The sequence below is a fragment of the Ochotona princeps genome, chromosome 2 (assembly GCF_030435755.1).
Source record: "Ochotona princeps isolate mOchPri1 chromosome 2, mOchPri1.hap1, whole genome shotgun sequence".
Lineage (NCBI taxonomy): Eukaryota > Metazoa > Chordata > Mammalia > Lagomorpha > Ochotonidae > Ochotona > Ochotona princeps.
The window spans coordinates 12,256,971-12,325,212 of NC_080833.1; the positions used below are offsets into that span (position 1 = coordinate 12,256,971).

At 50.4% G+C, this 68,242-nt stretch overlaps 4 protein-coding genes across 4 annotated transcripts; all 4 read right to left on the bottom strand.

Moving 5' to 3' along the window:
- Positions 1 to 322: 322 nt before the first annotated feature.
- LOC131477916 (aflatoxin B1 aldehyde reductase member 2-like) lies at positions 323 to 9,752 on the bottom strand. The gene is made up of 7 exons (XM_012929004.2): positions 9,472 to 9,752; positions 7,331 to 7,518; positions 7,051 to 7,155; positions 6,346 to 6,442; positions 6,035 to 6,134; positions 5,462 to 5,591; positions 323 to 522 (listed from the first exon to the last, which is right to left on the bottom strand). Exons 1-7 carry the CDS (start codon positions 9,686 to 9,688, stop codon positions 361 to 363), a joined length of 999 nt encoding a protein of 332 aa, XP_012784458.2. The 5' UTR covers positions 9,689 to 9,752; the 3' UTR covers positions 323 to 360.
- A 3,352-nt stretch (positions 9,753 to 13,104) lies between these two features.
- Positions 13,105 to 18,840, bottom strand: LOC101526830 (aflatoxin B1 aldehyde reductase member 2-like). Its single transcript, XM_004592421.3, has 7 exons — positions 18,510 to 18,840; positions 17,158 to 17,345; positions 16,868 to 16,972; positions 16,180 to 16,276; positions 15,860 to 15,959; positions 15,591 to 15,720; positions 13,105 to 13,322 (listed from the first exon to the last, which is right to left on the bottom strand). Exons 1-7 carry the CDS (start codon positions 18,724 to 18,726, stop codon positions 13,161 to 13,163), a joined length of 999 nt encoding a protein of 332 aa, XP_004592478.2. The 5' UTR covers positions 18,727 to 18,840; the 3' UTR covers positions 13,105 to 13,160.
- Positions 18,841 to 32,609: 13,769 nt separating this feature from the next.
- On the bottom strand, positions 32,610 to 38,148 carry LOC101526591 (aflatoxin B1 aldehyde reductase member 2-like). The gene is made up of 7 exons (XM_004592420.2): positions 37,850 to 38,148; positions 37,183 to 37,370; positions 36,926 to 37,030; positions 36,231 to 36,327; positions 36,003 to 36,102; positions 35,445 to 35,574; positions 32,610 to 33,153 (listed from the first exon to the last, which is right to left on the bottom strand). Exons 1-7 carry the CDS (start codon positions 38,064 to 38,066, stop codon positions 32,992 to 32,994), a joined length of 999 nt encoding a protein of 332 aa, XP_004592477.2. The 5' UTR covers positions 38,067 to 38,148; the 3' UTR covers positions 32,610 to 32,991.
- Positions 38,149 to 53,538: 15,390 nt separating this feature from the next.
- On the bottom strand, positions 53,539 to 59,750 carry LOC131482379 (aflatoxin B1 aldehyde reductase member 4-like). Its single transcript, XM_058676019.1, has 7 exons — positions 59,491 to 59,750; positions 57,552 to 57,739; positions 57,258 to 57,362; positions 56,566 to 56,662; positions 56,245 to 56,344; positions 55,660 to 55,789; positions 53,539 to 53,766 (listed from the first exon to the last, which is right to left on the bottom strand). The coding sequence occupies exons 1-7, from the start codon at positions 59,705 to 59,707 to the stop codon at positions 53,605 to 53,607; spliced, it is 999 nt and encodes a 332-aa protein (XP_058532002.1). The 5' UTR covers positions 59,708 to 59,750; the 3' UTR covers positions 53,539 to 53,604.
- Positions 59,751 to 68,242: the final 8,492 nt, after the last annotated feature.

The following is a 68,242-nucleotide window of genomic DNA, read 5'->3' on the forward strand; positions in this document are numbered from 1 at the left end:
GAGAGAGATTCTGGTGGGACCTTTCCCAAGCTCTGCCCTTGAAGTCCCAGGCTGTGCTCAGCCCCACTCTCAGCAGCCAGGGCAGGCAGGGAACAAGCTGCAAGCAGCACAGCAGACACATTGGTGTATTCACCCGAGCCCAGCTGCAGCCAGGGCAGGGCAGCTTTATTCCACAGGCCCTGCTGTGTGCAGGACTCGGTCTCAGCATCCCACACTGTAAAGACACAAGGCAGGAGTCTAGAGGAGCACGCAGGGACCAGATGTCTTCAGAGATCACACTGGTCAGCGCAAGAGAGAGGAGATTAGGACAGGGCATAAAAGGGTTGACACATAAGCCACTACACATGTGTCACCTGTGGCCTAGCGGTAGTAGTTGGCAGCTTTGGGAACTGCCAGGTTCCAGGCTTGCTCAAAGGCCTCCACGACTTCTGACTTCAGGGGACCCTCCTTCACGGCTGCCAGGTTCGTCTCCAGCTGCTGCAGGCTGGACATGCCCAGGATGACCGCATCCCCATGGGCACCCTGCAGGGAACAGCACATGTCAGCTCACACAGCACAGGGGCTGCAGTCACACTTGTTGTCTGGCCCTGTTGACTACCCAGCCCTGGGTTCCTGGGCCAGAGAGGACCCAAGGGGCCTGGGCAGCTCTGGCTTTGTCACTCCCTGCCTGTGTCTTATCCCTTGAGTCACCTGCTCACCCACACAAACCTTTGTCCAAAGCCTGGCCCTGCCACCCAGCAGCTGAGCAAATGTGGCTTACCCTCTCTGAGCCTGTGTGTCCTCTACTCAGTGTGGTCGAGGGAGTGAGAGATCACACTCAGCCCTCAGTGTGCCCTAGTGAGCCTTGATTACACATGAGGGGAATCAAAGAGGTCATGGACACAGGAAGCAGAAGCTGAGGTTGTTAGGGTCACGAGATTTGGAAATGCTTTCAAGATATTTCACAGTAGAGGTGGAATCCGGCTAGGGACTCAAGCCAAAACCACCCCACACAGCGGTGGCTTAGTCCTTGGTTTTCTCCACGCCCGGGAGCAACGATCCCTCAGGTTAGTAACCATGAGGGCAACTCAGGAGCTGTACTAATCATTTCCGCCCTGCTGCCACAAGATGGCAGCAGGACAAATCAGGGCGGATTCCAATCTTGGGGCTGCGGGCGGTCTGAACCACTCCACAGGGTGGCAGCTGCAGGAAGGCGTCCCTGCTAGGTGGAATTCGGCTAGGGACTCAAGCCAAAACCATCCCGCATGGCGGTGGCAGAGTCCTTGGGTTCGGGCGGCCAGAGAACCAATTGGTGCCAGGCTCTGGGGTTTTTATGATTTGTAATAGCTGCTTAAGGACACTCATGAATTAGACCAGCTTTAGTAAAGGTGAAACATGAATTCCTGGCAATTGCCAGTGATAGGGACTTGTAACTTTAGCACAACAGTGGGACTGAGACCTGAAGGTTTGAAGGGGAATGCCCATAAGAGGAGCAGTGGCACCCGAGAGCACATCCTGAGTGGGGTGTGGGGTGTGGGGCATGGGGTGGACTGGACTGCAACCTTTACCAGCTCTGACAGGGCAATGGGAAGGCCCGACTGTGCCAGGCACTGGCCTAAAGCCTGATGCCATCTAGGAGAACTGGACCTGGGAGGGGATCAGGGGCAGAAACCTGGGAGGTCCCCTGGTGGTTACAGCTCCCACTGGTGAACAGGTGGTCCAGACCTGGGGGTTGGACAGGCTGGGCAAAGTTGCACCAATGGCTCGTCAGTGTATGAAAAGGCGATGGAATGGGTACACCGGGCAGCACTGAGCAAACCCTAGCCCAGAAATAAGATTGGAAACCAGGATGGACCACAGGACAGGCCCAGCTAGGTTTTTGCACCAACTGGTCTGCATGAGCCATGGATGCTGAGGTACAATGTCTAGGACAGGGGTTGCGACAAGTGACGGGTTGTGTCAAGCTGAGTCAGAGCAACCACTGGCATGTGTGTGATCTATGGCTGGGAGCAGGCCCAGTCGGGAGGCTAAAGGGACACCCTGGCTGGGTGGAGGATGCCACCAAAGGGGCACACAAGCTGGAATGGGGCTGTGTTCTGGTCAGGATACAGTTGTAGTCTCGCTTGGCACAAGTGTTGACTGGGATAAGATGCACCAGGCCAGGCCAGACTGCAACACCTTCTAGTGTTCTGGAGGACCAGGGTAGATGTGGGACAGACTAGGCTAGGTCTCAACCCCAACTGAGCCATATATGAACTATATGTGGGTATGGATGCACTGTGGCTGGGCTGAAACATCCAACAGTAAGAGCCAGAATGGGTTGAAGGCCAGTTAGGAGAGGCCACTGTTCCTGCTAGGACAGGAGGTGAGCCGAGTAGTGCTGGCTCATTGACCCACTGGTATGCACGAAATCTGGCACTTGGAGGGGTTCTGATGGAGGAGCCTGGGCAACTCCTCTGGCAGGACACAGACCCTACAGGTAAGCGCAAGAAGCATGGAAGGATACAGCCAAGAGATCATGGAAAGTGTCCCACTGTCATACATTTGGCAAGGGTCGGGGGCAGACCAGGCTGAATCAGTTCACATCACCCACTGGCAAATCTGAACACTAGAACAGAGTGTGAGTGGAGCCAGGTTTGGTCGCAACAAAAGCTGTTCACGGTGCGGAATGCCAAGGTGAGGTTGCCTGTGCCAGACGTGACTGCAACGCCCAACCAGCACATGTGAGAACCAGGAAGGGAGGGGGCTGAACCGGCAGGGGAATAAGGGGTGGTCCCCTTGCTGAACAGCTACTCCCACTGGAGAGCATGAGCAGGGATGGGGGCAGACCAGACCAGGCACAGCTACTGCACCTGTGCGCCTCATGTGGACCGGATCAGGGAAGAACCAGGCTGGGCCGATTGTTCCTACTGGTGCAATCTACAATTAGAGTGGGTGAGGGTTATTGGGGCTTGGCCATAGCATCAGCTGGCAGAAGCTGGCACTGGGGGCTAGTTCTGTCAAGTTAAACCACAGAACCACCTGGAGACTGCATAATCTGGGAGGGGGAGTGGCCTGGGAGGGAAACAGTGAGCTCCTCTTCTTGGGTTACCACCCCCCATGGGAGGGTATGAAAGCTAGGACAGGGGTTGGGGTGGCTAGACAGAGAGCCACCCAACAACATCCGTGAGGGCTGGGTAGTTGAGCTGGTTAGATGGGACATGGTTCTCATGCCCATTGACATGTATGAGAGCAGAAGGGGATGTGGGATAGACTGGACACACATATTGGCAAACCAGGGCTGGGGGCGGGTCTGGTGGGGTTATTGTGGGTCGCTCCAACTGGACGATAGCCCCCATTGGCTTGGGTGAGGGCCGAGTATGTGCTGGGTAGAGCCAGTCTGGACTGCGGATACTCATTGGTTCCAGTGGAAGGCGGGGCTGAAGACAGAACCAGCCCAGCAACTGCAACCGCCAGCTGATCGGGGCAATGGACTGTGACGGGCCCGGTTCTTGTCGGTACATACAGGAGTTTGGTCTGGGAACATCTTGGAGAAAGGCTCTATGGGGATTTCCCCAGTCGAGCTTTCGGACTCAGAACGCTAACCATCAGATGACGGAGGACAGAGCAGGTCAATCAATCACCTCAGCTATGTGTTGGCAATGTAAATGCTGGGCAAATGGAGACTCTATGATGGACTATGTCAATCAGTGGATTCTCCAGAGACCGCATTGTGCTTGGAGTGGTGAGAGTGGCAGCAATTCAGATCCTTCGAAATGTCAAAAACACTCTACCAGCTCTACCTTCAGACCAGAGATGGTCTCCCCAAGGAACTGATGAACTTATCTGGACAATATGATGCTGGACTTCATGCCTGGTAGATGCTTCCAATGAAAGAATCTCAGCTGAATTTGAACTGTGGTAACACAACAGGGTGGAGGAGTCCACCATGGGGCTGGGGGTTTGGGGAGGGGTGGGGGGAATCCCACTGCCTATTAAACTGTGTCACATAATGCAATGTAACCAAAAAAAAAAAAAAGAAATTAAAATTTTATAAGACTGTAATAATAAAATTGGTGGTTACTGAGTTAAAAAAAAAAGATATTTCATAATACACATTGTCCATGAACTGCCTGTGGACTCCTGGTATGTGTGGAACTCAAATCTTTTCTAAAGAATATCTATTCACTCGAAAGTCAGAGTTAGAGGCATAGAGACAGAGGGTTTCCACCTGCTGGTTCAGTACCCCACGGGCAGACACTGACAGGGCTCACCCAGCACAGAGGCAGAGCCTGCCACTGCATCCATGTGGTCTCCATGTGGGTGCATGGGCACATGTACTGGACCACCTTCTGTCCATTTTTCAGGAGCGTCAGCAGGGAGTGTGCTCAGAAGTGGAACAGCCAAGACTCAGACCGCTGATCACGGGGAGGCTCTAATTACAGTCCTTGGCTCAGCCCACTGAGCCCCAGTGATGGCTCCTCAAAATCTGTTTTCATATTTCTATACTATTTTCAATCAACTTGAAAGGCATAGCACCTGAAACTCATTGAGATCTTTTATCCAAAGAAATGTTGAAGATTAAAATAAATGAATTTTAAACTGTTCTTCAAAAGTGTTTCTTTTTTTCCATAAAATGACATATTTATATTTGAAAGGCAGATTTACAAAGAGAGGAGAGACAATGGGATTTTCCATAGCTGGTTCACTTAAATTTGTTACAATGATCAATGCTGATCCAAAGCCAGGAACCTGGAGTCTCTCCCAAGTCTCCTAAGCAGGTGCAAGGGCCCAAGGATTAGGTCCATCATCTCAAGGGTTGTCAGGTTATAAATAGGAGGCTGGTTGAATGTGGAGTAGGCAGAACACAAACCAGTGTCCATATGGGATGCCAATGTTGCAGGCAGTGTCTTAGCCCACTGTATCACCACATCATCAGGACCCCATCATTTTCTTTTATGATTGTGGAGAGACCAGGAGACGGAGAAGGCAAGAGAGAGACTGAGAGAGCTCCCATTTGCTGCTCCACAGCCCAGAGGCCCACAAAAGTCAGACCTGGGCAGGTATGGCACCAGGATGGGGAGCCACATAAAAGACACTCTGATGCGGGTGGCACGGGCCAACTACTTCAACCTTCACCAGCTTCCAGGAAGCTGCAGTTAGGGCTCAGAGCACGGGGGACAAGTGCTCCTTGAGCGGAAGACTGGAGGAGTCTCTCACAGGGCTGACTCAGAGACAGAGACCCAGCTCCCAGGATAGCAGATACTGATACGTTTGCAGTTACCGTGGTGCTAGCATTCCATCCCCCCAATAGCTATGTGCACTTGCCATTCCGCATCAGCATCATGGAACAGCAGGTGCATAAAGCCACACTCACGGCGAACTTTATGTTTGAAAAGAGCCCATCTTCCAGAACGTAGCAAACCATGTGACAAAAGAAGCTTACCCTAAATTTGTCCCCCGAAATTTAAGCAAAAGCCACATGTCAGGACCGCAGGGTTACCTTCAGCTGGGAGTGGTGGTATATCCAGCGGATGGCGGCTGAGGTCAAGGTGGGGGCATTGGAGCCATACGCAGCCTGCAAGGCCTTCTGCACCAGGGCAATGCCCTTGAAGTTTTCCTCCTTCCAGTAACTGTACAGAGAGGAAAAGTGGCACAGGGTCACACCCATGAGATGATACCGGAGATCAAGTCAAACAGCCAGCCAGGTACCTGACCCACTCCACTCCTGTTGCATGGAGGTTCCTCCCCAGGCTGCTGGCTCCCTCCCCAGAGGCCCCAACGACATCTCTGGTCCTGAGAGTCATGCACCTGTCCTCAGGTGACTGAGAGCAGCCAAAGCAGCTGAGACGGGGCAGAGGCCAGGCCTCCTGCACCATGAGTCTCAGTTCTTCCCACCAGGAGGTGACTGCTAAGGGCAGATCTAGGACCTGGAAGACCACACGGAACTGGGATGTCATACTTCACAGGGGCCCCAAGAAGGCAGAAACCCCATGCAGGTGTTGAGTTGGTACAGGCTGGAAGGACTCGCCCTCAGAAAGCAACAGACATGCCCTCTGCAGACAGCAGAACTCACATGTTCTTAAGGAATTCGGCCCATGGACCATTAAAGTAGCGACCCTCAGACTTTTTTTCATCCTTGTCCTCAAACTTGAATTTGCCAGTCAGCAGTCCACCTGCAGGAAGGCCAAACTGACATTTCTGGCCCAGGATCTTCCAAGATGGTGCCAGACCTTTCAAGTGGGGAGACCCCAGGGGGGGTGAGAGGGAGGGAGGAGACCCATCCTTCCCACACCCTGGATGAGCATCCCTCGACAGTAATACAGGCAGAGATGGGACCAGGCCTGCCCTCTCACCCGGGGGACCTGTGCCCAGGGCACCACATACCGGCCAAAGGGCTGTAGGCGTAGAACCTCAAACCAAAGTGCCTGAGACAGGGGAACAGCTCCTTCTCTCCCATCCGGGCTATGGCGCTATACGTGCCCTGTGGGGTGAGATGCCAGCTGCACAGGTATCTGCAAGTACTATTCACTGAGGAATACCCCAACCATTCCAGGGTGATGGGCACCCATGGGCTGGGTATCACACTAAGGTTCCCAGAAGGACGATGAAGCAGAGGGACAAGACCCTCCACTCCAGATGTTTAGAGCAAGGTGCAAGAAACAAGATCATCAAGGCAAGAGGCCATCAAAGTTTCCCAGAGAGCTGTGCCCAGTGCCCAGCACGCAATCCCAGAGGGACACATCCTGGCTCCCTGAAGGGGGAGGAGGTGAAGAAGAGCCTGTGCACTGGGGCTCCTGAGAACCACAGGGAAAGGCTTCCTGGGGAACAGCCACCTGGGGGAGCCCTAAACACTTCTCCCAGGGACTCAGCACTGCCCCAGGCTGACAGGCAAAGCCAGGCAGGAGGGAGGAACCAGTGCACAGCCAGCAATACAAGGGAGGAGCTGCCTGGGTCAGGCTGAGGAGCTGGGATGTCTCCCACACCTCACCCAGTAGTCACTCAGAGGGTCTAAGATGGTGCAGAGAGCTAGGGTTCCTCTGTGGGGATGGGGCCCTAGTTTAAGCAGAGCTGTGGAGCACTGGCCCTCACCTGGTACACAGTGGGCTGGATCCAGCCATTCTTCTTGCACAGGGTGCAGATCTCAGCCACCTCCCAGGCAGCATAGTTGGAAAGGCCCAGCTCCACAAACTTGCCCTGTGGGGAGAGGCTGTGCTCAGCACTAGTGTAGGACAGGAAGCCAGCAGGGGAGCATGGTGGGGGCGGGGCAGTTATATGGTGGGTAGATGTGCACCAAGTCCCACTCAGGGGCCTCCTGATATACTCCCCCACTACTGTCATGATCAGGAAACAGAGTCTGCCCAACTCTCACCTCCTTGTGCAGCTCATTGCAGGCATGCAGCGTCTCTTCTATGGGGGTGTTGCGGTCAGGCATGTGTAGGTAGAAGATGTCCACCCGTGGACACTGCAGCCGCTTCAGTGAAGTCTCCAGTTGATACCGCACACTCTCAGGCTTCAGTGACTGCCCATTATATGGGAGCGCCTTGGTGGCAATTTTCACTAGGAGGAGACATCAGACATAGAGGTCAGAGTAAATTGTCACACACTGCCCGAGGTCCAGTGCAACAGTGAAAAGAAACAGCTGATTGCCCATTCCAGCTCTGCCCTCGCAGCTCTGGGACCTGGAGAAGGTTCCCAGGCCTCTCTGAACCTCAGTCCTCAGTCCTCCCACCTGTACCATGGCTGTCACAAGGTGCTGAGGGATGAGCACCTGCTGAGAGTTTAGGGAGCAGGGCAGGGCATAGTAGACGAAGCCTTACGAGTTCAGGAGCTTCCTTGGAGTTTGACTGCCAGAGTCCATAGGGAAGACAGAGGCTGCTGCCTGGGAAGTGAAGGAAGCTCGCTGCAGAGCCAATGTGCCAAGCAAGGGCCAGGGGCAGGAGCACTGGGCATGGGGACCTTCTGACCTGGGAGAAATGAGGTTTGGTGACACCCACTGGGGACATTTCCATTCCTCCATCCTCCTCCACCCTTTCTGGATCTAACCAAGAGGACTGTGACCCTGTGACCCAGCCTCAATGACGGAGCAGAAGGCTTTCATCAGGACACCAGCAATTTCAGGATCAGGACAATCAGCAGCAACAATAGGGACCTGATGTGAGTTGTCCTGGGAGGTAGCCAGGGTGTGTAGAGGGAGGTTCCCTGAGATGCAGGGGCCTCAGAGCAGTGGGATCAGGGGTGAGACTCCAGCCGGCCATGCCTCCCCAGGGAAGGAGGCTAAGGGGCCAACACACAACACTGACATTGCTGACACTGCTGAGTTCTCACTGCACCTGCCGGGCCGGGCTAAAGCCACTCCCAGGACTTATCATAGCCAAGGGAATTTCCACCCTACCATGTCCTTCTTTTTATTTATTATTTTTTTCCAATATTCACTTGTTAATTTTTATTGGAAAGTCAGATATAGAGAGAGCAGGAGAGACAGAGTGGGAGATCTTCCATCTGATCATTCACTCCCCTAGTGGTTGCCCGGCCGAAGCTGCACTGATCCAAAACCAATCGCCCAGGTGCTCTTCTGGTTCTCCACATGGGTTCAGTGTGCCAAGGCTTTGGGCTATCCTTGACTGCTTTCCGAGGTCATAGCAGGAGCTGAATGGGAAGCATGGCTGCCGGGATTAAGAACCTGCTTACATATGAATCCCTGGTGCATGACAGGTAAGGAATCCAGTCGCTAGGCTACCATGCTGGGACCCTTCTTTGTGCTTTCTACATGACCTGCAGCTGCCCCAGCCATGCCAGTCTCGAGCCGTGGCACACCCCAGTCCTGCCTTCAGCTGCTCTTCCCTGCAGTCCCACGGCCACTTTTTAACCCCTGGGAGGACACTGTTCCCTTCTCTGACCAACCTTCTTCATGCCTCCCTAGGACAGGCTCCCTGCTGGGCATGCTCAGTGCTGAGCTGGAGGAGGAGCTTGCCTCCTGTAACCTCAGACAGATGCTGGCGTGAGAGGCATCACACACTGTACCTCTACCTCCATGCTGTGCAGGGGCCACCATGGCGCCTGGGTGCTCATGGCACTGCCAGCGCAGCAGGGCAACGGGAGCAAAGTCAAGACCAGCAGAGGGGGTGGCCTGGGCAATGGAGCAAGTAGATCTCTACTGTGTTCAAAGTCTGTTAGGAGCTGTGCCAACCCGAGGTAGGTGTGAAGGGCCAAAGGCCTGGTGTTCAAGGCAACCTGTGCTATCTGGAGGAGAGGCAGCCCTGTGCAGGATCCTGCGGGATCAGTACCAGGGCTGGACTAGGGTAGAAGTTTGCATATTAGACCAGTTAAGCGGGCCTGAACAACCTTTCTGGAGAGGAAAAGGGAGAAAAGAGAAGGCACAATCTAGACGCCCAAGGAGATGCTTCCATGTGGCCTCAGGGTTCCTAGAGCTGCAGCTGCCTGGCCGTGTCCCCATGCTACAGATCACCATCAGCAGTGCAATGCGCAAAGGGTATCAGGGAACAGCCATACCTTTGCAGTCACTGCGGCCCAGCCCGAGCCCCAGGCTGCCCAGGATGGTCTCCGACTGGCCATCAGCGTAGTAGAAGGCTGTGTCGATCTCGTTGTAGCCCTGATCCAGGAAGGTGCGCAATGAAGCGGCACTCGCAACTTGGTCCATGCGGCGCCCAAACTCCATGGCACCCAGGATTGTGGTTATGGCCCGGCGCTGTGGCATTGGACAGGACATGGTGGCAGCAGCAACAGAGGACTCGGACAATGAGTGTGTAGATTGGAGCCTTTGCAGGCTGGACCTAAAGTGAGAGCCGTTGTGCTCTTCCTAGAATTTTGCAGGTTGTCCAGCCAACCAGGTAGTAGTATGGGGTGTTACCAGGCAGAGGTGTGGACTTGGGTGGTGTTGGATCATGTGAGCCAAAGGTCACAGAGGTTGGGGCAGGACAGGGAAATAAGGTTAAGGCCAGGGGTGTGGAGCAGTGAGGTTGGGGGACAGAGGCATACAAGAAGCGGGATCAGACTCAGGTGGTGGCTACAGAGACAGGGGAGAAACCACACCTGGACCTGCCACAGGGTCCATCTGTTTCAATTTCTCTCTGCCATGGCTGTGGCTTTGCATTGATGATCCAGGTTCTGGCTAGGGTCCCAAGGCTGAGCTGGGTGTCACGGTCTTATATGAGAGTCAATGTGAAGTCAGACCTCCCTACCCTAGAGCCCCACCTCCCACCACTTCTGCCTGAACTCTCCCAGGTCCTGTTGTCCCCCAGAGCCCATACAGTGTGGCCACAATGCTGTTTGTCCCCAAGTTTCAAACTCCCCAAATTTCAGGGGCTGTGAACCTCCTTCTGGTGCAGGGACAACTTCACCTGCTCCAGGAAAGAAGTACAAGTGCTGTGTTGAACACACAAGGCATAATGCCTTTCTTCTGTTTCTGAACATTCATTCATCTGTTTGTCTGAGTGACAGAGAAATATAGTCACATACACACGGGGGAGAGAGAGAGATTTTCCATGTCCTGGCTCACTCCCCAAATAGCATCAACCAAGGCCAGGAGCCAGGATTCCTTCCAGGGCTCTCACAGGACTGGTGGGGCCCAGGGCCATGATCCTCATCCTTCTTGTGGCTGGAGAGTGTTGTGTTGCACCTGTGTGCTCCACGTGGTTGCACCATTGCTCAGTTGGTTGACACTGGGGGCTGTCCCCACTTTCTCGCTGTCACAAGTGATGCTGCTCTGAAGATCCATGGACAAGCTTTGATGAGGACACAGGGTTCATTTCTCTTGACCACAGTACACACATGCAGTATCCGGCTGGACACATGCTCAGTGTTGGCTCTCCTGGGGGCTGCCAGCCTGCTCTCCATGTGGCTCTTCCAGTTCCCTTTCCTAGCAGCAGCAGGTGAAGGTTACAGTTCTCCAACTCCCATCAACACTTTCCCTCCCCAGCCATTCTAGGAGGTGTGGTTTGATTGAAGCATTCCTGCTGAGTCACTGTGATTGTGCAGTTCCTCTCTGAGCAATGCAATGGAAAGTTTTTCCTGCACTCTTTTCCATTGGTATATTCTTTTTTTTCTTTTCTTTTTTTTAACTTATTGGAAAGGCAATCAACAGAGAGAAGAAGATAAAGAAAATTCTGCTGTTTGCTGGTATCTCACCCGGGTGCAGGGTCCCAATACTTTGGACCGCACCCTACTGCTTTCCCAGAACATAAGCAGACAGCTGGTTGGAAAAGGAACGGCCAGACATGACGTGGCATCCATACAGGATTCCAGCATGTGCAAGACAATTCAGCCACGGGACCAACACACCAGCCCACCAATTGTATATTCTTGGGGACAAGTCTATTCCTGTCTTCTGTCCAGTCCGTGTTCAGTTGTGTCCATGTTTTAGCAAGTGATAGGAGCCCTTGTTATATCCTACACATAGGCTACTTGGCTGATATGTGGTTGGCAATTTTTTTCCCATGGTAACCTGGTTCCTAAATGTGTCAGCCTCTGATTACTTAATCTACAAAACCTAGAAGTGGAAACTACTGATCAAGGGAGAAGGGTCATTTTGTTCATGATTTTGCAGGTAGTTGTTCAAATTCAATAGTCCTGATGCCCTTGTGTCCATGGAGCGTGGGAGGTGGGGGCACTTGCAAGACTGAGGGGCCCTTGGAGACCCAGGAAGCAGAGAGAAGAGCTGGGCTGAACTCTGCATATATGTATGTATGTATGTATATTTATTTCCAAGCCTCATAGAGAACTGCCTTGTGGAGACCTGACCTTGTGAGAGGACACATTCTCACTAGGTCTGCCACTCCAATATCACAATTGAATCAGCCCCCAATTAAAATATAAATATATACATTCATTTTTATTTAAAAGAGCAACAGAAAGAAGAGGCAGAGAAGAGCTCTTTCATCCACTGGTTCACTCTCCAAATGGCCACAATCATCAGAGCTAATCTAACATGATGCCAGGAGCCAAGAGCTTCTTCTGGGTCTCCCATGTGGGTGCAGGATCTCAAGGACTTGCTCCAACCTTTCCTGCTTTCCCAGGCCATAGCAGGGAGCTGAACCAGAAGTGGAGCACCCAGGACACAAACTGGCACCCGTACAGGATGCTGGTCCCACGGTGGAGATCCATCCACTATGCCACAGCGCTAGCTCCAAGCCTCCAATTATCATCCATACATCACTACCTTCAATCCTTTAACTGTTAATATAAAACTGTGAGTTGAACTGTCTGCTTATTGTCCAATTCATTACTTTACTTTCCTTGACATCACGTGACTTACCTAAGAAATCCCTGCCTAGCTCAAAGTTGTGAAGATTTACTCCTATGTTTTCCCCTAAGAGTTTTAGGATGTTAGCCTTGAAACTCGGGGGTTCTTCCATGTGCAGTTGATCTGGGGGGATGGTGTGAGCCAGGTGTGCAAACTCAGACATTTGCCTGAGGACACTGGTCATCCCAGAACCCCAGGCGGAGGACGATTCCCTCCCCTCTTCTCTCAAACCCACTCACAGTGCCCAGGCAGGGGCATTTCAGAACTCACAGCTCTAGTTCTCTGACCCGTGTCTATCCTACAGGCATTCCACACTGTCTCCTGCTGTAGCTCTGTAGTCAGTCTCAAATCAGGAAAGATGAGTCTTGCCACTTGTTTTCTTCAGTGTGATTTTGGCTCTGGGACCCCGTTCTTGCTGTTGACGCTCATGGCAGCACCTGTTGCAAGTGTTGCCTTGCCAAGCCCTGAAGGGGAGTCCTGAGGGAGAGCGTCCTGCAGCAGGGAGCCCCTTTTCTTACTCTGAGGGAGACAGAGATCCCCTTGGCCACCAGAGAGTACTGGCAGGTTCTGGGAACCGCTCTGAAAGACACACTTGCTGGACACTCCCAGACATCTGCCCTTGAAGACCCAACACTCTGCACAGTGCCCCGCTCTCAGCAGCCAGGGCAGGCAGGGAACAAGCTGCAAGCAGCACAGCAGACACATTGGTGTATTCACCCGAGCCCAGCTGCAGCCAGGGCAGGGCAGCTTTATTCCACAGGGTGTGCTGTGTGGGGCTCGGCCTCAGCATCCCACACTGTAAAGGCACAAGGCAGGAGTCTAGAGGAGCAGGCAGGGACCAGATGTCTGCAGACTATACTGGTCAGCAGAAGGCAGAGGGTTTAGGAGAGAGAGCAAACAGGGTGGTACACAGGGCAGGGCAGTCTGAGCCACTCAGGGCCTAGAAGTAGTAGTTGGCAGCTTTGGGAACTGCCAGGTTCCAGGCTTGCTCAAAGGCCTCCACGACTTCTGACTTCAGTGGCCCCTCCTTCACGGCTGCCAGGTTCATCTCCAGCTGCTGCAGGCTGGTCATGCCCAGGATGACCGCGTCCCCATGGGCACCCTGCAGGGAACAGCACATGTCAGCTCACACAGTCACACTCATTTCCCATATCTGTTGCCTGCCCACCCAGCTCTGGTTATCTGAGCCAGAGAGGACCCAAGGGGCCTCGCCAGCTGTGGCTTTGTCACTCCCTGCCTGTGTCTTGTCCCTTGAGTCACCTGCTCACCCACACAAACCTTTGTCCAGAGCCCGGTCGTGCTACCCAGCAGCTGAGCAAATGTGCCTTAGCTAGTTACCCTCTCTGAGCCTGCGTGTCCTCCACTCTCAGTGTGGTCAAGGGAGTGAGAGATCACACTCAGCCCTCAGCGTGCCCTTGTGAGCCTTGATTACACATGAAGGGGAATCACAGAGGTCATGAACACAGGAAGCAGAAGCTGAGGTTGTTAGGGTCACGAGATTCTAAAATGCTTTCAAGATATTTCATAACACACATTGTCCATGAACTGTTTGTGGACTCTTGGCATATGTGGAACTTAGATTTTATCTAAAGATATATTTATTCATTTGAAAGTCAGAGTTAGAGGCATAGAGACAGAGGGTTTCCACCTGCTGGTTCAGTACCCCACGGGCAGACACTGACAGGGCTCACCCAGCACAGAGGCAGAGCCTGCCACTGCATCCATGTGGTCTCCATGTGGGTGCATGAGCACATGTACTTGGGCCATCTTCTGTCCATTTTTCAGGAGTGTCAGCAGGGAGCATGCTCAGAAGTGGAGCAGTCAGTTTGCTTAAGTAAGCCTGCATTGTGGCACATGCTAGGTCCCACTCCCAAGCACAGTTTTTCCATTGGTCTATGTTCAACCAGAGCTTCGGGACTTTTAAACATTACCCAAGCAATTCTGATGTACAATCCTGATTGTGAAAACTGTTGTGCAAAGTGTTCTGCAAATGGAATCCAAAATCCAGCGGCTCAGGCCTGGGACGTGGTGACTGATTAGCCACAGGTAGAGCAGGCTGTGCTTCTGAACTTCAGTGTCTCTTGTGAACTCAACATGGAACAAGCTGTCCTGCATATTTGTGTGAGTTAAATAAATTCACGTCTCTAGGATTAAAAAAAAAGTGGAGCAGCCAAGACTCAAACTGCCAACCATGGTGGAGGCTGCTATTGCAGTCTTGGCTCAGCCCACTGAGTCACATCATGGAGCCTCAAAATCTCATATTTCTTCCGTTACGTTTAGTCAACTGAAAGTCATACCAACATAAACATATTGATTTCTTCCATTCTGAAAGGACTCTTAGGAGTAAAGTAAATGTGTTTTTTAACTGTGTCCTTCATATATGTGTTCCTTTTATTTTAAAACAATGTATTTGAAGGGCAGAATTACAGAGAGAACAGGAGAGACTGAGAGACCTTCCATTCACTGATTCACTTCCAAAGGGTTATAATGGTTATAGCTATTCCAAAGGCAGGAGTTTTAAGTTTCTCATGTATCTCCTACACTGGTACAGGAGCCCAAGGACTAGGCCCATCCTCTCCAATTTTTCCATGTTATAAGAAGAGAGTGGGTTGGAAGTGGAGTGGTCAGAACACAATCCAGGGCCCATATGGATGCCAATGATGCAGGCAGAGTCTTAACTAACTATGCCACCACATCATCAGGACCCCAACATTTGCTTTTGTGATTGTTACTTGAGAGACTGGGAGACAGAGAAGGCAAGAGAGGGACAGAGAGGGCTTGCATTTGCTGTTTCACACTCCATGACAGCCAGAGCTGAGCAGGTGTGGGAGCCAGGATTAGCGGGATGCATAAAAGAGATTCCCATGTGGGTAGCCAGGGCCAACTCCTTCAACCATCTCAGAGCCTCGTGGGGTCTCCATCAGCAGGAGGCTGAAGTCAGGGCCCAGAGCAGGGAATGGAAGCCAGTCCTTTCAGGGGACACATGGGTGCCTTAACTGGAGACTGAGGGCTCCTTTACCACCTATACTGGGAAGGATCCTCGTACAGGACTTACACAGAGACAGAGACCCAGCGTCCAGCATAGCAGAGAGACTGATGTGCTAGCAGTTACTGCTGTGCTAGCATTGCAATCCCCATAATAGCCATATACACCTGCTCTTCCTTATCAACGTCACTGGGATAGCAGGTACATAAAGCCCAAGTCATAGTCAACTTCATGTTGCTGGGCTCTTATTCCAGAACTCAGCACATATATTAGAGCAAAGAATATGAGAAACAGACCCATGAGATCTAGGGTCTGTTTCATGCAAAGACAAATGCTCTGGTCCCATTAAACAGCAAAAGTTACGTGTCCGGACAGCAGGGTTACCTTCAGCTGGGAGTGGTGATATACCCAGCGGATGGCGGCTGACGTCATGCTGGGCATGCTGGAGCCATACGCAGCCTGCAGGGCCTTCTGTACCAGGGCAATGCCCTTGAAGTGTTCCTCCTTCCAGTAGCTGGGCAAAGGGGAAAGATGGTGCAAGTGACACCCATGGGGTGACATGGGGGCTACAAAGAGCCAGCCAGACAGCTGACCCACTCCACACCTGCTGCATGGAGTGGCCTCCACAGGCCATAACAGACAGCACAACTCACGTGCTCCTGAAGTATTCGGCCCATGGATTCCCAAAGTAGCGGCCCTTGGGCTTCTTTTCTTCTTTGTCCTCATACTGGTACTTGCCAGTCAGCAGTCCACCTACAGGAAGGCCACCATGATAGCTCAGATCCAGGACACCCTCAGGGGCTGTCAGACTCAGCTGGTGCGAGGACCCCAGAGCAAGGGAGAGAGCAGCCCCACCCCTCCCCAGACCCTCTGGCTTCCCACACCCTGAGGGGCATCCCTTGGGTAGCACAGGCAGAAATGGGACCAGGCCTGCCATCTCACCCAGCGGACCTGTGCCCAGGTCACCACATACCAACCAAAGGGCTGTAAGCATAGAACCTCAATCCAAAGTGCCTGAGACAGGGGAACAGCTCCTTCTCTGCCTGCCGGGTGATGGCGCTGTACACACCCTAGGGGACAGATGCCAGTTGCAGGGGCATCACCAAATACTACTCACCAAGGAATACCCCACCCATGCCAGAGTGATGTGCACCCATGGGCTAGGTGTCACACTCAGATCCCCAGAAGGACTGGGGAACAGAGGGACAAGCCACCCTTCCCTGCAGCACCACTTCTTGAGGCAAAGCAAGATGTAAGAAAAGAAACATCAAGGACAGAGTGCATCAGTGTGCCCCAGGGAGCTGTGCCCAATGTCCAGCATGCACCCCAAGGACACATCCTGGCTCCCTAGGGAAGAGGGGGTGAGGGAGAGCCTGTGCACTGGGGCTCCTGGGAACCACAAGCCACCTGGGGGAGCCCTAAACACTTCTCCCAGGGACTCAGCACTGCCCCAAGCTGACAGGCAAAGCCAGGCAGGAGGGAGGAGCCAGTGCACAGCCAGCACAGAGGGAGGAGCTGCCTGGGTCAGGCTGAGGAGCTGGGATGTCTCCCACACCTCACCCAGTAGCCACTCAGAGGGTCTGAAACAGCACAGAATGCTAGGGTTCCTCTGTGGGGATAGGACACCAGGTTAAGCAGAGCTGTGGAGCACTGGCCCTCACCTGGTACACAGTGGGCTGGATCCAGCCATTCTTCTTGCACAGGGTGCAGATCTCAGCCACCTCCCAGGCAGCATAGTTGGAAAGACCCAGCTCCACAAACTTGCCCTGTGGGGAGAGAGGCTGTGTTAAGAACCCAGTGTAGGACAGGAAGCCAGCAAGAGGAGCATGGGGGGTGGTTGTGGCGTGGTGGAGTGTGCATCAAGTCCTACTGCAGGAATACCATGATTACTCACCCACTACTGTCAGGATGAGGAAACAGAGTCTGTCCCTAGGGGCTGCCCAACTCTCACCTCCTTGTGCAGCTCATTGCAGGCATGCAGCGTCTCTTCTATGGGGGTGTTGTGATCAGGCATGTGCAAATAGAAGATGTCCACCCGTGCACACTGCAGTCGCTTGAGCGAGGTCTCCAGCTGGTTCCGCACACTGTCAGGCTTCAGTGTCTTCCCGTCCAATGGGTTGGCCTTGGTGGCAATTTTCACTAGGAGGCAACGGACATCTAAGTCGCACTGGGCATGGGAACCTCCAGATTTGGGAGGATCCCCTGAGATGCAGGTGCCTCACAGTAATGGGATCAGTGGCGAGGCTCCTGCAGGGCATGTCAACCCATCAGAGCTCTGACTGAACCTGCCAGGTGGTTTAGCCCCTTCCAGGTCTTATAATCCCCAAGGGGTATTTCCATAGTCCCCAACAAGCCCCCTGTGTCACCTGCCATGGCCTCTTACTCTGCTGGGGGAGGGTGTCACCAGTTCTTCACCCAAGATCCGCTAAGTCACTATAGCTCCACCAACCTTGTCAGCTCTGAAAACCAGAGGACAAACCACTGTTCCCTGCAGCACCGCTTCTAGAGGCAAAGTCTTAGAGTGGTGGCACACCCTGGTCCTGCCTGCAGCTGCTCTTCCCTCACACTCCCATGGCCACCTTCTAACCCCTGGGAGGACAGTATTCCCTTCTCTGACCAGCCTTCTTCATGCCTCCCTGGGATGGGAGTTTGGAACTGCTGGGCATGCTCAGTGCTGAGCTGGAGGAGGGAGTTGCATCCTGAAGCTTCAGATAGACGTTGGCATGAGAGACACCATACACTGTACCCTTCCCTCCATGCTGCGCTATGGCCACCATGGCTGCTAGGGGCTCATGGCACTGCCAATCCAACAGGGTACAAGGAATAAACTTGGGTTTGTTCCCTGCAGAGGGGATGATCTGGGCAATGGAGGATCATGTCTGTACTATGTACCAATTCGGATGGTATTGTGCAATCATAATACAGTGTGAAGGTCAGGGTCCATTGGAGGACAGGTTACAGCGCGCATGGGATTCCCAGGTACCCGCATGTCTGTAGGAGAGGAAGCCTTTTGCCAGGGTCCTGCATGATCAGTGCCCAGTGCTAGGCTAACCTGGAGGATTGTAAGCTAGACCACAAGACTGGGTCTTAAACAACTATTTTGGAGGGGAAAATGCAGAAAGGGAGACAGGACAGGGCACCATCCAGGTGTCCAGGATGGTGCTTCCCTGTGCGTTTGGGGTTTCCAGAATTGCCCCCAGGTGACTCGAGTAGTGTGTTGGTGCAGGGGGTGGCAGGTGCCGGGCTAGGTCCACTTCCTGGTGGGTCAGGGTCAGCTGTGTAAGGCTCAGGGCCCACAGTTACCTTTGCAGTCGCTGCGGCCCAGCCCGAGCCCCAGGCCGCCCAGGATGGTCTCCGACTGGCCTTTGTTGTACAAGAAAGCCGTGTCGATCTCGTTGTAACCCCAATCCAGGAAGGCACGCACCGTTGCGACGCTTGCTGCTTGGTCCATGCGGTGCCCAAACTCCATGGCCCCCAGCACAGTGGTGACAGCCTGGCGTTGTGGCATTGGACAGGACATGGTGGCGGCAACAGCGACGGAGGACTGGAAAATTGAGTGTGTAACTCAGAGCCTTTGCAGGTGGCAACCAAAGAGAAAGTTACTGAGCCATAAAAAGGATTCCTGAAGGACACAAGCTATTTCAAGCGGCAGCGATGGGGGAGGTACCGGGGGGCGGAGCAGGGCAAGTTAATAACTAACAGGCCTGGGTGGGGGAGGAGATGTGGACCCAGTGATTGGCAAGGTTTGGGGTCATGGCTTTGGAACTGTGGTCAGGAAATGGAATTGTGGTCAATGGCAGGGTGGGGACTGGACGAGAGCTAAGGGAAGCAGAGACTGGACCATGTAGGCAGAAGGGACGTAGAGAGGGGCGGGAGGGTCATGGAGAGCAGAGAGGCCAACAGACATGGGCCTGGCGTGGTGGTGAGCAGCCAGGTCGGGGGGTCAGGGACGGTCCATGGCCAGGAGAGGCAACACGATGCTGAGTGGGTGGTTGCGAAAGGCAGGGGAGCAACCAATGGGGACTCGCCACAGAGCCAATGCTGTCTGAATTGGCCCTGTGGCTGTGGCCTTCCATGGATGATGCATGTTTTGGCCGTAGGTCCAGGCCTGAGCTGGGTGTCGAGGTTGGCAGTCAGCCCAAGGTCAGTCCTTCCTGCCACAGCGCCCCGCCTCCTCCACTTCTGCTTGAACTCTGCCAGATCCCTGTCGCCCTCACCCACCCCCATCCTCCCAGAGCCCATGCACGGCAGGGTGATCCTGAATGTGTCTTGGTAAATAGCGCCACACCCTGAGACTCAGGGTCCTGCAGGCAAGGCCTCACTGCTCCAAGAAGTGAGAGCCTCCTGTTGCACACTCAAGGAACAACACCTTTCTTCTGTTCTTGAGCACCCACTCCTTGGTTTGCCTGGCTGAGCCACAGGGACCCAGAGCTCCCATTTGCTGGTGCTCTCTGCAAAAGGCTTCAACCCACAGGGCTTAGGCAGGCCAAGCCAGAGGCCAGGAGCTCCAGGTTGTTCTGCCACGTGGGTGGCAAGCACTGAAACCCTTGGGCCATCTTTTGCTACTTTCCCTGATGCCTTACTAGGGAGTTGCATCATGAAAGCACGCTGTGTCACTAGCACAGGAGATTCAGGCATTGCAAGTTGTAACTTCTCCACCTGTGCCACACTGTCCTCCATGGGAAAAAAAAATTGTATTTCTTTCAATGACATATACTTGAAAGACAGAGTTGGAGATGGAGAGGGAAGGATCTTTCAGTCCCTAATGACATCAAACAGCCAGGAGGCAGGAACTCCATCTCAGCCTCCCACGCGGGTGGCAGGGACCCAGGGACTTTCCCATGTTCTGCTGCTTTCCCAGACACAGGAACACAGAGCTGGGTGGGAAGTAGAGCTTCTGGGACTTGAACCGTTCAACAGGTCACCCATGTGCTATAACTCAGGCTCATGAGCAACTCTTTTAGCAAGGTTGCCTAATTCATCTCCAGCTGAGTTCGCAACTCAAGGAGGGTGCGTGGATGAGGCTCAAAGAGGAATGAAACAGACCACTTCAGTTCTGGGATCATAATGGACAATGCGAGAAAGCTGTCTGCTTTTTTATATACAGAAGCAGTCAAACCGTCTGGGATCTGCCGCTCTGTCTCTGCTCCTGGTCAAATCAAACAGACCATCAGGACAGACAGTTCTTTGTCTGGGTTCACCTCCCAAGCTCCCGGTGAAAGTCCCTTCCCTCCTGATTGCTGGTGGAGTTCAGATCGCTGCTGGTGGAATTCAGATCACCGTTAGCTGAATGCCGCTGGAGTAGCAGTCACTGCAACACCATACCATTGTTTTCACTGCTTTTCTGTGTCTGTCAGTCTCCAGGTACCCCTCTGCTGTTGTTCTGTCCTCTCCTATTTCCTGGAATGTGTCCTCTCTGCTTTATCCTGATTAAATGTTTCTCCTTCCATTTTAATGTGTCCTTACCCTATTTCGCCATCTTGATTCCTTCTGGCTCAGACTTTTTACGTCATGGTCAAGTGGGTGTTTCCAAGGATAATTCTGTCAACAGGATGTTATCCATCCTGACCCTCTGGGCAGGAAGTTCTCAATAGATGGTGCATGTCAATCAGTAACACTTTCCTACTACAATCCTCATGAATCAGTTAAAGGAGGAAATGCATCACAGAAAGAGGGAGCTAAAGGTCAAGGTGGTCAATGGGGGCAGCAGAGACACAGAGACAACATGAATTGTAAAAGGCCCTTTTGCTAAGACTTTATCAGCAGCATCAACTTCCAAGCTCACATTGATAGTAAAGATCAACTCTGTAGTGGCAGACAATGGCCAAACAGATTTATCAAAATCTCAGTGGGGTTGTCTGGGTGTCCATGCAAAGGGAGGTGGAGCTGCATTCAGGTGGTTGTAGAGACATCTGCAGGGCCCTGCCATGCAGCGGGAAATTCCTTGTGGCCCTGCCTGCAGTGGAACAATATTCTTCACACCTTCATGTCTTCCACATACACCACATGGACCCCAGCTTTTGGCAAATTGGAAGAATTCCTTGAAAAACACACACTCCAGAGGTGATAGGAAGAAGCGCTTAGCCTGGTGGCTGATGTCTGCCTTCCTAGGAAGAAAGCTGGGTTCTAGGTGCGGGTCACTGTCTGCTCTGCCCAGCACACACCTGGACAGGCAGCAGTAACGGCCCGGCAACTCCTGCCGCACATGCTGGACACCTCTGTGATGGATCCAGCTTTGGGCGATGGTTCTGAGCCAGCCCTGGTCATTGGAGTGATCTGAAGAGTGAACGAGCAGGTGGGAGCTCTCTCTTCATGTCACTCTCTCTCTTGTTCTTGCTCTCTCTCTCCCTCCCTGTCTCTCTCTACAATCATTAAGAAAACATTTAATGAATAAGTAAGTAAAAGCCCACCTCACAATTGTTCATTTTTGTACATGGTTGAAATGTGATTTTGATTCAGAAAGAATCTTAAAGAATGGGAATATGGGGTGGCAGACTTACAATGGCATCTTCAATGGAGCAACATCTCCCTGGCAAAGGAGCTCAAAGGGCGTGCATGTCAGTATCAGGGTGGTCAAGTCCAAAGCCCAGGGGAATGTAAATACCTACAGTGTCTAAGTGCCGACATCTGCTTCAGAAATGTCGTGACTCCAGACACCTGCAATCCTCTGGGCTTGAATCAGACAGGAGACACCCAAGTAGAACTTGGTTACTGCTGGAGACCCGCTCCAGCTTGAGAGGAATGTGTGGAGTCAGCAAGAAAGAAGATGCAGACCCCTATGACTCGTTGATCATAATGGACAACTCAAGAAAGCTGTCTTCTTTACTTATGCAGAACAGAAACCATTACAAGCTTTTGCACAAACATTTGATTGTTCTATTTTTACTTCATGGTTAACAGGTGGTTACAAAGATGATTCTGCAAAATATTGTAATCATTTCACTTCAAAGTAAGCCATTATTCATCCTGACCTTGCAACCAGGAACTCTGCAGCCAGCAACAGTAGAAATTACGTATTAATCAGTAATACACTCCTACTCTATTTCTCTTTCTACAATTATTCTATCATTTAAAGGAAAAAAAATATATTGTAAAGGGAAAAACATAAAGATCAAAAACAAAAAACTTTTACATAAAATCCTACTATAACTACATAATCATAATCAGTTTATCCTATACAACTACATAATTAGTTTTTAACGTTAGTGTAAACATCCTTTAGTTCCTCTAATCACAGGAGAGACAAGACAGACACATTTTCTATGGTTAAAAGAAATTGCAAAAGCAGACCAACCCTTAAGGTTACAGTAACTATACTCATCACTACAATAGCTTTGGGGGCACAGTCACACAATAAATGGATTTCTCGTATGCCCATCACTTGCATCAACTTTTGACATACTTATCAAGCCATTTCTCAAGGGATGCGCTATCTATCTGGGCCAGGCTCTGGGACAATAGTTAGGCATACAGCAAGATGGTCAGGAACACCATGGGCTCAATTGTACTGCTGTGTCCATTGATTCTCATAAATTATTAAAGGCCCACTCACCAAGACATTATTAATAACATTAGTTCCTAAGTTACAGATACCATCTCACCAGGGTAAACAATGTCTCAACAGATTTCAGGATTCTTGAACAGGTAGTTGAGGGTCCTTGCAAACGGGGGGGGGGAGCGGGGAACCACACTGAGGGGGTTGTTGAGACACCTGCCAGGCTGGACGCTCCTCACGGCCTTGCTAACAGGTGAGCTGTTCTCTTTATACCTTTGTGTCATCCACACGCACTGAATGGACTGCAGCACTTAGTTACTGCTGGGTGGGCCACTTTACAAAGCGCGTTGCTACAGGAGGATCCTTTTGAATTGCTACATTTCTCTGATCACTTGTTATGGAAATTGATACAGAAATTGTTGTCGAGGGCCCGGCGGCGTGGCCTAACGGCTAAAGTCCTCTCCTTGAACGCACCAGGATCCCATATGGGCGCCGGTTCTAATCCCGGCAGCTCCACTTCCCATCCAGCTCCCTGCTTGTGGCCTGGGAAAGCAGTCGAGGACAGCCCAAAGCTTTGGGACCCTGCACCCGCGTGGGAGACCCGGAAGAGGTTCCTTGTTCCTGGCTTCGGATCGGCGCGCATCGGCCGTTGCGGCTCACTTGGGGAGTAAAACATCGGATGGAAGATCTTCCTCTCTGTCTCTTCTCCTCTCTGTATATCCGGCTTTCCAATAATAATAAATCTTTTAAAAAAAAAAAAAAGAAATTGTTGTTACACACCAACACTCCAAACTGGTTGGAAGCAATATTGTAGAACCTCATAGCGGGACCGCACTCCTGATACACAAAAAGTCAATCTCTGACATTGGAGAGTTGGAAGAAAGTAGTTGTTTATTGCAAACGCAGAGCAAGGAGCTGGCAACTGTTGCTTAGTTTCCATGCTGCCCATGGAGTTAGGGATGAAGGTTCTTAGAGATCAACACGGCCAGCTCTCTGCAGAGCAAAACTAATGCCAGCTCATGTTGATGGCACCCTCAAACCACGGGCAGCCTTCAGCCTGGGTATGTGCTGCAGGAACTTCACAGTAGAGAACCCAGGGGAGAGTCGCTCTTCTCCCCTCACCTCGTCCCACCCCAGTCACTTCCAGAGTCCTGGGCTGGATTTCCTCCCTGAAGCCTGGTGCCATCAGCACAGGAGAACTCTGAGGGGAAGTCATGAAGACATTCATGGGAAATGTTGTTCAAACAAAAGTTATACATGGACTATTTTTTGCAGTAAAATAAACTTAGTTTTTCATTTCACTTTCCACAGATTTTGTGATATCTCCTTGTTTTCTAACAGGCTTCAGCAAAGTCATGGCTCTTTTTCGAAGTCTGGTCCTTTGAGAATTCCCATGCTTGCTCCCCAAAATCAGGAGGCTGCAAACAAAGACTCTTACCCAGACCTGTGCGGTGAGCCAATCTGCCCAAGGACAGGCGTGCATTTTCCTTGACAGAATGTTGATACAAATGCTTTAACCTCAAACCCCTTTTTCTGAGCTCCCCTCTTTATGTAACATTTTTACTACTGTCTGGGCATCACTCATACTTGGTGAGATCTTAAAGCCCTCCGCAGCCACTCTCCTGCCCTCCCTCTCTACATCCTGCAGGGCCCTTTCACTGTTTTTCTGCCCACTCCCTTTGCAGCAAAGGGCTCAGGCCATGAAGCCTGGTTCAGTTAGACCCAAGTTATAGTCTGCACCTTGGCGGTCCCTGTAGACTCAACTCCAGAAGATCCCCCCTGGTCCTAACGCAGATGGGGACCATAACTATGCATGTGAGGCCACTCTGGGACTCAGGCTGCTGTTTGAGAAGACCTCGCCTGTAGAAAAGTGGCTCCTGTGTTGTTAGCCCCACTCAGCTGTAGTTGCTAGAACCCTGAGTCTGCTTTCATGTTAGTGGTCTGCTAGTCATCATTACCCTGATGCTCGCTTGTCCTCCCTTCCGTAAACCACCTCCATTCTGCCAAGGGGGAGGCCTTCCTACAGCCATTTCTTGCTTGGGCTTGTCTTCCTAACTGGCCATGAAACAGCACCTGGGCATGCCAAGGTAAGGACCGCATACTCAACTCTACCTAATCGTGGACAGGGAAGACATACAGGGCTACCCCGGGTTGCAGTAAGTGGTTGTCTCACCTCTACTGGCACCTCAGGCTCCTCCAGCTCCTAATGTGCTAAACCACACAGACTGGCGTGCATGGAGGAGCCTTCCCTAGAGATGGATCACAACACAATTGGTTAGGTGCAGTCCCCTCCCCTAAATACCTTGCAAAGATAAGGGAGCATCTCTATGCCATTAATACTTGCTATGTATGATGACCGTGTCCTCGTCTCCTGGGATCTCCCTCAAACCTAACTGCTCCTCTGTAATTCATGCGCACTACTCAGTGATGTCCTCATTAACCTGCCCCCAAACCCTACATACACGCACCGTGTCCCTAACAGCAGCCAGGGTCCACTCCTCTGAGGGAGGGAATGTATGGAGTCAGATGAACAATGGACAGGGTTGAGTCTCTGATGGGATGTTTTTGGGGGTGTGAATGCCAGCCCGCCTCCTCTGGGTTTTCAGTCTTACTGTGAGAGACCTTTCTGCTTTATTCTAGGCAGCACAGTTGGGACAGCAATTCCGGCCTTTCAGTGGGTTTTAGATCCATGCTTTTGATACAAACAGGTTTTGCATTTTGTTTTGCTCCCTCATACTGTGCTTAAAAGGCCCCACTGCTACCAGATTTGCAGCTCCTTCTCTGCTAAAGGTTTCTTCCTGACCATTGGAGCTTAAATTTCTGATCTATATATCTTGCTATGCTAAAAATAGAAATTGATTGGCTGATTGATTTATTTGAAAGTCAGTTATATAGAGAGAGAGACACACACAGAGATCTCTTACATCTGCTGGTCCACTCCCCATATGGTGGAAGTGTGTTGGGGTCCGTGCAGTGGATGTGGGGGACATGAGGGTGTGAAGAAGGTTGCAAGGAACTTCCCGCTGTTCGGCAGGGCCTGGGCGGATGTCTCTACAACCACCTGAATGCAGCTCCATCTCCCTTTGCAAGGACACCGGACCACCCTGCAGAAGAATTCTGATCCATTCAGGCATTGTTTGCTACTGTGGAGTTGGCCTTTTACTCAATGTGAGCTTGGAGGTTAATGTCAATAATAATGTCTTGCAAAAAGGGCCTTCTAGGGCTCTGCAGCGTAGCCTAGTGGCTAAGGTCCTCGCCTTGATCCCATATGGCTGCTGGTTCTAATCCCCGCAGCTCCAATTCCTCTCTCTGTCTCTCCTCCTCTCAGTATATCTGACTTAGTAATAAAAATAAAATAAATCTTAAAAAAAAAAAAAAAGGCCTTCTATTATTCCTACTGTCTTTGCTGTCCCCATTGACCTTATGCTAATCAAGGGACCTATATTTAGGGTTTCATTCTTTCCTTGATCTTTAGGTTCTCCTTTTCTTTGTGATACAAGATCAAGTTGTAGACTAAGAATTGTAGCAGGAACTTCTATTGTTTTAAGGTAAAACAGCAGAATTATCCTTAGAGACACCCACTTGACAATGACGTAAAAGGTCTGAGCCAGAGTTTGACTGTTTTGTATAAATAAAGCAGACAGCTTTCCCGCATTATCCATTATGATCATGAAATTCTAGTGGTCCGTCTTTCTTTCCTCTTTGCACCTCATCCACGCATCCTTCTCATCCACCTCATCCTTCTCGAGTTCCGAACTCAGCTGGAGCTGGACTCCAGCAGAAGTGGCCAGGACAGGACAGGATCAAAGCCAGAAGCCAAGAGCTTCTTCCAGGTCCTCCTCAGCTGGGATTCCAGCACCTGGGGAAACCTCTTGCTTTCCCATGCCATTAGCAAGGAGCTACGTCAACAATGGTAGAGTCAGGAGACACACTGGCAGGGCAATGGGATTGTAGGTGGCAGCTTTTTACTTGCTCTGCCACAACACCAGCCCCCATTTGCCGATTTCATGTCAATAAGTCAAAGGGCTTTAGGGTGTGCAGAGTTGTGCAACCACCACAGTCAATTCAAGAGCATTTTATTTTATGTTTAATGATGTTTACATAGCCGAAAAAGATGAATGCCTGTGTTGACCGCCGACCAGAGTGGGAAAGGTCAAGGAACAGGGGAAAGTGGATGAATCTATTCTTTCTTTAATGTTTTTTTTTTTTCTGTATCTGGGGAAAGAGGGAAGAGAAGGGGAGAAGCCACACCTAGCATCTCAATGGGAATGGGGTAGGCCACCCAATGCCATCCCAGAGTCCCCAGTATAGAGTGTGTTCCAAGGCTACTGCTCAAGTGGTTTCCATAGTTCTGAAATGCTGTTGATTTTGTTGCTCCAGGGATGAAAAGATCCTTCCAAGGTTCATTGGCTGACACAGTGCAGCTCAGAGTCTCCACTTGTCAAGATTCTTGCTGTCGATGTTTGGCTGGAAGAGTTGTCCAGTTTCTTCTGCTCTTCATTCTCTACTATAATACTAGATGTTCTCTGCAGGCCCCAGTGAACTTTCATATCCCCAAGGTGCATCAGGCATGGTGTCCACTGCACCATCTTCAGCAAAAGGGAGAACCAGTTCTGACACATAAAACACACAGTCAGACCACAGATCTTGCAGTTTTTTCCCATGGTTGGCATTCTGAGCCCAGCAGTTCAGTGATGGAGGTCCACCAAGAAACCTCACTTGAGGTGACCACAGACCTGATTCCTTTGTGTACTAGCCAGTATGGGGTCTAGTTCAATCTCACTCACATGAACCCACACATGCACTGGTGTTTGTATTTGCGGGTCAGTTTTGTCTCCAGCCTCATCTCACACAAACCAATGGGTGCTGCAGCCCAGCCCAATCCTTCCCACTGCACACTCAGCCCTCACACACACACCAGCAGCAACTGCAGCCTGGTTAAAGTGACCCCAAACAACTCCCACCAGGCCTGCCCCAGCCCTGGTTCCTGCACATGATGATGTGTGCGGTGAATAGTCCAGTCTGTCCTGCACCCCATTCAGCTTTCATACGCACCAATGGGTGCTGCAGCCTAACTCAACCCAACCAACCCCACCACTTATGCTGGCAGGTGCCAGGGTAGGCGGAAGAGTGTGGCACTGGCATTCCATATTGACACTGGTTTGAGTCCTGGTAGCTCTACTTTCAATCCAGCTTTGCATTTATGTCCTAGAAAAGCAGCAGAAGATGGCTCATTGTTTAAGCCCTCATCCATGTGGCAGACTGTGAAGAAGTCCCTGGCTCCTGGCTTCAGGTATGACCAGCTCAAGCCATTGCGTTCATACAGAGAGTGAACAAGCAGATGCAAGGCTTTTCCCTCTCTGTCTCGCTTTCTCTTTGTAACTCTGTGTTTCAAATAATTCTTTGGAAAAAAAAGGTGAGATATCTTAGACTTAGGTGGGGCATGGTCATGAAAGAAGTGGGCACGGAAGCACAAGATGGGAAAGAAATGTTACTGCCCTCTGTCCTGTGTCCACAGAAAGAGACAAAGAGCCTCGCCAGGCTGCCAGAGCACACAGGAGCCCCAGAAGGACAGTGGTTTGCTTCCATACCAGTCCAGGTACCAGTCAGGGAGGTGCACCTCGGGTAGGGGTCACCTGATTGATAGCTAGGCAGGTGGGATTTACATAGGCTAGGGAGGTGTGGCTACCCAGCTTGTGATCCCAAGCTAGCTGCATAGCTGCCCCTGAATTCACTCCTCAGAGATTTCTGACCTTAATCTTGAGGGCTGCCCCAGGGCACAGATCCATCACACCTTCTGCAGTTACTTCCTGCTGATCAGGGACATAGGACTTGTTCGTCCTGGCTTCAGAAATGTTTCTGTCTCAGGTCTCTGAAAAGACAAAGAACTTCTGCTTGGTGCCAATGGCTTTGTCCCCACATCAGGCGCAGTGCTCTGAGACGCTGTTGACTTCTGAGGTCTTTGGAGGGTTCAGAGGAGCAGGCTGTCTAACCTTTCATGTGCACCTGACTATGTTCTTCACCTTGGCACAGGGGTCAGTAACTGAGGTGGGCCCGTGATGGACCGTGTGGGCTGAGGCCAGACCACATACCCACCTCTCTGCTCCCTGAGATGTGTGGTCCTGAGGTGTTTGAGGCTAACATGAACTGGAAGCACAGGCTGTTTTCTGACATTACAGGTGATTAGCGTATCTCACTCCTGTAGCAGGTGCAGTGGTCTGAGCCAGGGAGCCCTGGAGTGCTGGTTCTTCAACACCCCTGCCGGCATGTACCTAGCCCTGACTCTCTGGTAAACCTGTCAGTGCCACAGCCTGGCCTGGAGAGGCCCCTGTGCCTAAGGGCCTGCTGCCCAACATGTGTGTACCCAGCTCCAGCTCTCACAAAGAAAGATGAGCTTAAACCTTGAGCCTTGAATCATATAAAATTGCTTTTGTTCACTTGTGTCACTTTGATGTAGGAAATTAGCTGGGATTTTCTGTTACTGTAACATGATACCCAAGACTGGTGATTTATAAAGAAATGAAGTTTATTCTGTCTCACATCCTAGAGGCTGAGAAGTTCAAACACACAGACCCAGCACCTGATTAGCTTCCGGTGGAGACCTTGTGCTGCTCCAAGCCATGTGGGAGGGGAAAGGGCGGGAGGCCTGTGTGCACCAGACCTCCCTCGGGGACCTGCCCACAGTCAATCAACCTGTTCTCATGGCCACTGACCCTGTCGCAGGAGTCCGGCCTCTCCCTCCCAGAGGAGCAACATCCTTGACCCAGGCCCTCCTAAAGGCTCCTGCACAGCATAGGTGATGTAATCCGAATTCCACAGGATTCTACCAGGGACAAAGCAGGGCAGGAACTCATGAGCAGGGCAGGAGTGGTGCTGAAGGCTGGAGGGTGGGGCTTGGGCCGACCCACTGGCTCAGCTGCACTCTGGCCTGCTGCCCCTGGGGAAGGTGCTGGTTGACATGCCCAGTGTTGCAGAGTCACATTCTGAATATCTTTCAGCAGCAACAGGAAGGCCAGAGGGTCAGGCTCCATCAGGTGCTGGGAGCAAGTTCGTTGCTACCACACAGATCTTTTGTTCTTGCAACAAGATCCTGTGCTTTTGCAATATCATGAACATAGATGAATGTTCTTTTATTTTAAATATATATATTAAGAATATATTTTATATGTAGGAAGGAAGGAACGGAGGGAGTGAGTTAAGAAGAAAGAATGAATTTTGTGAAGGTGCAAAGCCCGCACCACGCTGCTCAGCAACGAGCCTTAGTTCCTGTGTAGAGTTGTCTCTTGAAATTCCATGGAGACAGTCAGGTCGCCTACCCGACCTCCCTGGCCACGTCACAAATGGCAACCGGGGCACAGGCAGCAGAGCAGAAACGTGGTCCTCAGTGGAGGGGGTGAGTGTGGCATTGTCAGGCTCCCTGATTGCTGTCGGCATGGACTGGCATATCACTACATACTGCGGAGTTCAGCATCAGGCAGCCATACTCACTCTGTGGACATGGAAGTCCAGACTGGAACAGTTGCCACTTGAGGTACAGGCTGTTATTGTCTGCTTTTAAAGCATGTTTCATCTTATGTTAAATATTGTTTATATAGTTGAGGGAGACACGTGCCAATGTGAGCCTCTGATTAGGGTTGGGAGGGTCTGGATACGGAAGGGAAGGTGGGTGAGATTAGTGTTTCTTTTCTTTCTTTCTTTTTTTTAAATTTTTCTTCCTCCTGTGCCTGTGGGAGGAAGCAGAAAGAGGAGACCACTCCTTGCTGTCTGACTAGATCAGTGCCTAGGGATGGAAACGGTGATTGCTGTCACCTTAGAGACCCCGGTGTGGGGAAGAATGTTCTGAAGGTGCTGCTTGAGTGGTCTTGACAGTTCTGAGATGGTGGAAGCTTCTTTGCATCTGGGTTGAGAAAATCTTTTTAGGGTCTACTGTATGACCAGGTCTCCTTTGGCACAGTCACAGACTTAGACATTTGCTGCAAAGGCTGGCCAAAAGAAAATTGTTTAACCTGTCCACTTTCGATTTTGATGAGGTCCTCGATGTCCTTGCTGGCTTAGATGAACTGGCTGTCTGGTCTTTCATGTGTAGCTGGGTACATGCTCTATTTGACAGGCCTTAACATCTTGGAGGCCCAGTCCTGATACGTGCACTCCAAGGTCAAATCACAGATCATGTGATTTTCCCTAACGCAAGGACTTGAGTCAAGCAGTCTAACTGGGGAGTCCCCCGAGAAAACTTCCCTGGGGTGACCTCAGTCTTGAGTCTTGTATGTGCTAGCTAGTGCAGGGTCAGGTTGGGTCTGTCACTTGCAGCAGCCAATACGCATCTTGGTGGGCTGCAGTCTAGTCAGCGTGACCCACACTAACTCCGCACAGTACTGGTTTTTGCACATGCTGTCAGGTGCTGCTGCCAGACCTGACCCGTCATCCCACATCCTGTCTGGCTCTTTGCAAATCCATGAGTGTTATGGCCCCCAGACCTGATACACACATGTGCTATAGCTTTGTCTGGCCAGGCCCGCCTCCAGCCTTGACTCTTGTGCTCACCAGGAGGAACTGCAGCCTAACAACAGAGTTCTCCAAGCTCCCATTCCAGACCTGCTCCCAGTCCCAGATCTCACATGTGCTGGTAGGTGCTGTGGTCCAGCCTGGTATGGTCCTTCCCAAGTATTAGCCTTTGCATGGCACAGCCTGGCCCATCCTCAGGCCCAGTTTTAATGTGCGCCTGAGGATGCTGCAGGCCGGCCCAGCCCAGCCTGCTGCTAGTTCTAGTTCCTGTGAGTGCCAATGAGTTCTGTGGTCGTGCCTGGTTGAAACCTTCACCAGCCTCAGCTATCAAGGCCTCTGCAAACCCTTGGGTGCTGCAGTCCCCCAAAGACCAGCAAATCCTCCCTAGGATCTGGATCTTTCATATTCTGGTGGGTATTATTGCACAGCCTGATGTGCCAACTAACTCCTGCCCCAACACTGCCAGGTGCATACTGCAGCCTGGCCCTGCCAGACATGCCTCCCTGCCCCTAGGGCCAGCTTTCCCATGTGTCAGGGGACAATGCTACCTAGCCCAGCTCGGATCTCCCACATGGGTGGGTACCTCTCCTGACTCAGACATGCCCTACAGTTTCCCTTTCTGAACCATTCTGTCTCAGCTCTCTTGCTTACCTGAGAGTGTAGTGGCCTGGTCTGTGGAAGTTCCTATAAGAATTCAGCACCTGTCAAAATCCCCTCAGTGTCCCCTATTCCAATATGTCCATAGAATCCCTTGCCCAGGCAATCTGCAACCCCCGCCCCCCCTCCCGACATCATGTTCTAGCCAGGCGCTCCTCTCCCCTGTCCATGCTGCATGGTGACACCCTGGGTGTTCAGGGCCAGGGCAGTGTCTAAGGTCTGCTTTTCACATCTGTGTAGGAAAAAGAGGAGATTCCAAAGACCTCTCCTGGCCAGGAATACCATGCCCCCTTGTCATCCTCTCACGGGGTCAATACCAATTTCCCTAGACTGTTTCAATGATGGTCTAGACCAGAAGGGACAGGTGCTAGGCTGTTCACAGTTCTCCTGGGAGGCCTACATCTCATCCCCCAGGGGCTAGGCTCAACTCCTGGCTTGACTCCAGATTCCACCTTCCCTCTTCTACCTGGGTGGTAGCAGGTGTTCACTGAAGTAACTGGATCCCCAACATTCACCTGAGAAACCTAGACTGGTTTCCCAGCCTCCTACTGCAAAGAACAATGGTTTTCTACACCCATCCCATACCAAGCCGGAGACTTTGGCACTTGTCTTCTGTGGTATTTCTGTTCCATTCAGCTTTGAACTTGAATATACTGTTGCTGACAGTGATCACCCCTTGAGCTAACAGGTCATGAGAATCTGATTGAGATAAATTGAGTTTTCTATTTTTTTAATGTTTATTTATTGATTGTAGAGGTTGGAGTGAGTAGGAGCAAGCAGAGAAAGATCCCCTCTATGAGTTATTCCACAAATGCCCAAGAAAGTGAGACGATATGAGTCAGAAATTAGCTGGAATTCAATCCAGGTCTCCCCTTTAAGTGGCAGGAACCTAAGTACTGGAGCCATTGCCACTGCCTGCAGTGAGTCACACTGGCAGGAAGCTGCTGGTCAGCGCTCCTCACTAGAGTGACCAGGTTAGATTTTCAGGTTCAGGCTCCTAGCATGGCCCAGAAACCGTGGGACTAGACAACCTACAGAGACCACATCCGGTCAGCAGAAGGTAGCAGGGTTAGGAGAGAGAACAAAGGGGGTGATACACAGGCCAGGGCAGCCTGAGCCACCCAGGGCCTAGAAATAGTAGTTGGCAGCTTTGGGGACAGCCAGGTTCCAGGCTTGCTCAAAGGCCTCCACAACTTCTGACTTCAGTGGCCCCTCCTTCACGGCTGCCAGGTTCGTCTCCAGCTGCTGCAGGCTGGACATGCCCAGGATGACCGCATCCCCATGAGCGCCCTGCAGGGAACAGCACACATCAGCTCACACAGCCACACTCACTGCCCAGCCTTGCTGCCCACCCTACTATGGGTCCTTGGGCCAGAGAGGACCCAAGGGGCTGGGCAGCTGTGCCTTTGTCACTCCCTGCCTGTGTCCTTGTCCCTGGGGCCACCTGTTCATCCACACAGACCTTTGTCCAGAGCCCGGTCCTGCCACCCAGCAGCTGAGCAAACGTGCCTTAGCTAGTTACCCTCTCTGAGCCTGCATGTCCTCCACTCTCAGTGTGGTCAGGGAGTGAGAGATCACACTCAGCCCCCAGCGTGCCCTAGTGAGCCTTGATTACACCTGAGGGGGAACCAAAGAGGTCATGGATACAGGAAGCAGAAGGTAAGGTTGTTAGGGTCACGAGATTTGGAAATGCTTTCAACATATTTCATATTACACTTTGTCTTTGAGCTTTTTGTAGATTCCTGGTATGTGTGGAATTTAAATCTTTTCTAAAGACGTACCTATTTGAAAGGCAGAATTCCATAGAGACAGAGTGCCTTCCATCTGCTGCCCAATTACCCCACAGGCAGCTGCTATGGTTAGGGCAGGCCAGGCTGACGCCAGGCACCTGACACTGTATCTGGGTCTCCTATGTGGACCCTGGGGAATGTGTTCTTGGACCATCTTCTGCCGATTGCCCAAGAGCATTAGCAGAGAGCCTCATCAGAAGTGGAGCAGCCAACATTCAATCTGCCAATGATAGCACATGCCATTAGTACAGTCCTTGGCTCAATCCACTGAGCCTCCTTAAAATTATTTAACTATTATTTAATTACTTTTCATCAGTTTGAAAGGCATAGTAAGTAAATGCATTGAAACCTTCCATCCAAAAGGATCTCCGGGAACCAGCTAAATGTATGCTTTAATTCTGTTTCCTCAAAACATGAGAGTTTTTTAGATTCCGTTATCTTAATTAGTGGGCAGATTTACAAAGAGGAATGGAAAGAGACTCAGATTTTTCATCCACTAGCAACTCCCAAACACCCACAAGAGCTGGAATTGAGCCAATCCGAAGCCGGGAGCCAGGAGCTTCCTCAGAGTAGGACATGCTACAGAGGCCCAAAGAGCCTCTGATGCTCTCCTAGCTTGTTAGGAGGAAGCTGGATTGGAAGTAGAGTAGCTGGGCCTGGCAAGAAGACTCAGTGGCGAAATTCTTGCCTTACAGAGGTTGGAATCACATATGGGTGCCAGTTCATGTCCTGGCTGCTCCATTTCCCATCCAGCTCCCTGCTTGTGGCCTGGGAAAGCAGTTGAGGATGACCCAAAGCCTTGGGACCCTAAGCCCTCATGGGAGACCTGGAAGAAGCTTCTGCCTCCTAACTTTAGATGGACTGAGCTCTGGGCATTGCTGCTACTTGGGCAGTGAACCAGCAGATGGAAGATCCTTCTGTCTCTCTTTAATCTGTCTCTCTGATACAAAGAAGTAAGATACCTAAAAAAAGGAAGTAGAGTAACCAGAACAGAAACCAGTGCTATATGGGATGCCAATGCTATAAGAAGAGTCTTAGCCTGGCATGCCACCACATACAGACCTAAACATTTGCTTTTATGAGTATTACTTGAGAGACCAGGAGACAGAGAAAGCAGGAGAGAGACAGATCATATCAGCTGTTTCATAGCCCATAATAGCCATAACAGCCAATTCTGGGAGCCAGGACTCGGGGGACGCATAAATGAGATTCCCATGTCAGTGGCAGGAGTCAACTCCTTCAACCATCTCAAGCCTCCCCGGGTCTCCATCAGCAGGAGGCTGAAGTCAGGGCCCAGAGCAGGGAATGGAACCCAGTCCTCGCAGGGGACACAGGGTAACCTTCACCGGGAGGCTGGGTGCTCCTTTAGCAGCCACACTGGGAAGGCGCCTCATACAGTGCTGACTCACTGCCATGGCCACGGCAGACTGTGCAGAAACGGCTTCACCAGGGAGACTGGGGACGGGGACAGAGTCAGAGACTCAGCTCCCGGCACAGGAGAGAGATGGAAGGGTGTGTGGTTATGGCTGTGCTAGCATTGTGACCCCCATAACAGCCATCTGCACTTATTCCTCATCAGCATCACTGGGACAGCAGGTGCATAAGGCCTAAGTCATGAACAAACTCATGCTGGTGAGACCTTATTCCAGAACTGAGTACTTATATGAGAACAAAGAATACCAGAAACAGACCCATGAGAACCTGGTGAAAAAAAAGGACTTCATGAGAAGAGAAGACAAACTCTCTGGCTCCATCAAACACTGGAAGCTGCATGCCAGGCAGTGGAGTTACCTTCAGCTGGGAGTGGTGGTACATCCAGCGGATGGCAGCCGAGGTCATGCTGGGTGCACTGGAGCCGTACGCAGCCCGCAGGGCCTTCTGCACCAGGGCGATGCCCTTGAAGTGTTCCTCCTTCCAGTAACTGGGCAGAGGGGAAAAGTGACACAGGGTCACACCCATGGGGGACACCTGAGGGAAAGGCTAAACAGTTAACCAGACAACCAACTCACTGTACACCTGCTGCACGGAGGGGCCTCCCCAGGCTGCTGGCTCCCTCCCCAGAGGCCCTGATGACATCTCTGGTCCTGAGAGTCCCACACCCACCCTCACGTGATTAAGTGCAGCCAAGGGAGCTGAGACAAGGTCTCCGTAGCCTTACAGTCCTGCAGGTGATGGCTCAGCGCAGAGCTAGGACCTGGAAAATCCCGTGGTCCTGTAAGAAATTTACAAGAGCCCCAAGAAAAGCAGAAGGAACCCACTACAGGTTTTGTGGAAGGCATTCACAGGAAGTTGATTGCCCTCCACAAGCAAGTATGCATCTCTCTCCCCCAGCAAAGAAGCACAACTCACATGTTCCTGTTGAATTCAGACCATTTATTCCCAAAGAAGCGGCCCTCAGGTTTTTTTTCATCTTTGTCCTCATATTTGTATTTGCCAGTCAGCATCCCCCCTGCAGGAAGATGCCATCAGACCCCTGCTCAGGAACCTCCCAGAACCCCTCAGGTGAGGAAACCCCAAGAGAGAGGGTCCCACCCCTTTCCAGACCCTTCTGTCCAGGGGACCCAGGATACTGCATACCGGCCAAAGGGCTGTAGGCGTAGAACCTCAATCCAAAGTGCCTGAGACAGGGGAACAGCTCCTTCTCTCCCATCCGGGTGATGGCGTTATACACACCCTAGGGGACAGATGCCAGCTGCAGGGAAGACTCCAAAGCACTATTCACTGAGGAATACCCCAAACATGCCACAGTCATGGGCACTCCAGGATGGGTGTCACACTAAGATCCCCAGAAGGACTGGGAACCAGAGGGACAAGATCCTCCCACGCTGGGATTTAGAGAAAGGTGCAAGAAACAAGATCATCAAGGAAAGAGACCATCAGTGTGCCCCAGGGAGCTGTGCCCATGCCCAACCCACACCCCTAGTGGGACACATCTTACTGGGGAAGAGGAAGTGAGGGAGGGACTGTACACTGGGGCTCCTGGGAACAACAGGGAAAGGTTTCCTGGGGAACAGCCACCTGGGGGAGCCCTAAACACTTCTCCCAGGGACTCAGCACTGCCCCAGGCTGACAGGCAAAGCCAGGCAGGAGGGGGGAGCCAGTGCACAGCCAGCACAGAGGGAGGAGCTGCCAGGGTCAGGCTGAGGAGCTGGGATGTTTCCCAGACCTCACTCAGTAGCCACTCAGAGGGTCTGAAACAGCACAGAATGCTAGGGTTCCTCTGTGGGGATAGGACCCCAGGTTAAGTAGAGCTGTGGAGCGCTGGCCCTCACCTGGTACACAGTGGGCTGGATCCAGCCATTCTTCTTGCACAGGGTGCAGATCTCAGCCACCTCCCAGGCAGTGTAGTTGGAGATGCCCAGCTCCACAAACTTGCCCTGTGGGGAGAGGCTGTGTTCAGCACTAGTGTAGGACAGGAAGTCAGGTAGGGTGAGCCCCAGTCCACTCGGGCATTGCCCTACTTGACCTTCTACCCCTTGGTAACAAGATGACAAGGAGCAGAGCCACCCTGAGGCCTAGGCCACCTCACCTCCTGGTGCAGCTCATTGCAGGCACGCAGCGTCTCTTCTATGGGGGTGCTGCGGTCAGGTATGTGCAGGTAGAAAATGTCCACTCGTGGACACTGCAGACGCTTCAGTGACGTCTCCAACTGGGTCCGCACACTCTCTGGCTTCAGGGTCCTTCCATCCAGGGGATGTGCCTTGGTGGCAATTTTGACTAAGAGGCAATAGACATGGAGGTCAGGCCAACTGGTCACACACGGCACTGTGTCCAGTGGAACACTGAAGAGCACTGCAGACTGCCCATCCCAGCTCTGCCTTGCAGCTCTGGGACCTGGAGCTCTGCCAACGTGTGCCAGTGATGGGAGGGCAGGGTTCAACAGGTCTGGAGCGCAGGAGCACCTGCTATGTCTGGAGTGACAGGCCCACTGTGCCAGGATCTTTTGTCTTCAGTGCCCAAAGTTGGGCTAAGCTGGGGGATTGCTGACTAGACCAGAGGGGTGGGTCGTGGGCAACCTTCCTGGAGGGGAAAATGGAGGAAGGGAGGCAAGAAAAGGCAAGGTCCAGACATTCTTGTTGATGTTTCCCTGCGTGCTCAGGGTTCCTAGCGCTGCTGGTGCCTGGCTGTGTCCCCATGCTATGTTTGGATCAGGGTCAGCAGTGCAATGTGTAAGGGGCATCAAGGAACGTCTATACCTTTGCAATCGCTGCGGCCCAGCCCGAGCCCCAGGCCCCCCAGGATGGTCTCCGACTGGCCATCCGTGTAGTAGAAGGCCGTGTCGATCTCATTGTGGCCCAGATCCAGGAAGGCGCGCATCGACTCAGCGCTCGCGGCTTGGTCCATGCGACCCCCAAACTCCATGGCGCCCAGCACCGTGGTGACGGCCCGGCGTTGCGGCATGGGACAGGACATGGTGGCGGCGGCAGCGATCGATCGTGGACTCAGCCAACAAAGTGCGTATTACAGCCTTTCAGGCAGGACCCAAAGTGAGAGTTGCTGTGAGTTTTTAAGCAAAGACGCGGCTGCGCCTCACAGGAAGCCGGCGGGACCAGCCGAGGAGGTGGGGCGGAGCAGTGAATTGAGAGGTCAGGGACAGGGGCGTGGCGAGCGGCGGGGCGGTAGGGGGTGACTAGAGATGTGGGGTGCAGGGAGCACCTTGTGAATTACTCTGCACTTCCATGGATGTCCCAGGTTGTGGCAGCGTTCCCAGGGCTGAGCTCAGGCTGCCCATGTTGAACACCTCTGTTGGCATCCAGATTTTGGCCCTGACCAAACCCTGCTCGTTTGAAGCCGTGATTTGGAAAATGAATTTGCAAATAGAATCTCTCTCTCTATCTCGGTCGCTCTCTCTTTCCTTCTCTTTCACCTCCCTCCCTGTCTCTCTTCCTATCCAACTATGAACTAAACCATTAATAAACAAAAAAGCATATGTACACTCACAAAAAGTTCATTTTTGGCAACATTATGATTATCTGATTTTGATTTTGAAGGAATCTGGAAGAATGGGAAAACGGGGTGGGAGTCTTGTAACTCAATCTTAAATGGAGCAACAGCTCATTGATAAAAGAGCTCAAAGGGCGTGCACTATCAGTATCAGGCTGGTCAAGTTCAAGGTCTAGGGGAATGTTAATACACAGTGTCTAAGTGCCAACATCGGCAGCCAGACACCCGTAATCCTTCCATAGCGGTAGTGCTTGGGCTACTTCGCAAAGCACGTACTGCAGGAGGCTCCTTTGGAGTTGCGATGTCCCTCTGACAACATGGTATGGAATCTTTTATAGAATTTCCAGCTGTAGTTGGAGGCTATGAGTCAATGTACATTCCTCTGTAGGACACGTTGCTTGTTCCTGGGACCTGTCAGAAGAGCTCCCACCTAAAGGCCTCTTACAGGTTTGTTATCACTCAGCACCTGCACACTCTGTCCTGGTGTCCTTGGAAGCAACGGGAGTGATTCCCATGTGAGGCACCATCACAGTGCACTACATAGTATTGTAGCATTGTGGCACAGTGAGTGAAGCCCCAGCCTGCAAGTCAGGATCCCAAAAGAACACTGGTTTGAGGCACAGGTGCTCTGCCTTCAATGCTGATGAGCCTAGGATAGCTGAGGATAGCTGAGGAAGATGGACCATGGGCTGGGCCCCAGCCACCCACCCCACATGGGCCCTCTGATGAAGCTCTGGGTTCCTGGCTTTGACCTGGCCCATGCTGGCCATTGTGGCAATTTGGAAAGTGAAACAGTGGATGGAAACCTCTCTCTCTCTCTCTCTCTCTCTCTCTCTCTCTTTCTCTCTCTCCCTGTCTTTAGAAAATAAGGAATTTTGTTAAATGTGCAAGGTGATAAAAAGATTTCTTTCATTAATAACGAAGCAGATTTATAGGGATGTGATTCATACACTACAAAATATGCTGATTTTTTAAAACCCTTTTAGCCTGATTGATGTTTTCTGCATTCTCTGCAGGTCACGTTCACTTTTCCCTTTATCCCCTCCCTGTAGGATGGTGTACGACTCCCTGCCTCTGCCTTTTACCATGGCTGCTACTGTCGTAAGTAATGGTCTCACGGGTTGAATCGAGGTTCTGCTGTGCCATCGTGACTGACCAAGGTAGTGAGAGCTCCCCTGTGACTCAGGAGGCTTTCTGCATTTTTCTGCTGCTGCTGGGTGTTGATGGTTTGGCAGGATTGAGTCCTACTGGAGTTGCTGTTTTCTGCCTGTTTTTAATGGTTGCTTTCAATCTGATCAGATCTCCCCCACAGCCTTAATTGATAATGCTCAGTTGAACTGATTATTTTATTCTGGCCAAATGGTTTGCACGTCTGATGATTCTCCAAAGTTGTAAACTGAGTGTTTTGGTTTGGGGACTTTTAGTCAGATCCCTGAAGTCTCAAAGGATCAGCTCAACTTAGGGGAACAATGGCCCTTTGAGTTCATTTAGATCACGCAAATTGCACTTACATGTATGGTTATAAAATGAGGACCCGGCACAATAGCCTGGTTGCTAAATTCTCACCTTGTAGCTGCCAGGATCCCATATGGGCGCCAGTTCATGTCCTGGGTGCTCCACTTCCCATCCAGTTCCCTGCTTGGGGCCTGGGAAAGTAGAACAGGATGGTCCAAGGCCTTAGAACCCTACACTCACATGGCAGGCCCGGTAGAAGCTCCTGGCTCCTGGTTTCATATCAACTCAGCTCTGGCAGTTGCAGCCACTTGGGGAGTGAAGAGCTTTCTCTTTGTCTCTCGTTCTCTGTGTATATCTGACCTCACAATAAAAAATAAAAATAATAATAAATCTTTAAAAAATGAAGTCAAATTGATGTAATGCTTATGTCACTTTTTTCCACCCATAGTTGTTCTATAAAAAATGGAAATAAATTTTAAAATTTGTAACTTTTATGTTATACTAGTATGAGCCAGTACAGATTGAATCACAGAATCATGCTAGCCCAGATGTCGATGGGTTCACATGCTTATGCGGGTCTTAGAGGATAGACTTTAAACTTTTTTAAGGGGATAAAGATATTTTCAAACTTGTTACCATGCAGTAGTGCCTGTGTTTGCTGGTCAGGTGTTGCATCTGCCCATATTAGTGATTTAAAACCATGGAAATTCAATTTGACCGTATGAATAATTCAGACAATCTTGTGATATTCATTGATAGCTCAGTGTCTGAGTTCATCTGGGTATAGCTGCCAAGTAGAACTTGGGAAAGGGTAAATAATTGCATGGGGTGTATGCTGTTAGTGTGTTACGTTCGTAGAGAAGACTAACTGCCTTGGTCAACAACCTCTGTCATCAGCTGGCCACGTAGGTACCACAATTCAAGACTCCTTGAAAGTAACTAAAGGTTTATGTTGCAAAGGATGTGACCCAGTCACAAAATATCTCAGAGTAATGAAACCTTAGAGAAAATGTATATGCGACAAAAAAATCAATGATAATTTTAAAACATTGTTTTAGGATTTTCTTCTAATCGAATATGAAATACAAAGTTAACCTAAGGTTGAAGTCTGATCCTCTGTTACGTCAAAGAGGAATTTGAAACATGTAGATTAATACGCTAATAAATATCAAAATAGTCTTGATCTTAAATTTCAGAATTGTTCTTTAAAAAAAATCTAAAAACCTCTTTTTTAAAACAATTTCCGTTTAATTAAGTCATCTACCAAATTTTTGAGTTAGGTCCCCATTAGCTCTTTTCTGGCTGTTAAATCATTCCAGGTTACAAGGTGATGTCATGTGCTAACTTGTATTTGTGCTTTTTTCTCATTTCTGATTTTTACGACTGACCAAGGAAATGCAGAGTGTGTCCTGCTAAGCTCTGACTGTTTATAAGCAGCTGACTCTCAACCGAGTTATGGTTTAAATAGGTACTTATTTTACCACATTTTGGTTACCTTATAACAATGATTAGATTAGTTCTGTATTGCATCATGATATTAAGGGAACTGTTTCAACCAAATATTTATTTTATTTTATTTTTAATATTATTTACATGGTTGAGATTGATGCATGGCCATGTGGGTTTCTGATTAGGGTGAGAAGCAAGGTGGGTGGGACAAATGTTCGTTTCTTTTCTCCTGTGTCCACAGAGGGTGAAGGAAAGAGCTGGGGTGGGGTGCACTTCTTGCTGTCAAACTACATCAGCACCTGGGAATGGGGGTGGCTGTTTGGTGACAACTTAGAAACCCTGATGTGAGCAAGAATGTTACTTGAGTGACTTTGATAGTTCTGGGATGTTCTTGACTTCATTGCTCCAAGGTTGAGAAAATCTTTCCAAGGTCTGTGGGCTGACCAAGTCCCTTAATGCATCCACAGGCCCAGGAACATATTGCAGAGCTGGGCCAGGAGAGTGGTCCAACCTGTTCTACTTGCCACCATCTGACAAAGCACTCCATGTCCTCTGCTGACCTAGATGGACTGACTGACCATCATGTGCCCATGTGCATCTGGGCATGTCATTCATTACATAGGCATCAGCTACTGAGTAGGCCAAGCCCGACACACTCCAAAGTTTGATGACATACATTTTGATTTTACCTGTGGCTGGGTTTTGAGTCTAGTCATCCGTTTAGGGAATCCCCCTAGAAACCTCATCTGGGGTGAACGCAGACTTAACTCTTGTATGCACCAGCCAATGCAGGGTCAGGTTTGGTCTGTCACCTGCACGAGCCAGTGCACATACTGGTAGTGTAGCTGCCTTGCCAATTCTGCCCCCTACCCCAGTTCTCATATGCACTGATGGATGCTGTGGCCTAGCCCAATACAGCCCACCACAGACCCAGTCTTCATGGACACCAGAGGGTGCCAACAACCAGTAAAGGTAACCCACAATAACCCCCAACAAGCCACCCCTAGGCCTGGTTTTTGTACATGCCAGCATGCGCCACAGCCCAGTCCATCCCACATCCCATCTGGCACCTGTGTGCACCCAATATAGTTTAGCTCACCCTGACCTGCCTTAATCCCAGCCCACACATATGCCAGTGGGTGCTGCTGCCTTGTCCAGCTTGGCCCGCCTCTGGCCTTGGCTCTCATGTTCTTCATCACGAGCTGTGGCCCAGCAGGGGAGTGCCTACAATTTCTCTACCAGGCATATTCTCAGCCCCAGAACTTACACCTGCCTGGGGGTACTGCATCCTGCCTGACAAAACTTGCATCAAGTCCCAACACTTGCCAGCTGTTGCTGCAGGCTAACCTGGCTGGCCTGCACACATTGTAGCTCTCTCTATATATATTTTTGTTTTAATTTTGAATTTTACGGTACAATTCCATAGGGTCTGGGATTCCCCCACCAAATTCCCACCCCCCGATTGATTTTCCCCATATTATCACAATAGTATTATAGTCCTTCATAAGGAGTCATGATTCCATCAGCCAGCTATTTGAGTGTGCCCTGACATTACTGTTAGAGACAATGTCAGACAACCCAACATCCCATTGCCTAGATAAGCCCAATAGTGTCCCTGGGAGTGCATCTTTGATTTGGAAGTAGGGATGCATATTGCCTTGCATCTTCACATCTGGATATGGTAATCTCTACTCCGCCATCACTATATATTTCCTTAAATGAGAAGTTTGGCTCTCTCTTGTACTAGATGTATGTTTTGTTGCTTTGACCAGCCTGGTCCACCCCCAGGCCTGGATCTCATACCAGCCCTGCAGGGGAGTGCCCACGGTTCTGCTACAAGGTCTGTTCCCAACTCTGGATCCAGCACCTGCCAGGGGGTACTACAGTCCAACCTCTCCTGACTCACACCCAGTCCTGACACTTGCCAGCGGGTATGGCAGCCTAGCCCAACCTGGCCTGTGCCCCAAGCAGCCCACCCCAACCCCAGCTGCCTTGCTCACCAGTGAAAGCAATGGCCCAGCAGTGGAGTCCCCGAAGTCCCCCTAGCAGGCCCACTCCCAGCCCTGTGTCTTGTACAAGATAGCAGGTGCTGTGGCCTAATCTGAGATGGCCCCTCCCACTCCCAACTCTTCCTAGTGGGTGCAGACGCCTAGTCCAGTCTTGCCCACCCCCAACCATTATGTGTACTGATGGGTTTTAATATCCCACCTGGGGCCCAGCACGGTGACCTAGAGGCTAAAATCCTCTCCTTGAACACACCGGAATCGCCTATAGCTGCCGGTTCTAATCCCGGCAGCCTTGCTTCCCATCCAGCTCCATGCTTGTGGCCTGAGAAAGCAGTCGAGGACGGCCCAAAGCCTTGGGTCCCTACACCCTCGTGGGAGACCTAGAAGAGGCTCCTGGCTCCTGACTTTGGAATGGCTCAGTTCCAGCCGTTGCAGTCACTTGGGGAGTGAATCGTTGGATGGAAAATCTTCCTCTCTGTTTATCTGATTTTGCAATAAAAATAAATAAATCTTTAAAAAAAAAAAGGATCCCACCTGGCCTGGCCTGTACCCTGTTCTGTCTCTCACACAGGCCAATCCAGCCTGGCCTGCCCTGCCCCATCCCAGTCTTTGCACTCACCAGTGAGAGCCGCAGCCTTCTCGACACCTGCAACAAGCATCCAAAAACTCAAAGCTCCAAGCTCTTTGGATGTTGGTGTTTCCAGCTGGAATCCCATGGAAAAGTCAACACGTCTCCCCTGTTACAGAGACACTAACTGATGGTACTTTTTGGATACTTCTTAAACCTACTGTCAAGATGTGAAGATCATAAGTTTAAGTTATGATAATATAAGATACAAGTAATATAAATGCCAAAGGTTACAAAAATCTAATGACCTTGCTGTATTGCTATCAGTCATGATTGTCATTTTAATGATACAGACTCAGAGGCAAAAAAAAAAAAAAAAAGAAGAAATGTTTCATAAAAACCTGAAGGTGCTTTCTAAAAATACTGTGTAGAATAAACAAGTGCCTCCTGTTGTTGGATAATGAGTTTTAGAATTTTGCCATGGCTGTTTGAAGTTGTTTGTCATCCAAGTGGAATAAAAACACAATGAGATTCATTAAGAGATTCTAGAGGCCGATGCTGTGGCATAGCACGTAAGGCCACCACCTGCAGTGCCGGCATCCCATATGGGCACAAGCAGTCCTGGCTTGTCCACTTCTAATCCAGCTCCCTGCCAATGAGCCTAAAGCCGTAGCAGAGCGTGGCCCAAATGCTGAGTCTCTGCCCCCATATGGAAGACACAGGAGAAACATTTGGCTCCTGGCTTTGGACCAGTCCAGCTCCAACCATTGTAGTCATTTGGGGAGAGAATCAACAGATACAAGATCTCTCCTCTCCTCTCCTCTCCTCTCCTCTCCTCTCCTCTCCTCTCCTCTCCTCTCCTCTCCTCTCTTTTCCTCTCCTTTCCTCTCTTTTCTCAAACAAATAAGTCTTATTCAAAGGAAAATGATTCTAACAAATGTTCTCAAGGCAACTTCAAGGTCATTGGACTAGGTAGGAGTTCCAAATCAACACAAAATGTCTTTTGGTTCGTGTTACATAAATAAATTCGTGATATGTTTCAATTTTATCGGTAGAAAGCAGCTGAAAACATTTTTAAAGTCACAGACACATTTGTGCTCGAATTTGCTGGTCAAAGATGTTACACCTGTATTAGATATTAGCAGTCAGAAAGAATAGTATTGACCTAAAGAGAAATAACACAGGTAAAGGAAAGATGGAATGCTCACTGCTCGCAATGAAATCCAATACAGTTTCTAGAATTGTTCGTTGATAGAAATCACAACTTAATTGATAATCTTGAGTAAGATTTCAGTGTCTTAGAGAACTTCAGTATAATTTAAGTTGGTAAATGTGAAAGGTAAATGTTTTCTGGTACATGTGCTCTAAGATTTACCTGACATGAAGGGACTGAGAGGTCCTTAGCATTGCGAAGTGGCCCGAGGCACTGTCTTAACTCACACGGAAACACACAGTGTCAGAATGTGCCCATGACCGCAGTATCAGCTCATTCTGATATTAAAACAGATCTTCAACAATTACATGTGGGACTGAGTAGCTCCTTAGCTGACATGGCTGTTCTGTGGTCAACTTCAATAGAGACAGAGGGAAAAGGAGCCAGTAGGACAGCAAGAGGCCAGCTAACCCTGACTTTGCACAGGGATCTGCCATCAGGAGAACCAACAAGGCCAGTCCACCTCCAATGGCTCGTGTTCCTGATACAGAAAGCCAGGGCCCTGGGCAGACAGCTGTTGTGGCAGAAGCTGGCCTCCAAAGGGCTGTGTCTGCACTGCCAAGAGACAGATCCCCAGAAATGGAACTGCCCTGGGGGGCTCAAAGGACTCCTGGGTCAGAGGTTCACACCCTGTAGAGCCCAAGCTTTAAAAGGCGCTTTGCTCTGCCCAGCTTCCAAAGTAATTATTGCACTGAGGGAATGGTCTAGGGTCCATGTGACACTGCAAGCGAAACTGTACATTTCCATTGAGAGAAACTGCCAGAGACCTCCTGTTGAGACCACTCCTTCCTCCTAGCCCAGCCAGGCAGTAGGAGTCGGACTGCGGGCCCTGTCCTTAAGGACATTCACACCTTGGTACTGTGTCTTGCAGCACCCGATGTGAAGTGATAGGTATGTCTGTGTATTCACAAGGAAATTATTTACACTGTGCACAGGACTGTTTCATTATGGCTCGGTCTGCAGAGAGCGAAGGATTCCACACCAGACTGACAGTAAAAGGAGATTGTTAGTGCAATAAATAAAGTGTAGCCATACAAACATGAGCACATTCCCCACGATGACACAGGCAAGCAGTCAGTCCTGGGGACAGGAGCTGGAACCTGCTCACTGGTAACAGAGGAAAGTTGCTGCTGCATCTTTTTATTATTATCATTTTATGATACAGCTCCATAGGCCCTGGGATTTCCCTTATTCTCTCCTCAATTCCCTCCCCCATCACTGAGTTCCCCTATATCGTTACTACAGTATACTTCTTCATACATAGTCATATGTCCACCTTTGCAGGCAAGGACAATGGCAGAGAGTCCATTATCCTATCATCAAGACATAGTAAACAGTTTCATTGGGAGTTCATCTTTGTCTGGAATTAGAGATGCATACTGCATTGTATCCTCACATCTGGATATGGTAATCTCCATTACACAGTTACTATAAATCTCCTTAAACGAAAGGCCAAAAAACAAAATCAACAACAGGAAGAAAGCAAAAGATAATCAAAATCCATGAGATACAGTTTCTTTTGATCTTTGTTGGTGAAATGTGTCTCCTGTAGCCAAAAAATAGATGGGCTTTGTTTTACAATCCAGTCTACTAATCTATGACATTTGATTCATGAGTTTTAGCCATTTACATTCACTGTTAATAGAAATGGTGGTTATTTGGTCCTCTCATTTTAGCAATGGGTTGTTCATTGATTTAGTCTTCTGTTGTCATTTTACTGGATTGTTCTTCACATTTGCCTTTGGTTTTGGTGGGCGCTATTCCTTTTCTGTCTCAACAGAACATCTTTCAGTATCATTTGTAGGGCAGGTTTGGAAGAGGCATATTCTTTTAACTTTTCATGACTGTGGAAGAATTTTATTTCATTTTCAAAGACAAAAGAAAGCTTTGCTGGGTATGTTATCTTGATCTGACAATTTTTTTCTTTTAGAATCTGGAATATGTCACTCCATTCTCTTCCGACCTGTAGATTCCTGTGAGAGGTCTCTTGTGAGTTTAATTGACATTCCTTTATATGTCAGATTTTATATGTCAGATTTTATATGTCAGATTTTATATGTCAGATTTTTTTCACATGCACATTAAAGGATCATTTCCTTCTGTCCGATTGAAGAGAGCTTGATGATCATGTGTCTTGGTGAAGATTGCTTCTGGTCAAGCCTGTCAGGTGTTCTGTGCCCCTCCTGGATGTTGTTCCCCAATTCTTCCTCTAGATTAGAGAAATGTTCCCTTATTGTTTCATTAAATACATTTGTAAACCCAGCTTCTCTTTCTACACCTTCTGGGACTCCCATCACTCTTGTATTTGGCCTCTTAATAGTGTCTTTCAATTCTTGAATACTTTTTTTTTCTTTTTTTGCCTGAGCCAGCTCTGCTTCCAGCTTTTTGTTTGTTTGCTTCCCTCTGGTGACAGGAAATATCTTCCAATTTTGAGATTCTTTCTTCTGCTTGCTTCATTCTACTTTGGAGACTCTCCACTGTACTTTTGATTTGCTCCACTGTATTCTTCATTTCTGATAGATCAGCTTTCATTTGATTCATTCCCAGTGTGACATACTCCTTAAATTTCTTGAATGCCTGCTTTATTTACATGCTTCTCGTTGTCGATAAGAAGTTTTATGACAAGTGTTTTGAATTCTGCATCCCCCATTTTCTCGAGTCTTCCTCAGTGAACTCTGAGGTTGGCAAAGGGTTTTGCTCCTTTACAGGGGAGTCTTCAGAAATATTCATCGTGCCTCTGTCTCTTCTTTTGCTCTTGGTCATTGTACTTCTGGTTAGCAAAGTCTTCTCCTTGGAGCAGGTTTCTAAGCTCTGTCACCCACAGGTCTACAATTCGATTTCACTACTTTTGGTTGGTAAAAAGCTCTTTGTTTGCAGTCACCTCCAGCAAGTTCCAGGTCTGGGTTCCTTTTTTTTTTTTTTTTTTAAGATTTTATTATTATTGGAAAGCCGGATATACAGAGAGGAGGAGGGGAGAGAGGAAGATCTTCCATCTGATGATTCACTCCCCAAGTGAGCCGCAACGGGTGGGTGCACGCCGATCCGAAGCCGGGAACCAGGAACCTCTTCTGGGTCTCCCACGTGGGTGCAGGGTCCCAAAGCTTTGGGCTGTCCTCCACTGCTTTCCCAGGCCACAAGCAGGAAGCTGGATGGGAAGTGGAGCAGCCGGGATTAGAACAGGTGCCCATATGGGATCCCGGCGCTTTCAAGGCGAGGATTTTAGCCACTAGGCCATGCCGCCGGCGAGTTCCAGGTCTGGGTTCTTATGTTAGAGTTACACCATGAACTCTGTAGCCCCAGGTCCTGGCTCACAAGCCTCCACCTCCTGTGATACTGTGCTGAGACTGTGCCATTGTCTGTACAACTTTTCTCCCACTTCGGGTTGGAGCAGGTCCCAGGAGTAGGGAGACACCAGGTGTCCTATATGGCTAGGTTTTTGTTGGTGGTGGTCTTGCTGGAACCTGTTGGCTGTTAGGTGTGAGGGCCACGCGGACCTATTTTGACCCAAGTGATGCCATAGTCCGTATTATTTTCCTGTGGGACCAGTGCAATGCATTGTGCTCAGTGAGTTTTCGCTGAGCTCAGCGCCTGTGCAGTTCACTGTTGTCCCTGCAGTCTTAAATTCTTTACCACACTGCACACGATGGTGCCTGAGATGCCACTACCAGAGGTCTTGATCTGCTGGCCATCAGGTCTGAGGCTTACCCGGACCTGTCTTGGGTGGAACCTGTAGTACGCCACGTTGTTTCAGTTCACTGAGCCAGAAATGAGTTCACTCCCAGCTCAGTGCATGCGTAGTACTGTCCATGGCCCTTGCTTCCTTAAACAAAATTGTGCCCGATGCAGCTCTAGGAGGGCAGACTGGGCTGTGAAATCCACCCTGTTCCCACACCGCCTGGCTGGGATCTGCCACTCTGTTCCTGCTCCTGGTCAAATCAAACAGACCAGCAGGATGGGCAGTTCTTTGTCTGGGTTCACTTCCTGAGTTCTCAGTGAAAATCTCTTCCCACCAGGTTGCTGCTGGAGTCCCCACTGCTGGTGCAATTCAGATAGCCACTCACTGAAATCCACCGAGGTATCAGTCACTGCAACACCACACCATTGTGTCGACTGCTTCCCTGTGTCATCAGTCTCCAGGTACCCCTCTGCTATTGTTCTGATCACACCTATTTTCTGGAATGTGCTCTTTCTGCTTCACACTGGCTGATGTATCTCCGTCTGTTTAAATGTATACTTACCCTATTCTGCCATCTTGATTCTAGAGAAAAGCTTTTTACATTATTGCTACATGTTGTACATCTTTCTTGGCTGAAAACAGCTTATATTTGTATGTCCCAGATTAGCATGACCCTGGATCTGACTAGGGTATGAAAATACTCAACTCTGGTACTTAGAGCGTTCCAATGCCTGCACCCCAAAAACAGAAAGTGGGAAATGAAGACTCTTACCCAGCGCTGTGCAGCGAGCCAATCCTTGAGTGGCCAAGGACAGGCATGGATTTTCCTTGACAGAATGTTGATATAAAGGCTTTAACCTCAAACCCCTTTTACTGAGTTTAGACTAAACCTTCGTCATCTTTCCTTTTCTTTTTGTAGCATTTTTACTACGGTCTGGGCCTCACACACGCCTTGCCAGACTTAAAGCCCTCCACAGTTGTTCCCTCCCTCTTTAAGCCTTGGAGGTTCTTTCACTCTTTTCTGCCCACTGCCTCTGCAGTGAAGGTCTCAGGCTATGATGCCTGGATCAGTCATACCCTCGTCATACTCTAAACCCCTGGAGAATCGACTCCAGAAGAACCCAGGGCATAATGTAGATTGAGGGCCCCAACTGCTCATGTGAGGCCACTCTGGGACTCAGGCTGCTGTTTGAGAACACCCCACCTACACAGAAGTGACTCCTGTGTTGTGAACACCGCTCAGCTGCAGCAGCTAGAACCCTGAGTCTGCTTCCATGTTGTCAGTCTGCTAGTCATCATTACTAAATGAGCAATGGACAGGGTCAGATCTCAACTGGGATAAGGGGAGTTGATTTGCAAGAATCCAAGGTGCTTCTCCCAGCAGCTGCCTCTGGGGTGTGAATGCCAACCTGCCTCCTCTGGGTTTCCAGTCTCCCTGCAAGACTAGCCAGGAGGTGGTGAAGCCACTTTAAGGGGTTATACAGGGGGTTGGTAGGATGCCTCAATGTCTAAATCCCCACCTTACAAGCACTGGGGTCCCATACAGGCACCAGCGAACATCATGACTGCTCCTCAGACATATAGATTCCTACTAGTGGCCTGGGAGAGGAAGGCCCAAAACCTTGGGACTCTGTACACTCTTGGGAGATTTGGAGCTCCTGGCTCCTGGCTCCTGGCTCCTGGCTTTGGATCAGCTCAGCTCCAGATGTTGCAGTCATTTGAAGAGTGAACCAGCATATGGAAGCTCTTTCTCTGTTTCTCTTCTCTTTGTAAATCTGACATTCCAATTAAAATTAAATCTTTTTTTTAAAAAAAGAAAGAAATTCAGTTATAGAGAGAGAGAAGGAGAGACAAAGAGAAAGACTTTGCATCTGGTTTACTCTACAGATGGTGGCAATAACCAGCACTAGACCAACACAAAGCCAGAAGCCAAGAGCTTCTCCCAGGTCCTCCTCAGCTGGGATTCCAGCACCTGGGGGAGCCTCTTGCCTTCCCATGCCATTAGCAAGGAGCTACATCCAGGAGACAGACTGGAGGCCCAATGGGATGTCAGCATTGTAAGCAGCAGCTTTCGACCCACTCTTCTACAACACCAGCCCCCATTTACTGATTTGATATCTATAAGTCAAAGGGCTTTAGGGTGTGCAGAGTTGTGCAACCACCACAGTCAACTTGAGAGCATCTTTATCATCCCTAAAGGAACCCTGTACTCTGTAGCAGTCCATCTCGCCTCCCTGTCCAGTCAATCATTAATCGACCATCTGTGTGCCATGGGCTTGCCGTGTGGATAATTCATAGAAATGGAATCCTACAGTCTGAAAGACTTGCCTCAACCACTTGGGTTCCTTGAGGCCCTGCACGCTGCAGATGTCCATCCTGCATCCTCCTGTGGCTGCAGTGTCATGCCGTGTGACTGTGTGCTCCACGTGGTTTATCCATTGCTCACTTGGTTGACACTGGGGGCTGTTCCCACTTTCTCGCTGTCATGAGTGATGCTGTTGTGAAGACCCATAGACAAGCTTTGATGAGAACTCAGGGTTCATTTCTCTTGACCGTTGTACACATATGCAGTGGCCTGACTGGGCCCATGACTCTCTGTTCAACTTCTGAGGAGCTGCCAGCCTGCTTTCCATGTGCCTCTTCCAGTTCCCTTTCCCAGAAGCAGCAAGTGAAGTTTACAAGTTTTCCAACACTTTCCCTTCCCCAGCCAGCTTGAGACATGTGGTTTGATTGGCTTTAATTTGCTGAATCACTGTGATTTTGCAATTCCCCTCTGAGCAACGCTGTGGAGAGCTTTGCATGTGTTTTTGCTGTGTGCATATTTTCTTGGAGAAAGGTCTATTCCTGTCCTCTGCCCAGTCCATTGTTCCATGTGTCTACGATTATCAAGTGAGAAGAACCCTTGCCATATCCTAGACATATGCTCCTTGGCGGATATGAGGTTGGCAAAAATTTTTTCCCATTGTTACCTGATGGTTGTATGTGTCAGTCTCCCTTTACTTGATCTACAAAAGTCGATGAAAGGATAAGGCTCATTTCCACTTATGGTTTTACACATAGCTGTTCAAAGTCAAGTAACCTTGATGATGTCATGTGTATGGAGTATGGAGGATGGAGAATGGGTGAGCAACTGCAAACTGAGGGTCCCCTGGCAACCCAGGGAGCAGAGAGAAGAGCTGGGCTGAACTCTGCACACATGACTAAGCCTTGAAGAGAGCTACCTCGTGGGGAGCTATTACGGTGTGAGGAATGCTCACATAAGCTCTGCCATACCAATATCACAATTGAATCAAATTCCAATTAAAAATAGGCATATTTGTTTTTATTTAAAAGACAGGGTAGAAAAAAAGAGAGAGAGAGAGAGACAAAGAACTCTTCCATCCGTTGGTTCAATCTCCAAATGGCCGCAACAACCCAAGCTGAACCAACATGAAGCCAAGAGCCAGGAGCTTCTTCTATGTCTTCCACATGGGTGCAGGATCCCAAGGACTTGATCCATCCTTTGCTGATTTCCCAGGACATAGCAGGGAGCTGAATAGAACTGGAGCACCCAGGACACAAACTGGTACCTGTACAGGATGCTGATGCCATGGGGCGAAGTCCAGTCCGAGCTTCAAATTTTCATCCATAAATCACTACCCTCAATCCTTTAACTATTAATATAAAATTGTGAGTTGAACTGTCTGCTTATTGTCCAATTCATTACTTTACTTTACTTGATGTCACGTGACTTACCTAAGAAATCCCTGCCTAGCTCAAAGTTGTGAAGATTTACTCCTGTGTTTTCCCCTAAGAGTTTCAGGATGTTAGCCTTGACACTTGGGGGTGCATCCATGTGCAGTTGATCTGGGGGGATGGTGTGAGCCAGGTGTGCAAACTCAGACATTTGCCTGAGGACACTGGTCATCCCAGAACCCCAGACTGAGGAAGATTCCCTCCCCTCTTCTCTCAAACCCACTCACAGTGCCCGGGCAGGGGCATTTCAGAACTCACAGCTCTAGTTCTCTGACCCGTGTCTATCCTACAGGCATTCCACACTGTCTCCTGCTGTAGCTCTGTAGTCAGTCTCAAATCAGGAAAGCTGAGTCTTCCACTTGTTTTTTTCAGTGTGATTTTGGCTCTGGGACCCAATCTTGTGTTGACGCTCAGTGTTGCCTTGCAAAGGCCTAAGCAGTCCCTGAGGGAGAGCGCCCTGCAGCAGGGGGGTACCCCTTTCCTCAGTCTGAGGGAGACAGAGAACCCCTTGGCCACCAGAGAGTATAAGCAGGATCCAGGACCTGGTCTGAGAGACACCCGGGTGGGACCCTCTCCCCCTGATGTCTGCCCTTGAACACTCAGTGAGCTGCACAGCGCCCCCACTAGGCACCGCATGGCAGGCAGGGAATAGATGAGACATATGATGTGTTCACTCCGAGCCCAGCTGCAGCCAAGGCAGGGCAGCTTTATTGCACACAGGACAGGCCGGTGCACAGCCGGCCTCAGCATCCCATTCTGTAAAGGCACAAGGCTGGAGTCTAGAATGGGAAGGAGGCACCAGATAGACTGTAGAGACTACACTCGGTCAGCATAAGGCAGAGAGGGTGAGGGGAGAGAGCAAACGGAGTCACACACAGGCCAGGGCAGCCTGAGCCGCCCAGGGCCTAGAAGTAGTAGTTGGCAGCTTTGGGGACAGCCAGGTTCCAGGCTTGCTCAAAGGCCTCCACAACTTCCGACTTCAGGGGCCCCTCCTTCACGGCTGCCAGGTTCGTCTCCAGCTGCTGCAGGCTGGTCATGCCCAGGATGACCGCGTCCCCATGGGCACCCTGCAGGGAACAGCACACATCAGCCCACACAGCACTCACTGCCCAGCCCTGTTGACTGCCCAGCTGGGGATCCCTGGGCCAGAGAGGACCAAGGAGTCTCGCGAGCTGTGGCTTTGTCACTCCCTGCCTGTGTCCTTGTCCCTGGGGCGACCTGTTCATTCACACAAGCCTTTGTCCAGAGCCTAGTCCTGCTACCCAGCAGCTGAGCAAATGTGCCTTAGCCAGTTACCCTCCCTGAGCCTGCGTGTCCTCCACTCTCAGTGTGGTCAAGGGAGTGAGAGATCACACTCAACCCTCAGCGTGCCCTAGTGAGCCTTGATTACACACGAGGGGGAATCACAGAGGTCATGAACACAGGAAGCAGAAGCTGAGGTTGTTAGGATCACGAGATTCTAAAACTCTTTCAAGATATTTCATAATACACATTGTCCATGAATTGTTTGTGGACTCTTGGCATATGTGGAACTTAGATTTTATCTAAAGATATATTTATTCATTTGAAAGTCAGAGTTAGAGGCATAGAGACAGAGAGTTTCCACCTGCTGGTTCAGTACCCCACGGGCAGACACTGACAGGGCTCACCCAGCACAGAGGCAGAGCCTGCCACTGCATCCATGTGGTCTCCATGTGGGTGCATGGGCACATGTACTGGACCATCTTCTGTCCATTTTTCAGGAGCATCAGCAGGGAGTGTGCTCAGAAGTGGAGCAACCAAGACTCAGAATGCTGATCACAGGGAGGCTCTAATTACAGTCCTTGGCTCAGCCCACTGAGTCACAATGATGGCTCCTCAAAATCTTTTTTCATGTTTCTATACTATTTTCAATCAATTTCATTGGCATAGCAACTGAAACTCATTGAGATCTTCCATTCAAATAGATCTCTGGGAACCAAATAAATGTATTTTTTAACTCTGTTATTCAACTGTGTGCTCCTTTAAAAAAAAAAGATTTTTTTTTTGAAGGGCAGATTTACAGAGAGTGAAGGAGAGACAGAGAGATTTTTCATCTGCTGGTTTACCTCCAAATGGGTTCAATGGTCATAGCTCATCCCAAGCTGGGAGCCTTGAGTTTCTCCCAGTCTCGTACACAAGGTCAGGGGCCCCAGTCTTGGCCCATCCTCTCCAATTTTCCCAGGTTATAAGGAGAGAGTGGGTTGGGAGTGGAGTGGCCAGAATACAAACCAGGGCCCTTATGGGATGCCAATGATGCAGGCAGAGTCTTAACTAACTATGCCACCACATCATCAGGACCCCAACATTTGCTTTTATGATTGTTAACTTGAAAGACCGGGAGACAGAGAAGGAAAGAGAGGGACAGAGAGGGCTCACATTTGCTGTTTCATAGTCCATGACAGCCACAGCTGAGCAGGTGTAGGAGCCAGGATTAGCGGGATGCATAGAAGAGATTCCCATGTGGGTGGCCAGGGCCAACTCCTTCAACCATCTCAGAGCCTCATGGGGTCTCCATCAGCAGGAGGCTGAAGTCAGGGCCCAGAGCAGGGAATGGAAGCCAGTCCTTTCAGGGGACACATGGGTGCCTTAAACTGGAGACTGAGTGCTCCTTTACCAGCCATAATGGAAAGGAGTCACTCTGAGGAATGACTCAGAGACAGAGACCCAGCGCCCAGCACAGCAGAGAGACTGATGTGTTTGCATTGCAACCTGAATAATGCACTTGCCATTCCTCATTAGTATCACTGGGATAGCAAGTTATAATGACTAAGTAAAGGTCAAATTCATGTTTGTGAGCCCGTATTCCAGAATTCAGCACTAAACTGAGAACAAACAGCAACAGAAACAGACCCATGAAAATAGGTCTAAAAGAAAAAGTTTCATGAGAATTGTAGATAAATTCCCCTAAGACAGCAGAAGCCACAGGACAACAGGGTTACCTTCAGCTGGGAGTGGTGATACACCCAGCGGATGGCGGCCGAGGTCAAGCTGGGCGCACTGGAGCCATACGCAGCCTGCAGGGCCTTCTGCACCAGGGCGATGCCCTTGAAGTGTTCCTCCTTCCAGTAGCTGGGCAAAGGGGAAAAGTGGCACAGGGTCACACCCAAGAGATGATACCAGAGGGTAAAGCAAACAGCCATCAAGGTAGCTGACCTAATTAACATCTGCTGCATGGAGGTTCCTCTCCAGGCTGCTGGCCCCCTCCCCAGAGGCCCTGATGACATCTCTGGTCCTGAGAGTCACACACCTGCCCTCATGTGACTGAGTGCAGCCAAGGGAGCTGAGACAGGACAGAGCCCAGGCTTCTGGCATCCCTTAGCCACAATTCTCCTTCCTGCCCGGCAGGTACTGCTCAGGACAGAGCTAGGACCTGGAAGACCACGTGGTTCTGGGATGCCCATTCCTTACAGGAGCCCCAAGAAAGCAGAAGAACCAACACTGCGGTGTTATGGATGGTACAGGCAGGAAGGAACCACACTCAACAAGCAGGTAGACATCTCCCACCACCAGACAGCACAACTCACATGTTCCTGAGGAATTCGGACCATCGCTCCCCAAAGTAGCGGCCCTTGGGCTTCTTTTCTTCTTTGTCCTCATACTGGTACTTGCCAGTCAGCAGTCCACCTGCAGAAAGGCAACCATGATAGCTCAGGTCCAGGACACCCTCAGGGGCTGTCAGACTCAGCTGGTGGGAGGACCCCAGAAGCAAGGGAGAGAGCAGCCCCACCCCTCCCCAGACCCTCTGGCTTCCCACACACTGAGGGGCATCCCTTGGGTAGCACAGGCAGAAATGGGACCAGGCCTGCCATCTCACCCGGGGGACCTGTGCCCAGGTCACCACATACCAGCCAAAGGGCTGTAAGCATAGAACCTCAATCCAAAGTGCCTGAGACAGGGGAACAGCTCCTTCTCCGCCTGCCTGGTGATGGCGCTGTACATACCCTAAGGGACAGATGCCAGTTGCAGGGGCATCACCAAATAGTACTCACCAAGGAATACCCAAACATGCCACAGTGATGGTCACTCCTTGAGCTGGTTTGACCTTGAACCTCAAATGGGCCAGAAGGACAAGCCACCCTTCCCACAGCACACTTCTTGAGGTTTAGAGAAAGGTGTAAGAAGCATGATCATTGAGAACAGAGTGCATCAGTGTGCCCCAGGGAGTTGTGCCCAGTGCTCAGCCTACACCACCAGGGGCATACATCCTGTCTGACTAGGGGAAGACAAGGTAAGGGAGGACCTAAGTACTGGGGCTCCTGGGAACTACAGGGAAAGGTTTCCTGGGGAACAGCCACCTGGGGGAGCTCTACACACTTCTCCCAGGGACTCAGCACTGCCCCAGGCTGACAGGCAAAGCCAGGCAGGAGGGGGGAGCCAGTGCACAGCCAGCACAGAGGGAGGATCCCAGCACAGAGCTGGGATGTCTCCCAGACCTCACCCAGTAGCCACTCAGAGGGTCTAAGATGGTGCAGAGCGCTAGGTCCCCTTTGTGGGGATAGGACCAGATTAAACAGAGCTGTGGAGCGCTGGCCCTCACCTGGTACACAGTGGGCTGGATCCAGCCATTCTTCTTGCACAGGGTGCAGATCTCAGCCACCTCCCAGGCAGCATAGTTGGAAAGGCCCAGCTCCACAAACTTGCCCTGTGGGGAGAAGCTGTGCTCAGCACTAGTGTAGGACAGGAAGCCAGCAAGAGAAGCATGGGGGGGGTGGCGGTTATGGGGTGGCTAGATGTGCACCAAGTCCCACTCAGGGACTGCCCTGATATACTCCCCCACTACTGTCAGGATGAAGAGGGACACACTCTGTCCTCAGGGCTGGGCTGCCCTCACCTCCTTGTGCAGCTCATTGCAGGCACGCAGCGTCTCTTCTATGGGGTTGCTGCGGTCAGGCATGTGTAGGTAGAAGATGTCCACCCGTGGACACTGCAGCCGCTGCAGCGATGTCTCCAGCTGATACCGCACACTCTCAGGCTTCAGGCTCTGCTCACCAACTGGGTTGGCCTTGGTGGCAATTTTCACTAGGAGGCAACAGACATAGAGGTCAGAGTAAATCATCACACACTGCCCTGGGTCCAGTGCAACAGTGAAGAGACACAGCTAACTGCCCATCCCAGCTCTGCCCTCACAGCTCTGGGACCTGGAGAAGGTTCCCAGGCCTCTCTGAGCCTCAGTCCTCCCACCTGCGCCATGGCTGGGGAATCGGCTGCACCTGTCACGAGGTGCTGAGGGATGAGCACCTGCTGAGAGTTTAGGAAGCAGGGCAGGGCACAAGGTGCTCGAGGAGCCCAGGGCACAGGGGGACAAGGCCACACGAGAGCTCAGGAGCTTCCTTGGAGTCTGACTCCCAGGGTCCACAGGGAAGGCAGAGGCTGCTGCTGCCTGGGAAGTAGAGGAAGCTTGCTCCACAGCTGGGGTGCCAGGCAGATGTCAGGGGCAGGAGCACTGGGCATGGGGACCTTCTGACCTGGGAGAGATGAGGTTTGGTGACACCCACGGGGGACATTTCCATTCCTCCATCCTCCTCCACCCTTTCTGGATCTAACCAAGAGGACTGTGACCCAGTGACCCAGCCTCAATGACGGAGCAGAAGGCTTTCATCAGGACACCAGCAATTTCAGGAAAAGAATCAGCAGCACCAATAGGGACCCAATGTGAGTTGTCCTGGGAGGTAGCCAGGGTGTGTAGAGGGAGGTTCCCTGAGATGCAGGGGCCTCAGAGCAGTGGGATCAGGGGTGAGACTCCAGCCGGCCATGCCTCCCCTGGGAAGGAGGCTAAGGGGCCAACACACAACACTGACATTGCTGACATTGCTGAGTTCTCACTGCACCTGCCGGGCCGGGCTAAAGCCACTCCCAGGACTTATGATCGCCAAGTGGCATTTTCACCTGCCCCTTCTGAGCCCCCTGTGTCATCTACCTCCTGGCCTCCAGCCACGGCCTCTCATCCTCCTGGCGGGGTCCCAGGTCTTCACCCTCAACCCTGTAAGTCACCCTCAGCTCCTTCAACAAATGCCTTTCTCAAGCTGTGGCACACCCCAGTCCTGCCTGCAGCCCCTCTTCCCTGGCACTCCAGCGGCCACCTTCTGCCCCCTGGGAGGACAGTGTTCCCTCTCTGATGAGCCTTCTTCATGCCTTGCTAGGAAAGGCTCCTTTCTGGGCATGCTCAGTGCTGAGCTGGAGGATGAATTTGCATGCCTATATGGCCTCACACAGATTCTGGCATGAGAGACACCCGACACTGCTCCCCATCTCCCATGCTGTGCAGGGGCCACCATGACTCCCAGGTATCCATGGCACTGCCAATCCAATAGGGCACCGGGAGCAAAGCCAAGGCCTGTAGAGAGGGCAGTCTAAGCCAGGGAGGAAGCAGATCTGTACTATGTACCTGATCTGTCAGGACTTGTGGCAATGCTAACCAGGTGTGAAGGGTCCAGCAGGTCTGGCCTTTAGGGCAACGTGCTGTGCCTGGAGCAAGGGGCAGCCCATTTCCGGGGTCCTGCATTATCATACTCAGAGTTGGGCTAGGCTGGGTCAGACTAGGTGGGTTCTAGGAATCCATTCTAGGGGGGAAAATGTAGGCAGGCAGGCAGGCAGGACAAGGCACCATCCAGGTGCCCAGGGTACTTAATCCCTGCGGGCTCTGGGCTCCCAAAGCTGTAGCGTGGGCCTAGAGTGGCCAGTGCTGGTAGTGGCAGGTGTAGGGCTGGGCCTGTCCTGTGGGGCGGGATCAGCAAGTGCATGGAGCAGGGTCCTTCAGGGACCACAGTTACCTTTGGAGTCGCTGCGGCCCAGCCCGAGCCCCAGGCCGCCCAGGATGGTCTCCGACTGGCCGTCCGTGTAGATGAAGGCGGTGTCGATCTCATTGTAGCCCTGATCCAGGAAGGCGCGCATCGACGCGGCACTAGCGGCTTGATCCATGCGGCGCCCAAACTCCATGGCGCCCAGCACCGTGGTGATGGCCTGGCGTTGCGGCATCGGACAGGACATGGTGGCGGCGACAGCGACCGAGGACTCGGAAAACAAGTGTGACGATTAGTCTTTGCAGACAGCACCCAAAGTGGGATCACTGCTGCTTTTAAAGATTCGCCACAGACTGCAGTGGGTTGTGGCCGCGAAGGGGTGGTTGCCGGGGGCGGAGCAGGGTAACTTGATACCGGGCATGGGCAGGGAAGGGGTGTGGAGCTGGCGATTCGCTGTGCTTGGGGACGTAGGCGTGGCCGAGAAATAGAGGGTGTCCACGGACATAGGAAGGGCTGAAGACTTGATGAGCAAAGGGGAGGGGAGACTGGATCTGGCAGACAGCAGGGACATAGGGAGGGTCTGGAGGGTCATGGAGAGCGAAGCGGCCAAGAGACACGGACCTGGCTCCATGGCTAACGGCCATGTCGGGGGGCCAGGGACGGTCCATGGCCAGGCGAGGCAACGCGCTGTTGACGGAGGAGTTGTGAAGAACCGGGGAGCAGCCATGTGTGGACCCGCCACAGCACCAATACCGTTTGAATTGTCTCCGCGGCTGTGGCTTACACGAATGATGTAGGTTTTGGCCGTAGGTGCAGGCCTGAACTGGGTGTCGAGGTTGGCAGTCAGCCCAAGGTCAGTCCTTCCTGCCACAGCGCCCCGCCTCCTCCACTTCTGCTTGAACTCTGCCAGGTCCCTGTCGCCCTCACCCACCCCCCTCCTCCCAGAGCCCATGCACGGCAGGGTGACCCTGAGTGTGTCTTGGTAGATAGCTCCACACCCTGAGACTCAGGCTGAGTTCGTGCAGGCAAGGCCTCACTGCTCCAAGAAGTGAGAGCCTTGTGTTGCACACTCAAGGAACAACACCTTTCCTCTGTTCTTGAGCACCCACTCCTTGGTTTGCCTGGCTGAGCCACAGGGACACAGAGCTCCCATTTGCTGGTGCTCTCTGCAAAAGGCTTCAACCCACAGGGCTTAGGCAGGCCAAGCCAGAGGCCAGGAGCTCCAGGTTGTTCTGCCACGTGGGTGGCAAGCACTGAAACCCTTGGGCCACCTTCTGCTACTTTCCCTGACGCATTACCAGGGAGCTGCATTATGAAAGTGCACCATGTTCCAAAGACGGTTACTCGCACAGGAGACTCAGGCATTGCAAGCTGTAATTCAGCCACCAGTGCCACACTGTCCTCCATGGAAGAAAAAATGCGTTTCTTTCAATGACATATGTACTTGAAAGACAGAGTCAGAAATGGAGAGAGAAGGATCTTTCAGTCCCTAGTGACATCAAATACAGCCAGGAGCCAGGAACTCCATCTCGGCCTCCCATGAGGGTGGCAGGGACCCAAGGACTTTCCCATGTTCTCCTGCTTTCCCAGACACAGGAACACAGAGCGGGGAGGGAAGTGGAGCCTCTGGGACTTGAACCTGTGCAACAGGTCACCCATGTGCTATAACTCACGCTCATTAACAAATTTTGTAAGCAAGGCAAGTGGAAGAATTCCTTGAAAAACACACACTCCAGAGGCAATAGGAGAAAGCTCTTAGCCTGGTGGCTGATGTCTGCCTTCCTAGGAGGAAAGCTGGGTTCTAGGTGCGGGTCACTGTCTGCTCTGCCCAGCACACCTGGACAGCCAGCAGTAATGGCCTGGCAACTCCTGCCGCACATGCTGGACACCTCTGTGATGGATCCACTTTGGGCGATGGTTCTGAGCCAGCCCTGGTCATTGGAGTGATCTGAAGAGTGAACGAGCAGGTGGGAGCTCTCTCTCTCTTCATGTCACACTCTCTCTTCTTCTTGCTTGCTCTCTCTGTCTCTCTCTCTCTCTCACCCTCCCTGTCTCTCTCTACAATCATTAAGAAAACATTTAATGAATGAGTAAGTAAAAGCCCACCTCACAATTGTTCATTTTTGTCAGTCTGCTAGTCACCATTACCGAAAAAGCAATGGACAGGGTCAGGTCTCAAGTGGGATAAGGGGAGTTGATTTGCAAGAATCCAAGGTGCTTCTCCCAGCAGCTGCCTCTGGGGTGTAAATGCCAACCTGCCTCCTCTGGGTTTCCAGTCTCCCTGTGAGACTAGCCAGGAGGTGGTGAAGCCACTTTAACAGGGTATACAGGGGGCTGGTGGGAAGCCACAATGTCTAAATCCCCACCTTACAAGCACTGGGGTCCCATACAGGCACGAGCGAACATGACTGCTCCTCAGACATACAGATTTCTGCATGTGTCCTGGTACAGAGGATGGCCCCAAACCTTGGGACCCTGCACCCTCATGGGACACCTGAAGGAAGCTCCTGGCTCCTGGCTTTGAATCAGCTCAGCCACGGAGTCTGAGCCCACTAAGGGTGTGAACCAGTGGATGAAAGTCAGGGCCCGCCGCAGCGGCCTTACGGCTGAAGTTCTCACCTTGAATGCGCCGGCATCCCATATGGGCGCCGGTTGTCATCCCGGCAGCTGCACTTCCCATCCAGCTCCCTGCTTGTGGCCTGGGAAGGCAGTCAAGGACAGCCCAAAGCCTTGGGACCCTGCACCATCTTGGGAGGTCCAGAAGAAACTCCTGGCTCCTGGCTTCGGATCAGCTCAGCTCCAGATATTGCGGTCTCTTGGGGAGTGATCTTCCTCTCTGTCTCTCCTTCTCTCTGTATATCTGGCTTTCCAATAAAAATAAATAAAAATCTATATAAAAATGACATTCAGTTATAGAGAGAGAGAAGGAGAGACAAAGAGAGACCTTGCATCCACTGGTTTATTCCACAGATGGTGACAATAACCAGCACTAGACCAACTCAAAGCCAGAAGCCAAGAGCTTCTCCCAGGTCCTCCTCAGCTGGGATTCCAGCACCTGGGGGAGCCTCTTGCCTCCCCATGCCATTAGCAAGGAGCTACATCAAAGGTGGAACAGCCAGGAGACAGACTGGTGGCCCAATGGGATGTCAGCATTGTAAGCAGCAGCTTTCAACCCGCTCTTCTACAACACCAGCCCCCATTTACTGATTTGATGTCTATAAGTCAAAGGGCTTTAGGGTGTGCAGAGTTGTGCAACCACCACAGTCAACTTTAGAACATCTTTATCATCCCTAAAGGAACCCTGTACTCTGTAGCAGTCCATCTCGCCTTCCGTCCAGTCAATCATTAATCGACCATCTGTGTGCCATGGGCTTGCCGTGTGGACAATTCATAGAAATGGAATCCTACAGTCTGAAAGACTCACCTCAACCACTTGGGATTCCTTGAGGCCCCTGCACACTGCAGATGTCCATCCTGCATCCTCCTGTGGATGCAGTGTCATGCCGTGTGACTGTGTGCTCCATGTGGTTTTTCCATTGCTCACTTGGTTGACACTGGGAGCTGTTCCCACTTTTTTTCTTTATTTTCATATTTTTTACTATTTTTTGCTTATTTTATTATTATCATTTTATGATACTGTTCTATATACCCTGGGATTTCCCTTATCCCCTCCCCAATTCCCTTCCACGTCACTGAGTTCCCCTATATCATTACAATTGTACATTTCCCCATAAATAGTCATATGTCCATCATTGCGGGCATGGACAATGGCAGAGTCCAGCATGCCATTGTCAAGGTATAGTAAACAGTTTCATTGGGAGTCCATCTTTGTTTGGAATTAGAGACGCAAACTGCACTGTATCCTCACATCTGGATATGGTAGTCTCCATTGCACAGTTAATATACATCGCCCTAAATGAAAAGCCACAAAACAAAATTAACAACAGGAAGAAAAAAACAAATTAACAACACCGTGAATTTGCATAACATGCTACTGAATGGTTAACGTTTCGCTAAAGCAATGGAAAAGAAAATCAAGGACCTTCTTGATGAAAATAATGCTTCTGTGAGAGTGATGAGCTATTGAAGAATTTAATTAGAAAAAAAGTGTTTTGAAAAAATGAAACTAACAAAAAATCAAAATCTATGAGATACAGTTTCTTTTGATCTTTGTTGGTGAAATGTGTCTCCTGTAGCCAAAAAATAGATGGGTTTTGTTTTTTAATGCAGTCTACTAATCTATGACATTTGATTCATGAGTTTAAGCCATTTACATTCACTGTTAATAGAAATGGTGGTTATTTGGTCCTCTCATTTTAGCAATGGGTTGTTCATTGATTTAGTCTTCTGTTGTCATTTTACTGGATTTTTCTTCACATTTGCCTTTGGTTTTGGTGGGCGCTATTCCTTTTCTGTCTCAACAGAACATCTTTCAGTATCATTTGTAGGGCAGGTTTGGAAGAGGCATATTCTTTTAACTTTTCATGACTGTGGAAGAATTTTATTTCATTTTCAAAGACAAAAGAAAGCTTTGCTGGGTATGTTATCTTGATCTGACAATTTTTTTCTTTTAGAATCTGGAATATGTCACTCCATTCTCTTCCGACCTGTAGATTCCTGTGAGAGGTCTCTTGTGAGTTTAATTGACATTCCTTTGTATTTCAGTTGATTTTTTTCACATGCACATTAAAGGATCATTTCCTTCTGTTCGATTGAAGAGAGCTTGATGATCATGTGTCTTGGTGAAGGTTGCTTCTGGTCAAGCCTGTCGGGTGTTCTGTGCCCCTCCTGGATGTTGTTTCCCAATTCTTCCTCTAGATTAGAGAAATATTCTCTTATTGTTTCATTAAACACATTTGTAAACCCAGCTTCTCTTTCTGCACCTCTGGGACTCCCATCACTCTTGTATTTGGCCTCTTAATAGTGTCTTTCAATTCTTGAATACTTTTTTTTTTTTCTTTTTTGCCTGAGCCAGCTCTGCTTCCAGCTTTTTGTTTGTTTGCTTCCCTCTGGTGACAGGAAATATCTTCCAATTTTGAGATTCTTTCTTCTGCTTGTTTCATTCTACTTTGGAGACTCTCCACTGTACTTTTGATTTGCTCCACTGTATTCTTCATTTCTGATAGATCAGCTTTCATTTGATTCATTCCCAGTGTGACATACTCCTTAAATTTCTTGAATGCCTGCTTTATTTACATGCTTCTCGTTGTCGATAAGAAGTTTTATGACAAGTGTTTTGAATTCTGTGTCCCCCATTTTCTCGAGTCTTCCTCAGTGAACTCTGAGGTTGGCAAAGGGTTTTGCTCCTTTACAGGGGAGTCTTCAGAAATATTCATCGTGCCTCTGTCTCTTCTTTTGCTCTTGGTCATTGTACTTCTGGTTAGCAAAGTCTTCTCCTTGGAGCAGGTTTCTAAGCTCTGTCACCCACAGGTCTACAATTCGATTTCACTACTTTTGGTTGGTAAAAAGCTCTTTGTTTGCAGTCACTTGAGCCACTCCCTCCAGCAAGTTCCAGGTCTGGGTTCTTATGTTAGAGTTACACCATGAACTCTGTAGCCCCAGGTCCTGGCTCACAAGCCTCCACCTCCTGTGATACTGTGCTGAGACTGTGCCATTGTCTGTACAACTTTTCTCCCACTTCGGGTTGGAGCAGGTCCCAGGAGTAGGGAGACACCAGGTGTCCTATATGGCTAGGTTTTTGTTGGTGGTGGTCTTGCTGGAACCTGTTGGCTGTTAGGTGTGAGGGCCACGCGGACCTATTTTGACCCAAGTGATGCCATAGTCCGTATTATTTTCCTGTGGGACCAGTGCAATGCATTGTGCTCAGTGAGTTTTCGCTGAGCTCAGCGCCTGTGCAGTTCACTGTTGTCCCTGCAGTCTTAAATTCTTTACCACACTGCACACGATGGTGCCTGAGATGCCACTACCAGAGGTCTTGATCTGCTGGCCATCAGGTCTGAGGCTTACCCGGACCTGTCTTGGGTGGAACCTGTAGTACGCCACGTTGTTTCAGTTCACTGAGCCAGAAATGAGTTCACTCCCAGCTCAGTGCATGCGTAGTACTGTCCATGGCCCTTGCTTCCTTAAACAAAATTGTGCCCGATGCAGCTCTAGGAGGGCAGACTGGGCTGTGAAATCCACCCTGTTCCCACACCGCCTGGCTGGGATCTGCCACTCTGTTCCTGCTCCTGGTCAAATCAAACAGACCAGCAGGATGGGCAGTTCTTTGTCTGGGTTCACTTCCTGAGTTCTCAGTGAAAATCTCTTCCCACCAGGTTGCTGCTGGAGTCCCCACTGCTGGTGCAATTCAGATAGCCACTCACTGAAATCCACCGAGGTATCAGTCACTGCAACACCACACCATTGTGTCGACTGCTTCCCTGTGTCATCAGTCTCCAGGTACCCCTCTGCTATTGTTCTGATCACACCTATTTTCTGGAATGTGCTCTTTCTGCTTCACACTGGCTGATGTATCTCCGTCTGTTTAAATGTATACTTACCCTATTCTGCCATCTTGATTCTAGAGAAAAGCTTTTTACATTATTGCTACATGTTGTACATCTTTCTTGGCTGAAAACAGCTTATATTTGTATGTCCCAGATTAGCATGACCCTGGATCTGACTAGGGTATGAAAATACTCAACTCTGGTACTTAGAGCGTTCCAATGCCTGCACCCCAAAAACAGAAAGTGGGAAATGAAGACTCTTACCCAGCGCTGTGCAGCGAGCCAATCCTTGAGTGGCCAAGGACAGGCATGGATTTTCCTTGACAGAATGTTGATATAAAGGCTTTAACCTCAAACCCCTTTTACTGAGTTTAGACTAAACCTTCGTCATCTTTCCTTTTCTTTTTGTAGCATTTTTACTACGGTCTGGGCCTCACACACGCCTTGCCAGACTTAAAGCCCTCCACAGTTGTTCCCTCCCTCTTTAAGCCTTGGAGGTTCTTTCACTCTTTTCTGCCCACTGCCTCTGCAGTGAAGGTCTCAGGCTATGATGCCTGGATCAGTCATACCCTCGTCATACTCTAAACCCCTGGAGAATCGACTCCAGAAGAACCCAGGGCATAATGTAGATTGAGGGCCCCAACTGCTCATGTGAGGCCACTCTGGGACTCAGGCTGCTGTTTGAGAACACCCCACCTACACAGAAGTGACTCCTGTGTTGTGAACACCGCTCAGCTGCAGCAGCTAGAACCCTGAGTCTGCTTCCATGTTGTCAGTCTGCTAGTCATCATTACTAAATGAGCAATGGACAGGGTCAGATCTCAACTGGGATAAGGGGAGTTGATTTGCAAGAATCCAAGGTGCTTCTCCCAGCAGCTGCCTCTGGGGTGTGAATGCCAACCTGCCTCCTCTGGGTTTCCAGTCTCCCTGCAAGACTAGCCAGGAGGTGGTGAAGCCACTTTAAGGGGTTATACAGGGGGTTGGTAGGATGCCTCAATGTCTAAATCCCCACCTTACAAGCACTGGGGTCCCATACAGGCACCAGCGAACATCATGACTGCTCCTCAGACATATAGATTCCTACTAGTGGCCTGGGAGAGGAAGGCCCAAAACCTTGGGACTCTGTACACTCTTGGGAGATTTGGAGCTCCTGGCTCCTGGCTCCTGGCTCCTGGCTTTGGATCAGCTCAGCTCCAGATGTTGCAGTCATTTGAAGAGTGAACCAGCATATGGAAGCTCTTTCTCTGTTTCTCTTCTCTTTGTAAATCTGACATTCCAATTAAAATTAAATCTTTTTTTTAAAAAAAGAAAGAAATTCAGTTATAGAGAGAGAGAAGGAGAGACAAAGAGAAAGACTTTGCATCTGGTTTACTCTACAGATGGTGGCAATAACCAGCACTAGACCAACACAAAGCCAGAAGCCAAGAGCTTCTCCCAGGTCCTCCTCAGCTGGGATTCCAGCACCTGGGGGAGCCTCTTGCCTTCCCATGCCATTAGCAAGGAGCTACATCCAGGAGACAGACTGGAGGCCCAATGGGATGTCAGCATTGTAAGCAGCAGCTTTCGACCCACTCTTCTACAACACCAGCCCCCATTTACTGATTTGATATCTATAAGTCAAAGGGCTTTAGGGTGTGCAGAGTTGTGCAACCACCACAGTCAACTTGAGAGCATCTTTATCATCCCTAAAGGAACCCTGTACTCTGTAGCAGTCCATCTCGCCTCCCTGTCCAGTCAATCATTAATCGACCATCTGTGTGCCATGGGCTTGCCGTGTGGATAATTCATAGAAATGGAATCCTACAGTCTGAAAGACTTGCCTCAACCACTTGGGTTCCTTGAGGCCCTGCACGCTGCAGATGTCCATCCTGCATCCTCCTGTGGCTGCAGTGTCATGCCGTGTGACTGTGTGCTCCACGTGGTTTATCCATTGCTCACTTGGTTGACACTGGGGGCTGTTCCCACTTTCTCGCTGTCATGAGTGATGCTGTTGTGAAGACCCATAGACAAGCTTTGATGAGAACTCAGGGTTCATTTCTCTTGACCGTTGTACACATATGCAGTGGCCTGACTGGGCCCATGACTCTCTGTTCAACTTCTGAGGAGCTGCCAGCCTGCTTTCCATGTGCCTCTTCCAGTTCCCTTTCCCAGAAGCAGCAAGTGAAGTTTACAAGTTTTCCAACACTTTCCCTTCCCCAGCCAGCTTGAGACATGTGGTTTGATTGGCTTTAATTTGCTGAATCACTGTGATTTTGCAATTCCCCTCTGAGCAACGCTGTGGAGAGCTTTGCATGTGTTTTTGCTGTGTGCATATTTTCTTGGAGAAAGGTCTATTC

Excerpts from the sequence above, each read along its gene's own strand:
- LOC131482379 (XM_058676019.1), bottom strand. The coding sequence starts at position 59,707 with ATGTCCTGTCCGATGCCGCAACGCCAGGCCATCACCACGGTGCTGGGC. Across the intron at positions 56,345-56,565 it reads TGCTTACAGCCCTTTGGCTG|GTGGACTGCTGACTGGCAAG; the intron begins GTATGTGGTGAC and ends GCCTTTCTGCAG. Across the intron at positions 53,767-55,659 it reads ATCACCACTCCCAGCTGAAG|GGTGCCCATGGGGACGCGGT; the intron begins GTAACCCTGTTG and ends TGTTCCCTGCAG.
- LOC131477916 (XM_012929004.2), bottom strand. The coding sequence starts at position 9,688 with ATGTCCTGTCCAATGCCACAGCGCCGGGCCATAACCACAATCCTGGGT. Across the intron at positions 6,135-6,345 it reads CGCCTACAGCCCTTTGGCCG|GTGGACTGCTGACTGGCAAA; the intron begins GTATGTGGTGCC and ends GCCTTCCTGCAG. Across the intron at positions 523-5,461 it reads ACCACCACTCCCAGCTGAAG|GGTGCCCATGGGGATGCGGT; the intron begins GTAACCCTGCGG and ends TGTTCCCTGCAG.
- LOC101526591 (XM_004592420.2), bottom strand. The coding sequence starts at position 38,066 with ATGTCCTGTCCCATGCCGCAACGCCGGGCCGTCACCACGGTGCTGGGC. Across the intron at positions 36,103-36,230 it reads CGCCTACAGCCCTTTGGCCG|GGGGGATGCTGACTGGCAAA; the intron begins GTATGCAGTATC and ends ATCTTCCTGCAG. Across the intron at positions 33,154-35,444 it reads ACCACCACTCCCAGCTGAAG|GGCGCTCATGGGGATGCGGT; the intron begins GTAACTCCACTG and ends TGTTCCCTGCAG.
- LOC101526830 (XM_004592421.3), bottom strand. The coding sequence starts at position 18,726 with ATGTCCTGTCCAATGCCACAACGCCAGGCTGTCACCACTGTGCTGGGG. Across the intron at positions 15,721-15,859 it reads GCCGAATACTTCAGGAGCAC|CTACTGGAAGGAGGAACACT; the intron begins GTGAGTTGTGCT and ends CCCTTTGCCCAG. Across the intron at positions 13,323-15,590 it reads ATCACCACTCCCAGCTGAAG|GGTGCCCATGGGGACGCGGT; the intron begins GTAACCCTGCTG and ends TGTTCCCTGCAG.